The sequence below is a fragment of the Poromitra crassiceps genome, assembly GCF_964638095.1.
Source record: "Poromitra crassiceps genome assembly, chromosome: 15".
Lineage (NCBI taxonomy): Eukaryota > Metazoa > Chordata > Actinopteri > Beryciformes > Melamphaidae > Poromitra > Poromitra crassiceps.
In genome coordinates, this window is record NC_139634.1 from 32629255 (window position 1) to 32701343 (window position 72089).

At 43.9% G+C, this 72089-nt stretch overlaps 4 protein-coding genes across 5 annotated transcripts; 2 read left to right on the plus strand and 2 right to left on the minus strand.

The window, feature by feature from the left end:
- Positions 1 to 6619: 6619 nt before the first annotated feature.
- LOC310790186 (ankyrin repeat and SOCS box protein 12-like) lies at positions 6620 to 10766 on the minus strand (the record flags this gene model as incomplete). Its single annotated transcript, XM_083651862.1, has 3 exons — positions 6620 to 6786; positions 7534 to 8062; positions 10482 to 10766. 3 exons carry the CDS (start codon positions 10764 to 10766, stop codon positions 6620 to 6622), a joined length of 981 nt encoding a protein of 326 aa, XP_083507988.1.
- A 4267-nt stretch (positions 10767 to 15033) lies between these two features.
- zc4h2 (zinc finger, C4H2 domain containing) lies at positions 15034 to 37407 on the minus strand. Its single transcript, XM_083651295.1, has 5 exons — positions 37300 to 37407; positions 35900 to 36071; positions 30920 to 31092; positions 15875 to 16037; positions 15034 to 15765 (listed from the first exon to the last, which is right to left on the minus strand). Exons 1-5 carry the CDS (start codon positions 37371 to 37373, stop codon positions 15652 to 15654), a joined length of 696 nt encoding a protein of 231 aa, XP_083507421.1. The 5' UTR covers positions 37374 to 37407; the 3' UTR covers positions 15034 to 15651.
- A 2206-nt stretch (positions 37408 to 39613) lies between these two features.
- Positions 39614 to 47515, plus strand: LOC310790254 (moesin-like; the record flags this gene model as incomplete). 2 transcript variants are annotated; one of them, XM_083651919.1, is made up of 14 exons in its annotated part: positions 39614 to 39655; positions 39858 to 39941; positions 40020 to 40115; positions 40311 to 40433; positions 41243 to 41394; positions 41994 to 42077; positions 42175 to 42321; positions 42436 to 42532; positions 42637 to 42800; positions 42959 to 43089; positions 43579 to 43739; positions 45750 to 45842; positions 46298 to 46531; positions 47351 to 47515. In XM_083651919.1, the coding sequence occupies exons 2-14, from the start codon at positions 39879 to 39881 to the stop codon at positions 47513 to 47515; spliced, it is 1710 nt and encodes a 569-aa protein (XP_083508045.1). In that variant the 5' UTR covers positions 39614 to 39655; positions 39858 to 39878. The 2 variants fall into 2 exon arrangements, with proteins under 2 accessions (XP_083508045.1, XP_083508046.1); XM_083651920.1 differs by lacking the exon at positions 39614 to 39655 and having other exon boundaries at positions 39852 to 39941.
- Positions 47516 to 50942: 3427 nt separating this feature from the next.
- Positions 50943 to 65293, plus strand: LOC310789673 (progesterone receptor-like). The gene is made up of 9 exons (XM_083651329.1): positions 50943 to 51818; positions 55427 to 55569; positions 56419 to 56535; positions 56935 to 57060; positions 57307 to 57516; positions 58244 to 58388; positions 59504 to 59634; positions 59784 to 59935; positions 62319 to 65293. Exons 1-9 carry the CDS (start codon positions 50956 to 50958, stop codon positions 62481 to 62483), a joined length of 2052 nt encoding a protein of 683 aa, XP_083507455.1. The 5' UTR covers positions 50943 to 50955; the 3' UTR covers positions 62484 to 65293.
- The last annotated feature ends 6796 nt before the right edge of the window (positions 65294 to 72089 follow it).

The window sequence follows — 72089 nt, forward strand, 5'->3', positions numbered from 1 at the left end:
GCAACTCATTGGGTATTAGAGAGCCAAAGTGAGCATCACTTCCTGCCTTTCTCCCTGTACCAGCGTCTGGAAAAAATATGAATGGTGGTGAACGGAGAGAGACGTTGCTTTTTTTTATTTTTTTATTTATTTAATTGTGCCACAGGGTGCAAAGGTCAATTTTGTCCATTTAAAAGATAACTACGCAGTTTGTGGTAAAACTGTGGCACTATAAGTTATACATCGGAAAGACTACGCGCAACCAGTCGCATAAGTGACGTCCCTCCCGCCAGTCCATGTTGTTGATGCTGTGACGTATATTGTGCGACACGAGAGATGTAGTCGATTGACAAAACTGAACCTCACGTTTCAGTTTCAGGACAAACTGTGACTTTCTTGTGCGTATTCACCATTCATATTCTTTCAGACGCTGGTACAGGGAGAAAGGCAGGGCGTGACGTTCACTTTGGCTCTCTATTCGGAAAGAGCAACGCCTACCTCTGGAAATCCACTACTGAGAACTAAAGTGAAGTTGATGCATTGACCAAGACCCCCTTTTGTTGTTGTTTTTTGAGTCAGCTGTAAAAAGACTTCTTCGGTTGCGTTAATCATTATTACTCATAGTGTCAAAGACAAAAAGCACAGCCCAATTTCGGTCAAAGGAGGGGAGTACTTTTTCCTTGTTTGAGTGCTGCACAAACCTGTTCTGCGAGGTATATAATGGCTATTGCGTTTATGAAATTGACTCGCATGCCACGATGTGAGGAATTCTGTAACCAAAACGAGGCGAAATGGTAAAAACAGTAGCATTAAGTTTGTATGAAGTGGATGACCGTTTGAATCAGTTGGGTTTATGAGTCAATACCGAAGTGAGTCAACGTTGTAGGGAGCCAGGGCGGTGAGTTCAGTCTGTAGCATGCAGGTTTTCTCTGACACATTCATGGCATTCGTGTCCCCCCAACAATGCCCCTAAAGGCTGCTGTGTGCAATGAACGGGATCACACCATAGGATCCCACGTTACTTAAACAGAGGTGTCAGACAGTGGACCTACCGAGAAGAAACTGTCCATTTACACATATGAAGAAGGTGTATTATTTTCTACAGTTGGAATGTAAGTAAAACATCTGTCCATGGTGTGTGATCATATTTTGACCTCAGAGTACATTTTTGTGTTGAATTATATCATCTGATGGACAGTACATATTACAGTATGACAACGTGTGCAATGTGATATATCATTATATATCGTCACTAGTCACTACCGTGAAATGAAAGAGTTATATATCGTTCTATGTCATTTGTTTGCCTTCTTATAGGCCTTATAACCTATTGGACAAAAACGACCTTAGAATTGCTTTGTACGTTGTGTAATTTATGTTTGGTTTCAGTAAAGGCAGTTGAGAAATGGGTGAGTTGGCTGTTGGCTGGTGGTGTCTGTAGAGATGGCTCCCAGTGGGATCGCCGTGGAAGATAACTCCCCTTGTCTAGCACACGGCGTAGAGATAATGGTTCCCAGGCCATGATAACCTCAGGTCCAATGCACAGCCCCACCACAACATGCACACATAGCCGGCACGCAAACGCATACGACGACACTAGCATGCAGGCATATTGCGCACAGACACATGCACACAGACACATCATCATGCGCACTCGCTGGCCCGTTCTGCTGCGGAGAAGAGAGATGCTATCTTAACAGTGCCTTCCAGCATTCCACTAGTGATTATCTATTCAGTTTCACGGGCAGATTTGAATTAGTCATGTATTTTCCCCTCAGCGTGGGACTTGCATCTCTCTCTCTCTCTCTCTCTCGCTCTCTCCCTCTCCCTCTCTCTCTCTCGCTGGGAATAGCGTTCCTCAGTGCATGAGATCCACTTCGGACAGAAACATAGAGGTCAGCCCTCGTCCATGCGAGTAGATACTGTGCCGTCTGACTTCAACACTTAAAAAAACGTAAACCACCTCATTGTTCGATCACACTTAACATAGCAGTAACCTCATTTTATTGCACAATACTAAGATTGAATATGAAGTAAATTCCGATTTCAGACACTTAGCAACTAAGTAGAATTGCTTTATTATCTATTTAAATGTTATCTGTGAGATGATGCTGAAAGAACACTATGGTTTAATTTTTGAATATACCGTAGAACACTGACTTTTTCCTCCGCTCAGTTAGGTTTCACATGTCAAAGCTAAGTAGCCTATACCAGGTGAGTTATGAATCAAAAGGAACAATCATCTATTTTACATTTAGCAGCTACACACTGTAAATAATGTAAAAAGGACAGATCATATATTTGGATATTGGTATTTTGCGTTGGAGACGAATGTTGTTCCAGTTCTAGCGTGCGGTAGACCTCAGTAACAGGTAAATGCATGCTCGTGGCATCCAATATTTTGCATGAGACTTAAGACACCTCTTAACAGATTGTTTTGTTTCATTTACTACCAACGTGATTCCCACAATCTGGAACAATTCATTAGTGAACCTATATACCATCTCACTGAAGGGAGTTATTTTCTCTGTCCACCTGCCCCCTACAGGAGGGCTTGTAACTTGCACTCCTCTTATCTTTATCTCAATTAGAGAGGAACATCATTGCCCATGCTGTTGATGCTCTCTCGCCCATATAGAATGGGTATTATAAAACTGTAACATGATTCTAATCTTTTTGAATCCCACCTACGCTGTTTTTGTTCCAACTGCTGGTTATTTGTGGAATGCCATCAACTGCTGAGGCTAAACGGGTATCGTTTTTTCTATGGCAACAGTGAACCAAATAGGAGTTAACACTGATCATGGGTGTTTGCGTATAGATTTGTAGTCGAGCAGAAGAGCTGAACGAATGCAAGAGCTCTTAGGATGAGCTAAAAATAAACAATTCTGAATACACAGTAGCCTACTTACAATTCATGTCATGCTCTTGTTTCTAATTTAAGCATACTGGTATAAATGATTCTTTGAATTACAATGATTGACAATACCAATTATTTCCTCTCTCCTATTTATTGAATTCAGTGTCATATAATACCATGTTGGTCATATTTAAAGGATTTATATATTGGGTTTCTTTTTCTTGCCTAAGTACATTTCTGACCTTATACTGAGAGCTGGGAGGACAGCCTTCTGTGCAGTTTAAGGAGATTACTCTTAAGGAGCTTTAAGACTTTCTTTTTCTTTTGTCATAAATCCAGAACCTTGTGTCCTGTTTAGATTAGTGAGGAGATTGTCAATGGAGTGCATCAAACGAATTCTGTAACTTTTTTTTTTGGTCCAGGGTGCACATGAGCCAGTAATCGCATTCACAAACATTTAGCATAGTCACATCTTCTTTTTTTTACGAGTTTCTTTTGCCGTTGGTTATGCAGTTCTGTGTTGTTTCGGAATAGTCAGGGTACATTGGAGTCTTCAACGAGCCATATTTGATGTGGTTTTCAATGACAACAAAGTAATAGAAGACTGACATCCCACTTTTGGAATTAAACGCTCTATCCATTGTATATTATTACCATCTAGTTTGAGGTCTGGATTTTGACTCCCACAGAACATTTACTCCCAATGTCGATCCTTTGTAACCATATGCAAACATTTGTCATTTTATTTCTTGCTGGCCTTTTCAGTTTTGATTATTTGTTGTAGAAATGAAAAACCTGAAAAATAATGCCTATTCAATCCAGAAACTGTGAATGGGAGAGTGGAGATGTCTACTGTATGTACATGTTTTGATGTAATCGGAAGCACTGGGGAATATGTTGTACTACGCTGTAAAAATGAATCCATATCTGATATAGCTGTACTTTTGTTGAAAATTAAACCTCTATACACAGAACTGCGTCTCTAGGTGCCATAGTGTGAGTGAGAACATTGTGCTGGATTTGTCGTGTCGTGTGTGACATCATCATCCTGTATGTAGGTCCCAGTCCCAACAGCTGACAACAACCTAGCAAATAAACGCCTCCGTATGTTAGAGGAGAAAAGGTGGCCTGCGAATAACTATGCTGTAATAAATAAGTAATGAGACTTATGTAAATATATTCTCCCATTTGGCCGTGCTGAAGTGTAGGCTGATTCTTCCCAGACTTTTGATATTCACAGATACTGTTTTTCAGCATGGTCTAACAGTAACACATTAGTGAAATGCAAAAAGTATGCATGTGTGTGTGTGTGTGTGTGTGTTGGGGTGTGTCTAGATAAATTAATAACTAAAATTAGACTATATTTCATTGTGTAAAGTTAACTACAAAGTGAGAGGACAACGGCGAGGGCGATGCAGAGAACGGAGTATCAAAATGTTCAGAGTGAAGCATCATATTTTGGCCAGTGCAATATGCAGTGCTACTCTGATCTCTAGTGGTCAGCTGTGGTGTTACACCTAGCACGCTTCAGAATGCTTCCTTCTGTGTTTGTAATAACAACATGTAGTTGTAGTATGTATGGGCTGCCCTACAGGTGAGCGGCGACAAGGGTGGAGACCCGGACGAAGCGCACAGTTGAGGCCGGGAAGGGAAGTAGCAGGGCGATGGGGACTGTAACCACACGCCAGAGAGAGGAGCGGATGGTCCCGGTGGATCCTCAATTGGATCCAATGCCTGGCTGTTACAGCATTTCTGTGGACAGTGGCCCCAAAAGGATGTCCCTTGGTCCTAATAATCAGAGTTGGGTCAGATTACTTTGAAATGTAGTCAGTTACTGATTACAGATTACATGGCAATTTTTGTACTAAATAACGTAATCCCTTGGATTACAAAACAATTGTAATCTAATCTGATTACTTTTGGATTACTTCAAAATCAAATATGGAAAATATTGCACCTTCATACTAACAAAGATAGATGCAGTCACACACAAAAATTGAGTTACTACAAATACTATTTCTTTCTCTTTCATCATCTCAACATTTGCAAATAAAACATTTTGCATAGTTCAGCTTTTATAGTTGGTCAAATCAAATTACCCTAAAAAGGCTTTATGACAGGCATAACATCTTAGAAAATAAAGTTAATTCGGGTTCTGTATAGAACCTTAAGGCTCTACATAGAACCATTTGAGGGTTCCAAATACATACCAAGTTATAGCACTCTTAAAGGTTCTATATCATTAATTAGAACCATTTCTTCTGAGTGTACTGTATTGTTTCTTTTGTTGACGTTTTTGTTGCATGGTGTTTTTAAAGGTTCCATTTAGGTTCGTTTTACATGATTGATTATAAAGGAGTTGGACATGCATTCATCATCACCATGTTTTAAAGACCCATGAGACTTGTATAGAACAGCTAAACATAGCTTGGAATGGGACCTTTAATCAAAGGCCACAGAGAGGAGCTTGCTATTGTAGTGCAAGAGGAGCACTTGTTACAAATATTCATCTGTCAAGCGGTTCCTCTCGGGGGGGGGGTTAAGATGTTACCACCATGGCTGAAAGGCCGTTCAACAGGTGCACTCGAGGGTAAGGTGGTGTAGCCAATTTTATTTCTAAAGCCTGGGAAAAGAGAAAATATATGCTGTATATTTGATTTGCGTTCTGTAATGTGTACATGTACGTGCATGTATATATGCAAGTATGTATGTATGTGTATAAATATGCATACATACTGTATGTTTTTGTTGATTTGTTTACACACCATGCAAGACTGTTGTTTTTAGTATCTTATAAGCCCATGCGGGCTGGGCACCCTCTGTGCATGACACTTGAATAAATATCTATATATCTATCTATCTGTAAGGAAGAGCCTCTTCACCCTTGGAAAGTCATTAAGGCAGTCCAGATTCTTATTTGTCCCCTCTAGATACTTCTGGACTTCATCAGCAACACCACCTTTGACATTGGGCTTTGCAGGACCAGAATTGAAGAAACCAAACCCTCTTCTGGCTGTGTAGAAGTCATGCTGCTGTCATTGGACACAGCGCCACCAACTGGATCCAGGCGGGTTGCCTCTGACACACCATCTACACATACAACGGCTCTACACCACATTTCTAGACAAACAGAGCTACTAAACAACAATGAACAATTGAATTGAATTGAATCCAACATGAAGTGAAAAATAATTCCTGAAATTGAATAGCTCTTCTAAGCTTATAGGAGTGTCTGTTTAAATACATCCCACATAAAGTTACTTTTAAAGTGAGATGACAGAGCCGATATACAGTGCAAAATGCTGTGCTACTCTGGTCTCTAGTGGTCAGCTGTGGTGTTACACTTACCACTTCATTCTCACTATCTTAACCTGTATAATAATAGAGCCGCTTTGTTGCATTACCAAGAGATGCATCTACAGCCTATATATTCAAACTCAAGTTTATTTAAGTAATAAATACATCTACATCTATTCACAAACTTCAATCTTCACATAGAAATAGTAAAAACAAGAATTTACATCACTGGACAATTCAGTTCAGTGACTTCCAAAGGCACCAGAGAGCAATTCATTTACAACACAACAATATTCTCATGTAGCCTACGTGTTGAGATGTGTTGTGTGGGTGTCACCATCTTCCGTTTCGTCATATTTCACCAAATCATGGAGGAAATATAGGCTACAATAAGGAGGGGGGGGGTGGAACGGAACCCAACAATCCAGTCTTGAATGTATAATAATAATAATAATAATGGGGAAATAAAGTCACTGGCCACATCTATCCATGGATAACATGAACATATGGGAGTTCAGTGGTGACATGCTTCGTGTAGTTCCTCAGGATCTGAGGAATGTCCAAGCTGTCGATGGCAGGGTCTTTGTTGGCGAAGGGAAGGTAACTTCGAATTGCTAGCCGTGTCTGTGACATCAGTGTTTTGGGGCAAACTGATATAAAAACAGAAATAATACAAAGTTGGTTAACATTTGCATTTTGAGAAATATCTTTACAATACCTAATGAGCGAGGATACATATTTGACAAAAATACAAAGATTTTGGGAACACTTTCTTTGAAAGCAAGGGATGTGCATAAAACTGACATGACACTGTCATCACCATAACATGACATGACACCTGTCATGGACATGAAGGAGGCTTTATGAATGTTTATGACTGTTTCATTAAGTGCCATTCTGTAAATTATGTCATAATGTAAAGTTGACCTTGTTTGAGATGTCTTTGTTATGACAACTTTACATTAACCAAGACAACATAACCTGTCAATGTCTTTGTCATGACAACTTGACCTTAACCAAGACAACATAACCTGTCATAAACACGACATAGGAGGCATTAAGTGATTAAGTGCAATCACATTGTCAAATGAGTTTATAACAGTGTCATTAATATTTTCCTTGACCTAAACTACAGTGGTACAATTCGACCTCTTCATTAAGATGCCATTAAGTGTAATTACACTGTCTTGGATAATGTCAAGTTGTCATAACAAAGAAATTGATGGAGGTTATGTTGTCTTTAATGTTAAGTTGTCATAAAGAAGAAATCTCAAACAGCCTCCTTCGTGTTCATGACAGGTGTCATGTCATGGTTATGACAGGGTTATCTCTGTCTTATGCACACCCCTTCAAAGAAAGTGTTACCCAAATGGGTAATTCGTGTCTCATGGTCTCACCTCTCTCCTTGAGGAGCAGAACCACAGCTTCATTCTGCTTTGTCGTCTTGTCGATGATCAGCGTGGGCAGATACACATCGGCCCCAAAGTCTATGAGGAGCTGGATGTATTCCACCCCGCAGCCGTAACGGAGACACATCTCCAGCACTGTCTTGGGCTGCTTGATCCTAGCCAGCATCCTCTCCTCTGTGCAGTTGTAGTTGGGGTTGGCCCCGTGGAGAAGCAGCAGTTTGAAGCAGTCCAGGTGTCCGTACACTGCAGAGATGTACAGAGGCCCCCTGCAGGCTGTGGCATTGGAGGCCCACTCTGGCACTTTGGGCCGGACGTCCACCTCGGCTCCGAACCGCAGCAGCTCTCGGAGCACGTCCACGTCCCCCTCCCGCGCCGCCGTCAGCACCGGTGAGCAGTTGTTGTATTGGCTGCCGTTAGGGTCGGCTCCGGCCTTCAGCAGAGCCGCCACACAGTCCAGGTGTTTCCCACTGACCGCCGTGAACAGAGGGGTCTGAGCCTTCACATCCAGGCTGTCTATCTGGACCAAACACAACAACACACAGACACGTTTCAGCACTTTGATCTTACATCATGATCATTCAATGGTCAACAGAGAGACACTAAGGCAGGGATACTCAACTTGCTTTGTCCGGGGGCCACTTTCGTAAAATTATAGGAGGCCAGGGGCCAGGTAATAAACAAACATTAATATGCATTTTTCTGTAGCGGATTGTAGGTTTTTGGAGTGTCAGCCGGAGTTTAGTCTGACAATTTTGTGCACACAGATAGTTTAAGTTAGTTAGGTTAAGTTAGTTAAGTACATATGAGTGCCTGGGTGGTGAGCAGACAGCGGTATTTGACAATTTAGCTGGAGCTCAGTCAAACTTTATTTCACGTTAGTTTTCATTGTGAATTAGAAAATGGTCGGGGGGCCACTCTGCACCTATTCGCGGGTCACATCTGGCCCCCAGGCCGCAAGTGGAGTATCACTGCACTAAGGCTTTAACCCAGGGGTGGGCAACTGGCGGCCCCCGACCTCACTCAGTGTGGCCCCTGGCCCAGGGGCCACACAAAAAAAAAAGAAAAGAAAGACCCAGGGGCCCTGGGTCTTTCTTTTCTTTTTTTTTTTTTACAAAGTGGACGTTTTTGGTTAGGTTAGGTTAGACCACCAAAATCTGTGTTTTTATTTTACTGTACATCCCAGAACATGGCACTAATGACGGGTATAATGAAAAAACATTGCATGGATGCAACTGGGACGTATCCTCAGTGATGTACCCTGGGGTCATAGGATGTTTCGGGTCTCGCAACATCATACACCCTCGCCCAGGTGACCCAGCCGGGGCTGGCCAAGCCCCAACTTACGTCCCAGTAGCTACCCACGGTCAGCCCTCTAGGAAGGGTCGAAGGTGGTCACGTGGTTAGCATTGTCCTGTTTAATGTTAGCATTTGAGCTCACGCTATTGTAACAAACTATATCCAGGATGCACATTGCACATGCAACATTACTAATCTGATTAATATGACATATTTGGGTGATGTACCCGATCAAATTAATGTAGCGGGCTGTTTTAAAGCTAGAGCAAAGTTTCTGGTGTCATCTGAATGGACGAATTACTAAATTTTTATGTGAAAAATATAAATGTTGGTAGGCTTTACTAGGCTATAATAAACTTTGATCACCAGTCCTTTTCATCAAATTAGTAGCTATAATTGGGAGTGATGGGGTTACAGTAACCTATTGGTGGAAGTGCACGGTCACAATCTGGCCCTCTGGTAGTGAGGACATTTTTTGTGGCCCTCTCTATCATCAAAGTTGCCTGTCCACTCTGGTGATGCAGAAACTTAAAGTTATAATCCATAAGATTTCAGTTTTGTTCTCTTGGGTGACACCTATGGCGATGAGTGGTAATTGCAGGTGAGATACAAACTTGCATTATGTGACGTCACATTACTCAGTTTGTTCGGCCATAGTAACCACCCGTAATGCTGGCAGACACCAGAAAAAAGCAACTTATTATCCTACTTCACACAAAGGTTGTCGGGAACCTACAGTAACCTACAGAGTGAGTCTATTGTGTTAGCTCCGCCCACCCTGTGAACCTACAGTAACCTACAGAGTGAGTCTATTGTGTTAGCTCCGCCCACCCTGTGAACCTACAGTAACCTACAGAGGGAGTCTATTGTGTTAGCTCCGCCTACCCTGTGAACCTACAGTAACCTACAGAGTGAGTCTATTGTGTTAGCTCCGCCCACCCTGTGAACCTACAGTAACCTACAGAGGGAGTCTATTGTGTTAGCTCCGCCTACCCTGTGAACCTACAGTAACCTACAGAGCGAGTCTGTTGTGTTAGCTCCGCCCACCCTGTGTGACCACAGTCACCAAGTTCATAAATGCTGCAATACTGAAAATGCAAAGGCTTCCATCAGTGGGCCACACGCTCAATCACCATTGTGTTAACTCACTATCAGATAGATAGTGATTTAACAGGTATTTATTTAGATGAAAATCTTACGGATTATAACTTTAGTGCACCATTGTCAGCTAAATGCCTAAAATGTAAATGTGATGTAGCCTAAATGTGTATCAATTGTGTCTTATTCAACTTATTTATTTCTTAGTCCTCATTCTCTGACACAACATTTACCAACACACAAGATCTGTTGTACCTATACGTTGTCTTATGGGTGAGCTCATAATGTAGAAACCTTGGATGTTAGAGGAGTGGGGGGTGGGTTAGTCAGTGCATGTGTCTCGTGTCATCGGTGGACTGGTTATTAAATGGGCAACCCTCCGATCACAGATGTTTAGTTGAATTAGGCGGCCCATTATACGTCCAGAAGGCTTAACAGTCAATTCTGGCATGCCAGAACCAGCCCCACCTCTCTCACAGAACCATCTCATGAAGGCCCTGATGGGAAAACCGAAGCATAATGCCTGCTCCATCATGTCTCACCTCTGCACCATGCTCCAGCAGCAACTCCAGGCACCTCAGGTGTCCCAGGGCAGCGGCAGTGCGCAGAGGGGTCACTGGGATCCCCCATCCACTACGAGCATTGATACACCTCCTGTAAGTGTCCTGAGACAGCAGCTCAGAGAGCAGAGGCACGTTGTCACTGTTCACCGCCTGGTTCAAAGCCTGACACTGCTCGTTGTCTTCATCCTCCTCCCTAGGCTGCAGCAGGGAGAAGATCTTAGAAATGTCCATCAAACTCATGTTGACAGCTTGGCCCAGAACCATAATGTAACTGCAGGGTGCCACGCATCAAAACCTCTCCATCTGGAATGGCAGACAGTAGTACCGATTAGAATACACCCAGTCCCAGACATACAATTCACACACACGTATTATGATTTTGTGGGGGGTTATTTTGTTCCACATTAATTTAAATTACAAACTTCCCTACAAAAGTCTACCACAGGGGAACAAAGGCAAAAGGGTTCTTAGCATGACCATGTGCTATACTGTATGTGTGAGGGTAAACCATGCAGGTTGTTTATAGTACATGACACAACTACACAAGACTGATCACATCATACATAGAGTATCCTGAAGACCTGCGGTGGAATATTATGTACATGGCTTCAAATCCAAACCAAATAATTAGTCTTACTCTCTCACTGAAGCACATAGGAAATGTAATTCTGTCAGCTAAATAAAACCTGCTCAGCACATATAAAGGATGATTTGACCTCTCAACACAAACAAAACACACACACACACACACACACACACACACACACACACACACACACACACACACACACACACACACACACACACACACACACACACCAAAAATAGAGGTTAAGGTTTTCACACAGTCACAGCAAAAATTAAAAAAAAGTTACGATGACTCCCACTTACCTCCCCTTTACAGGTCACTTCCCAATGATGTTATTGCCAAAGATGTTAAGCAGGGGAGTTGTAAAAAAGAAAAACACTTTCAAAACTCCATTATCAGTCACGTGGAAAAAAGGAAGGCTCTCCAAGGAGTGTGTGATGCATCCACGGGGCTGAGATTTCTGAATGCTTCAGTATGGTGTGTGTGTGTGTGTGTGTGTGTGTGTGTGTGTGTGTGTGTGTGTGTGTGTGTGTGTGTGTGTGTGTGTGTGTGTGTGTCACTGGCATGGCAGAAAGGACCATGGTGGGGGGAGGGGGTGCTAATTTTAGGCCACAGATGGGTCTGCCTAAACTTCCATTCTTGGAGAGTTGAGGGAGGCTGCAGTTTATAATTAGAAAGGTGACAGACTTGTGACACTCTCACTCAGTGGTCTTGATTGTGGTGAGTATGGCTACATTGTCTCCCCTTGCCTCCTGAGCGAACACTCAAATCACAAATGAACAAATCACAAATGAAAACTAGGCAGAGGTCAGTGAGGTCACAGGAAAGCATCATTATGGTGCTGTTTGACTGCAGTGTGTGACATGATGACAAAGCAGAAAAAGTAGATGACAAAAATGCTGTTAGTTGGCTGTATTTTTGGCTAGCCGTGTAATCACCCTGTTCCCCTCATTCACACCCATACTGTAGGAAGCCATTTTAGTAAGTGTCAGCTGTCTGAGTGTCAGAAGCTTTGGAGGAGCAGGCCCAGCCAGCTGTTCCCTCTGCCAAACAGCATGTCCTTATATTGTCCATTATTTAGAGGTTAGGCTGTGCCACACCAAATTATTTCACCAGATGGCACGAGAGAGCAGATTCCTGGCATTTTGTGGGTGGGTGCGTGCATGATGAAGAAGCTTTTTCAAATTCAACACACTGGCATGGAACAATTATGTGTGATGGTGCTTTTTTAATGCTAGCCCTGTACTGACCCGAGATCAGTGAAAACACAATAGACCCCTTGGTATAAAACAATGGTCAAATAAAAGCATTAGTAAGTAAAATAATATGAATACACGCATGCACTGTTAAGAGATTTTATTTTACATTTAAATAACTGAAGAATGAGAGACTAATTGAAGCGGTCCATTCCAACATGCTATTTGGAATAATTGTGATACCTGAAATGCATCAGGCAATATTTCAAAAACACAAATGATTCTGTTTTTTTTTAAGTGTCTTAAAATAACTTCTAACTTCAAAAGTAACCCGTATGTTTTAATGCCAACCATCAATATGGAAGATTGGGTGTGTTTTATGGTGAATATCATGTGCTTCCCCTCGCAATGCCTCCCTCTACCACAAGATGGCGATAGTGGCTCATCGCTGGCAGTGAGTGCAGCTGTACCCAAACCCTAGCCGCAAAACGCGACTATTTCACTCGAGTACCTCTCCCATCATAGTCGCGCTCATAGACATATATAAGGCCACCGTCACAGAAACCTGTGACTGACAGAACGACACAGGGCAAACCCCATACTTGACACATGATGTAATACCCCATGATGCGGTGGCGCAGTTGAGCAGTTGAACCGGTGAGCAGCAAAAAAGAAGAAGAGTCGTTGGAGAAGGGAAAATAATGTTTCCGGACACACAAATAACCCAAACTTTCTTAAAATACGAGTTAACAAAGCGCGGCCTCAGCGCGGCCTGCTCGACAACATCCGTGGCAACAAGGTGCGTAGTTTATATTAGTGATTGGTGCATGTTTGAAGCTTGTAGATCGCTAAATGTGCAACTTTCCCTCGATAAAGGGGTCGGGCGAGCGCGACTATGATGGGAGAGGTACTCGAGTGAAATAGTCGCGTTTTGCGGCTACCCAAACCCTAAAAGAAGAGGACGTGTGTAAACAAATATTGCTGAGAACTAACCGAACTAGTGTTCAAACTTTACTACTAATCCTAAAGGCCCCATTTTGCTGCCCGAAAAAGGTTTGTTAGATGTTTATGGATATGCCATTGCCTACTGACTTTATTTACACGGGTAAATTGATTTGACAAATTGTTTGTTAGCTTAGCTTAACGTGAGGCCTTTACGCAAACGCCGTGATGTTGAAATGACGTGCAGTAAAGCTACAAGCTATGACGTATTTCAAATAGTCCGGTTCTGAAAACTGAGCCTGATCCGTGCTCCCTCTGTGTTTCCAGGTACTGTGTCTTAGGACAAAGTAGAAAGTCAGGTTGCAAGCACACTCGAAAATATTTAAAAACTCACTGGGTGCAGGGCAAGCACGAGATATGAAAAAGAGAAAAAGCCAGCACTCCAAATGTCTTTCTTGTTGATTTATTCACCTCATACATCTGGGCAGCAGCAACGAACGTTGCAGTCAAAGACTGAGGAAGGTCTTTGACTGAAACGTTCGTTGCTGCTGCCCAGATGTATGAGGTGAATAAATCAACAAGAAAGACATTTGGAGTGCTGGCTTTTTCTCTTTTTCATATACTGTGTCTTAGGACAAAATGGAGGAGGAGGAGGCTCTGAAGACCTACTGCAGAAGGATGATTTCACATGTCCTCAAAAAACAGCACCTTGTCCTTGACTCCTCAGAACAGGGGGAGAGGAGGAGAAGAGGAAAACATAAAGAGACCATCGAGGAGATGAGTGCTAGACGAGTGGAGGAGGCAGGGGATGGGCCTAGTGATCAAAGAGAGTATGATCTTGCTCTCACTGTGCGGCCAGAGCCAGCAAAACCAGGGAGATATGAGAGAGAGGGGGCCCTGCCCCTAAGCTCCCCCGATCTCCCGTCCCAAGGTCCCGCCGCAGCCCAGCTGGTGCCCCCTCAGCTTATTTCACTGCTAAAGCACAACACTTTCAAGGAGGAGATGAGACGGGTCAGGACAGCTACACTTAATCGGGTGGCCGTGGTGTGTGGTTGTTTAGACTGTAACGCAAATCAAGGCCCCCCTCTCCACTTCATGTATTGCTTATCTTTTTATATGACAGGCGTTGGAGGTGGAGCTACATGATCCCGCTGTCTGCAGTGTGTGTGAGGAGAAGCAGGCTTCTCTGGCCTTGGACACGTTTATCAGGAGGAAGAAGAGACTGCTTGAAGTCCAAACACTGGACAGACTAAACACACATTGTAAGTGCTTTTTAGCACTTAAAGACAAATAAGCTCAGTGACTGTCAACACTTCCTATCCCCACTTTGATCAGATTGCACGATTGAAAAAGATTGGTCTCTCTTTTGTTACAGGACAGTGTGTGGCGTGTGTGGGGAGTTTGTGCAAACCTTCCACAGCCCTCCAATGCCCCTCACAGGATTTGGGAGGAACTACTTGACAGAGATATGCGGGTCACAGCAACCCGGGGTTGCCTTAGCAACTAGTCAGGAACGTTGAGTTGCCCAGGCAACAGATGAGATGAGGGGTTACCCTGACAAAAACACAACAGGAACTCATTTAGCAAGACCTGGCTGTCCTTTTTTCAAACAGATAGCTGCAGACATGAAGGGCAGAGTAGTAATACGACAAATGAGACAACGTGGAGGTGGCGTCAAGAGTGCACCAAGCGCTTTATGTTGACATGATTTTCACTATACCCTATCATTATGTGCCGCCTTGTCTTTCAAAACACATTTGTTTTTTGTATATAAAAAAGGACATACTGACCAACTTCAGTACAAAACAGCCATTTATTTCCGTATCATTTGTATTAAAGTTTAACACACAACACTATTCAAAGTAAGTCTGGCTTTTTTTCTCTCCAGTTTGTGGTCACTTGCACTGTAAACATTAAAACAACATTGTGGTTTATTTAACTTGATGAATAAACCTCATTACATGTTTAATATCATCACAAAAAAATTACACGACAGGCAGCCATGGGAAACAAGCATGCATTGAAAAAATTTAAATAAGTACAGTACATATCTAAGGCAGTAAACAATAGCAACATGGGCACAATTATTTTGAGTTTTCCCCTCAACTTCCTTTTCTCATTGCAGCTATAAGGTTAGGGGCTAGTAAACCTAATGTGAAGAGTATACAGTTACATATCAACACACCCAAAGCACTGTTAATAAAAGGACATATTAACACCCAGACCCTCAAGGGATTGTTGACCGGTTATGATCAATGTAACTTAACTTTGTTAAAGTGGGGTCCGTGTGTGGAAATGGTCTTGAACCACAGATTTTACCATCAATCAGACTCTTATCATTCTCAGCCATATTATAGAAATGCACGTGGCTGACCTTAGACTCAAGGTACTGGAACCAGTTCCCTTTGAACACCAATAGGATCTACTCGTCTGGCTTCCTCTTGGGCTTCTTTGGGTTGCGGGAGCGGCTCTTGGCCTTGCACAGCGGGCAGATGGGAGCGTTACGATGGATCTGCTGGTGGCATGACAGGCAGGCCTGGAGAGAGAGAGAGAGGGAGAAATAAGGGTGGTCTCTTCATGTCATGTTCTGCTGCCTTGTAAAGATCATTAGGTTAGGCCGGTACAGTGTATATGCCTGTCCATACCTTCATAGGCGGGGGTTGCTGTCTGAAGGTGGCCGTCTGGCGGGCGTCTTGCTTCCTGGAGACCTGAAGCTGCTGGGCTGCAGCCGCCGCCGCAGCTAGGGATTCTGGGATGGCGGGCTCGTGTGGCTCCTTCTGCCACTCCGCTTTTTGCTTCTCAAAGTAACTATTGAAGCACAAGAGACAGAAAGACTGCTCACACAGAGCCTGTGAATCACATCACATCTGAGATGAGCCTATCTACGCTGTGTATAAAAGAGAGGTGGAGTGCGAAAACCCAATACAAAGGAGAAGAGTGTCAAGTTCACACATTCTCGTTTTATATGTAAGTTTGGATGAAAGTACAGTCATTGTAAGTGTTTGTCTGCACGCATGCACGTGTGTGTGTGTGTGTGCACGTGTGTGTGTGTGTGTGTGTCGGGGCAGACTGGGAAAGAAATCTGGCCTTGGACTTCATGCCTCACTGGCCCACTTCAAAAAAAAAGTGTGAGATCTCATTTCATGACGCTCTCAGCTTTCTCTCAAAATAGGTTTGGAACAGAGTAGAACTTTGATGTATGTGTTCAAAAAGTATTTACACAACACATGAAACATGTTGGATTGACACTGTGATTGCAGGCCATTTACCATTTATCATTTTGATGACGATGTTGTTCACTTTTTATTTCGCTGTTTCGAAGCCGTTTTGGCCAGGACTCCCTTGGCAACTGAGATTTTTGACTCTCGCTGGGTTTATTTCCCAGTGAAATAAAGGGAGGGGGGAGGGGTCTTATTAGGTGTTATGACATTTACCATGCAAGCTCATAACCCACACAAGCACCACGGAATTAGGCTTAATATGCAATGTGCCTTCACCACATCAAAGGAACATTACAGTTCAAGACCATACCAGTGTTTTGACATGTGGGGTTCCACATCATTCGTTTTTTGATCAAAGTTAATATGTCAGGCAGTTTGTGAGGGTTTTGTTATTTTCATTACTGACTGAGGTGCGGAGTAGTCATTTTGTGCTGATACATTATATTACTGTCACAGTGTATCTTAAAACAGTGGTTCTCAACGAGGGGTCCAGGGACCACCGGGGGGTCCTTGAGGGAATTCCAGGGAGTCCTCAGCAAACTGGTGAATTGTTCAACTTCAATATTATTTCATTTACAAGAACTTAACACATTAGATCACATGTAGAAGAATGATTATTTTGGTCATAGTTTCACTGTTGATATCTCTGGACAAAAGCCTATCTAATCCTATCTAATATTCCCAGACTTGTGTTTAAGAGACAAAATATCCTCAAATGGGAGTCTGGCCCTAATGTGGACTAAATTAGGGGTCCTTGATAGGAAGGGTTGAGAATCACTCACACCACAGGCTTGTGAGGTTAATTTTGTTGTTGTTTTACCTTTATTTATTCATGGGAGTTACCTGAGAGCAATGCTCTCTTTTTCAGGAGTACCCTGATCACATTCACTTTAACCTGGAAGTTGACCAGTACAACCACACAAGTCTGATCTGCCGGCCACTGAGCAGCTCCACTGGAGTGGTTGGGGTGAAGGGCCTTGCTCAAGGGCACCTGATTGGCGGTAAAGAGGGAGGGGCAAGCATTACATGTTCACTTTCCACATCCAGATTTATCCTGCTGCCGCCGGTCCGTGGGGATTAAACCGATGACTTTCCGGTCACAAGCTTGCTTCTCTATCCTTTGAGCCACCACTGCCCTTCTACTGTCAATCTAATTGTAATGGCGCCCACTATCATTTAAAAATAGTGGGCACATTACAATTAGATTAAGATGACTCAATAACTACTTTAGATGAGAGAGTGAGTGGATGACATGTGGCAAAGGACCACAGGTCGGATTCAAACCTGGGTTGGCCGCGTGAAGGACTAGGAAGCCTGTGTGGTATGTGCTCTACCAGGTGAGCCCAGTATTACTGTTCATTTTTGCAGAAAACTTTGTTGGTGAATACCCCCCCTAAATAAATAAATAAATAAATAAATAAATAAATAAATAAATAAATAAATAAATAAATAAATAAACAAACAAACAAATAAATAAATAAATAAATAAAATAACCATGTTCTTTTGAGTTAGGAAACTTTGCAAAGGCAAGTAGGAATATTACATGTCTTTACTGTCATGGTTTTGGAATTAATAATTATTTTTCTGTTATGATGTTTTGCATTCAGACATTCATTTATTATTGTTTCTGTTCTAACTCTGCTGTCATTTCAGACCCGGCCACTCCCACCTGCCTGTCTTCCCCTCAGTAGTTTCACCTGGCTGTAATTATCCCACTCACCTGCTCCTCATTCCCTAATCAGCTCCCCAGCATATCTACAGGCCCATTCCACTGCTTATCCGCCAGATTGTAATTGTCGTTCATGCCAGTCACATCCAGCTATCCTGTTCCTGTTTTGTTCTCTGCTTTATTTGACTTCAGTAAAGAGTCGGATTGTAACACCTTGCCTCTTGGTCGTGCTTTTGGGTCCAATTCTGTATCTGATCGTGACAGAACAATCTGGCCCGTCATGGACCCAGCCGACTTAACCCTTGTACACTGTTAACTAATACTTACCCCTATTTGTTATGCCCCTCCCATTGTCCAGTTTTGGTCAATTATTTTTCTAATGATAAGAAAGGTAAAAAAAAATCTTTTTTTTCTTTTCTTTTTTTCCCCAAACATTTTACCTTCAGATGAAGCTATACATACCAAAAATATTTATTCATTTTCAGAAATGTAACCCTCTATAAGCCAGTTTGTCTTGACTATAAACAGTTTCACTTGCTGCTTTTTCAGATTTCCACAATCTCTGCACAAAATATAATCCAAAGGGAATGTTTTTGGGTGGGATTATCACAGTGGGGTCTATGTAAAAGATTATTACCAATATTTATTTTGTTCCATTCTTACTTTTTATTCAGTGACAATTTAAAAAACAAATGCACTGTATACTTTTTTAGACCATCTAATTGACCATTTTTGGGCAATTAGAGTGAGTCCTTCTGGGCAAGTACTAACCATTTTTGGCCAACAACAAAAATAGAGGGAGAATCTTTTTTTCCTTTTTTGCTCAATCTCATGTTTGCTCAATCTCATGTCTCAATGTTCATTACTTTTCAGAATTTCAACCCTTTCAATGCCAGTTTTTAGTAATTGACCATTTCCTTGACCGGCCAAGGGTGCATTCTGTCATTCTGATGCAGGTCATAAACAGACTCTGTCTAGCCTAGTATGTGCATGATCAGGACACATCGGGATGGGGCTTTGGTGGGGGGGTGGGGGGACAGCTCAAGTTGCTTGTGTGTGTGTGTGTGTGTGTGTGTGTGTGTGTGTGCGTGCGCACACACACACACACACACACACAACTTGAGCTGACTTCAATATAGGCATGTTTTTTTTGTCCCTCCCTCCCCCCAAAACCCCATCCCTAAAATGGTGTTCATATGGATGTGTGTGTGTACACACACACACACACACACACACACACACACACACACACACACACACACACACACACACACACACATCCATATGAACACCATTTTAGCTGAAATTATTTATTCCATTGGGCTGTAGTGGTCCATAATGCAGCACAAACAGAAACCAGCTAAATTGATTGCAATAGATGCATGCCATACATGAGAAAATGTTGCAATCTGCTGAAAAATATTAAAAACCATAATTTTGAAGCCTTATGTCCAAAATATCTGGAGGAAGTCATAAAAAAATGCTTTTTTGTAAAAAGTGTCTTGGAGCTCAAAAATAGCACTTTTTTGCACTTTATAGTGGTTTTCAATGGGGAATTATCTATTCATTTCTGGATATAACAAAAATGCAGTAAACATTTTTGATTCCCGGGGCCAAAAATGAGCTGAGGCACTGAAGTGTGAAAATCCTTGATATATGCCCCAATCCCCCACCCAATTTCAAAATTCATCGCCATTTGACCATTTATATCACATTTATAACAATGCGAACACAGAAAATTACACTGCACTAGCCAAAAATGTACCAACACTAGAGAGAGATGGAGGCACAAGCTGGTGCTTTACGCCAGTATGAAAAGCAACTCCAGGCCATTTCCGGGGCCTTCCAGGAATCCTCTGCATGCCACGACAAGAACCTGGAGGCTCTCCATGACCAGATACAGCAGCTCAGTCTACACCGCCAAGGAGGGGCTGCGGCACCGGCTCCAGCACAGATGGGCGGACCACCTACCAGTCCTCCGGTTCGGGCCATCTCTGGCTCAGAACCTCGTGTGCCCCCTCCAGAACGCTTTTCGGGTGAGCCCGGCAGCTGCCGTCCATTTTTGATTCAATGCTCTATGGCCTTTGAGCTTCAGCCTTCTGCTTTCCCCACTGAACGCTCCAAGGTAGCCTACATAATCTCTCTGCTCACGGACCGAGCCAAGCTGTGGGGAACGGCTGAGTGGGAGAAGCAGTCCTCAGCATGCTCCTCTGCTGAGATGTTTTCAGCAGAGTTAAGGAAGGTGTTTGACCACACAGCTTCGGGCCGGGAGGCAGCGAGAGGTCTGCTGAACCTGCGACAGGGGGAGCGACGGGTGGCTGATTACTCAATTGAATTCAGGACAATCGCCACAGAAAGTAAGTGGAACTCTCCCTCACTGTATGATGCCTTTTACCATGGCTTGTCTGATAAAATCAAGGATGAACTAGCCGCTCGAGAGTTGCCCAGCGAGCTTGACTCTCTCATTGATCTGACATTGCGTATTGATAACCGCATGAGAGAGAGAAAGAGGGAGAGATTCCAGTCTGATGTTCTCCGTGCACCTGTCCGCTCTTCTGTTCCTACAGGGCCCGTGAAGCAGCTACTCACCTTGCCCTCAAGCCTCCCCGATGACTCGGAGCCCATGCAGCTGGGACGGACCCGTCTCACGCCGGAGGAGCGCCTTCAGCGTCGCATGGGGAATCTCTGCATGTACTGTGGCCAACCGGGACATTTCGTAGCTTCCTGCCCGGAAAAAGAAGGGGCTCACCAGTAATCCGGAGGGCACTGGTGGGCCAAGCTCGTCTCCCTGAAATGCCCTCTCGACCAGTAACCCATGCTCAGTTCCTCCTGGATGGGACACCTACACACCGTGTCTGTGTTTATCGACTCTGGGGCGGACGCCAACTTTCTGGATTACCAGTTCGCTCGGCAGCTCAACATCCCGCAGATTCCCCTGGAGTCTCCCCTTCCAGCCAGCGCCCTTGATGGCCACCTCCTTGCCACAGTCACCCACTGCACTGCTCCGGTGAACCTCAGCATGTCAGGTAACCATCATGAGACTCTGTCTTTTCATTTACTACATGCCCCTCAAATCCCAGTAATTCTTGGTTACCCATGGCTCCTGAGACACAATCCCCACATTGACTGGCCTACAGGGGTAATTTTAGGCTGGAGTGAGCACTGTCATGCTGTCTGTCTGACGAATGCCCTGTCTCCTGTTTTTAGCCCTCCTTCTCCTTCCGAGTTTCCAGATCTGTCTAAAGTGCCCCAAACATATCTAGATTTGAAGGAGGTTTTCAACCGGTCCCGTGCCACTTCTCTGCCTCCTCACCGACCCTACGACTGTGCCATCAACCTGCTCCCTGGCACTTCCCCTCCCAAGGGCCGGTTATATTCTCTGTCAGCTCCAGAGATGCAGACCATGGAGAAATACATCAGTGAGTCACTGGCAGCTGGCATCATTCGCCCATCTTCGTCTCCTGCTGGAGCAGGGTTTTTTTTTGTGGAGAAAAAGGATAAGTCTCTGCGTCCCTGCATTGACTATCGAGGTCTCAACAACGCCACTGTGAAGAACAGGTATCCCCTCCCACTCATGAATTCTGCTTTTGAACAGCTCCAAGGTGCCACAGTGTTCACGAAACTGGACCTCAGAAATGCTTACCATTTGGTCCGCATTCAGGAGGGGGACGAATGGAAGACTGCTTTCAACACCCCCAGTGGCCATTATGAGTATTTAGTCATGCCCTTTGGACTAACAAACGCTCCTGCAGTTTTCCAAGCACTAATGAATGATCTGCTCAGGGACATGCTACACAAGTTTGTCTATGTCTACATCGATGACATTCTAATCTTTTCCAGATCCCTAAAGGAGCACGAGGGTCATGTGAGGAGGGTCCTGCACAGACTCCTGGAGAATCGCCTCTTTGTGAAGGCAGAGAAGAGCGAGTTTCATGTTTCTGAAATGTCCTTCCTTGGGATGGAGCTCAAGGGAGGAAGCGTCGAGATGGACCTGGCCAAGGTTCGTGCTGTTACAGAGTGGCCTCAGCCCACATCCCGTACACAACTTGGCAGTTTCCTAGGGTTTGCCAACTTCTACAGACGTTTTGTCCGGAATTTCAGTTCGGTGGCAGCCCCCCTCACCGCCCTTACCTCCACTAAAATGCCCTTCTCTTGGTCTCCTACCGCGGAGGCAGCGTTTCAGGAGCTGAAGCGACGTTTCACCAGTGGTCCCATTCTCACACACCCTGACCCCTCCAAGCAATTTGTGGTAGAGGTAGATGCCTCTAGCACAGGGGTGGGGGCTGTCCTCTCCCAACGCTCAGCGGAGGATCAGAAGGTGCACCCTTGCGCCTTCTTCTCCCGGAAGTTGATACCGGCAGAAAGGAATTACACCGTAGGCGACCGGGAGCTGCTGGCGGTCGTGTTGGCCTTAACGGAGTGGAGACACTGGCTCCAGGGAGCGGAACTCCCCTTTGTGGTTTGGACAGATCACAAGAACCTAGAATATATACGCACCGCCAAAAGGATGAGTTCCCGCCAGGCTCGGTGGGCCTTGTTCTTTGACCGCTTTAACTTTACTCTCTCCTACCGACCAGGTTCCAAGAATATCAAACCTGATGCCCTCTCCCGCCAGTTCCAGAAGGAGGAGGACCCTACTGAGATGGAAGGGATCCTTCCTCCTTCCTGTGTGATTGGTGCTCTGGTCTGGGACATTGAGGGTAAAGTCAAACAGTCACTTTCTGATTTCCCTGCACCCAGTAACTGTCCTGTGGGCCGTCTATTTGTCTCTGATCATCTCCGCTCTCAGGTCCTCCAGTGGGGACACTCTTCGCGTCTGGCCTGTCACCCGGGGGTGCGGCGCACCCTGGCCCTTCTTCGTCAGCGTTTCTGGTGGTCCTCCATGGAGGAGGACACACAGGAGTTTGTGGCCGCCTGTCCTATTTGCTCCCAACACAAGACCTCCCGCCAAAGCCCTGCGGGTCTCCTTCAACCCCTTCCCGTACCGCATCGTCCCTGGTCCCATATATCGCTGGACTTTGTCACAGGCCTGCCCCCCTCAGAAGGTAACACAGTTATTCTGTCTGTTGTTGACCGCTTTTCCAAGTCTGCACATTTTGTTCCCCTGCCTAAGCTCCCCTCTGCCAAAGAGACTGCTGAACTGATATTACTCCATGTTTTCCGCCTGCACGGCCTCCCCAGTGACATAGTTACATATTTAGGGACGGCATTAGCTCGGGAGGTAGAGCAGGTCGGCCAATGACTCAAGGGTTGGCGGTTCGAATCCCGCTCCCTCCCAGCTGTTGTTGTTGTGTCCTTGGGCAAGACACTTAACCCTCATTGCCTCGTATGAATGGGTATGAATGTCTATGAATGTTGGTGGTGGTCGGAGGGGCCGTAGGCGCGAAATGGCTGCCACGCTTCCGTCAGTCTTCCCCAGGGCAGCTGTGGCTACATCACCCGTAGCTTACCACCACTGGTACGAATGGTGTGAATGAATAATGATTTCTGTGAAGCGCTTTGGGTGTCTAGAAAAGTGCTATATAAATCCAATCATTATTATTATTATTATTATTATTATAGTCTCTGACCGGGGGCCTCAGTTCACCTCTTGTTTCTGGAAGGAATTTTGCAGGTTGTTGGGAGCTTCGACCAGCCTGTCCTCAGGTTTCCATCCGCAGTCCAATGGCCAAACTGAACGGAATAACCAGGACATGGAAACGGCTCTGCGGTGCGTCGCCTCACATGCTCCTTCTTCCTGGGCCAAGCAGTTGGTGTGGGTAGAATACGCCCACAACACCCTTCCCACCTCTGCCACTGGCCTGTCCCCCTTCCAGTGCGCCTACGGCTATCAACCTCCACTCTTTCCTGAGCAGGAGAGAGAGGCCAGTGTCCCCTCCGTCCAGGCATTCATCAGACGCTGCCGCCGCACTTGGCTCAGGGCCCGCTCTGCTCTCCTACGGACCTCTGAGAGATATCGGCGAGCAGCTAATCGGAGGCGATCCACAGCCCCCCAGTACGCACCCGGTCAGCGGGTGTGGCTATCCACCCGGGACATACCTTTAAGGGTGGAGTCTAAGAAGATGGCTCCCAGGTACATTGGCTTGTTCCCCATCTCCAAGGTCATCAACCCTGCGGCGGTGCGCCTGCGCCTCCCACCTCCCATGAGGATTCATCCCACCTTCCACGTTTCCTGTGTTAAGCCAGTCAAGGTCAGTCCTCTGCAGCCACCCTCCAGACCCCCGCCCCCCGCCCGGCTCATTGGTGGTGGGCCGGCTTATACGGTCAAGTGTCTGCTCAAGTCGAGACGTCGAGGGAGGGGGCTCCAGTACTTGGTGGACTGGGAAGGCTACGGCCCTGAGGAGCGCTGTTGGGTCCCATCTCGCAACATCCTGGACCCGGAGCTCATCTCAACTTTCCATCGCACCTATCCCGACCAGCCCGGTGGGACGTCAGGAGCCGTCCCTTGAGGGGGGGGCTCTGTCATGGTTTTGGAATTAATAATTATTTTTCTGTTATGATGTTTTGCATTCAGACATTCATTTATTATTGTTTCTGTTCTAACTCTGCTGTCATTTCAGACCCGGCCACTCCCACCTGCCTGTCTTCCCCTCAGTAGTTTCACCTGGCTGTAATTATCCCACTCACCTGCTCCTCATTCCCTAATCAGCTCCCCAGCATATCTAGAGGCCCATTCCACTGCTTCTCTGCCAGATTGTAATTGTCGTTCATGCCAGTCACATCCAGCTATCAAGTCAAGTCAAGTCAAGTTTATTTATATAGCCCTAATTCACAAGCATGTCTCAGAGGGCTTCACAGAAAGTATGTCTAGCTGATTCTAGCTAACACACAGTAACAAGAATATACAGAATAAAGATAACATTTGAACATTTGAAGAAAGCAGGAGAGTGGAGGAGGGAGGGAGAGGGAGGAGGGAGGAGAGGGGGGAGGTGGGGAGAAAATAGGAAATGTGGAGGAGGAGAGAACAGAGGAGGAGAGATGAGGGTGCAGGGGAGGGAGAGCCAGGGTAGGGGTAGGGTCTAGGGTTGGGGGAGGGGAGGGAGTAGGATACGGGCCCGGATTAGGGCGAGGGTGGGGGGAAATGGGAAATGTGGAGGAGGAGAGAACAGAGAAGGAGAGGTGGGAGGGTGCAGGGGAGGGAGAGCAGGGGGAATGTGAGAGGGAGGAGAGGGCAGAGAGGAGGAGAGAACAGAGAAGGAGAGGTGGGAGGGCGCAGGGGAAGGAGAGCAGCGGGAATGTGAGAGAGGGGAGAGGACAGAGAGGAGGAGAGAACAGAGAAGGAGAGGTGGAAGGGTACAGGGGAGGTAGAGTAGAGGTAGGGTCTAGGGTGGAGGGAGGGAGTAGGATACGGGCCCGGATTAGGGCGAGGGTGGGGAGAAAATGGGAAATGTGGAGGAGGAGAGAACAGAGAAGGAGAGGTGGGAGGGTGCAGGGGAAGGAGAGCAGGGGGAATGTGAGAGAGGGGGGAGGACAGAGAGGAGGAGAGAGGCAGAGAAGGAGAGGTGGGAGGGTGCAGGGGAAGGAGAGCAGGGGGAATGTGAGAGAAGGGAGAGCAGGAAGTGGCAGGGATTCAGGAAAATAGGGGAGAAGAGGAGAAGGAGCAGAGGGGGGGAGAAGGAGGAGAGAGCAGGAGAAGGGAGGGGGGGGCGGTGGGATGTGGGGGAGGAAAGAGCATGGAAAGAGAGGAGAACAAGAAGGGGGAAGAAGGGAAGAAGCGGGGGAAGGGGGAAAGAGAGAGGGGGGGGGGGGGGAGAAGATCAGACAACTGACTACTCTAAGCATTAACCAGAGCTAACTGGGACATAGTATCTAGCTAATCTACAGCCTAATCTGGCCTATCCTGTTCCTGTTTTGTTCTCTGCTTTGTTTGACTTCAGTAAAGAGTCGGATTGTAACACCTTGCCTCTTGGTCGTGCTTTTGGGTCCAATTCTGTATCTGATCGTGACATTTACAGCCTGTGAGTGGAGCCACCACCATACTGTGCAGGAATGCAAACTGGCTCTGCAGTCTGTCCTTACTTGGTGAAAACTATTATAAAACATATTTTTCTCTGTTCAAACTTCACACTTCACACTTACTCAGCTTGCTCTTAGTGTGTCCTTTCAAACTTCACACTCACTCAGCTCACTCTTGCACCTTCACAATGGAATAAACTGCGGGAATTTAAATTTAAATCAGTAGCCTGTCCCACATCCTGGCATTTTTAGGGCAAGGCCACTTTGGACTTTAATAAATAAAATGTTTTGGGGGCATTGCAGGCAAAATGTAGGGCAGTGAAGGACATGCCCATGGTTGTTAAAATCCTTTTTTCAGTTATTTTCCCCTCAGAAAAATACATATTCAAGTACTGCAGTGTGATACAGCACATTATGAAAGATGGCTCAGACTGCAAAGTGAGTTACATTGGACAATAACCAATAACGTAACGTAAGTGTAACCCAGGTTATTTTCTGTAGCTACAAATTATTGATGTCCCCTAAATGCCTGACAGCGTCTGCCTATGCGTAGACGCTACAATTGACTATGATGGTTCCCTAAATGCCTCATATGCAGGGCACTGATACTGAAGGTGTTTTTGTTTATTTGCTGTGTCGCATGTAGATTGAAATGAGGAAATTTTCTTTTAAGGGCATAAGGGCCAGATCAAAACACGGCATGCTAAACTGGCCTTGTGGGTAGTTAATTTTAGAAGGGGCAATATGGCCACACTCCAGGGCATCCACGCCGTGACACTGGCCTTTTGGCCTTGTTATAATTCCTGCCCTGGGATGTCCTTGTTCCATGTGATGTCATTGTTTTGTTGTACCTTACATTTCCTTTGGCGTTACTGTTTTTTGCTTTATTTTTATGTTGACTTTCTTTTATTTATGTACTTTATGGTTTATTTTTTATTATTTTACTAGTCCATACCCGGAGATGCATGCACCACAACACCACGCAGACTTGCCAGAAATGTTGCAATAAAAGTTGGGAAAATGAGAAAATCTGGGGGGGGGAGTAGCTCAGAGATAACTTTTTGCACAACCCTCGGTACATGTGATGCTGACTGAGTGATTTTTAGTATTGTACTTTGCCTATTTGTTGTCTTGTCTATGAGTTGAACAAATAGTGCAATGGGGCTTTGCAACTATTATGTCTTGGAGTGCACTTACCTCTGTTGACATTAGTGCAATTCTGCAGTGTCTCTGTGTTACTTTGTATGTTGTCTGTTTGTAAAGCCAGGATGTGGCTTATATGCACTTTTTGCCCAAGACAAATTCCCCCCAGGGGACAATAAAGTTTATCTCATCATCTGATCTAATGAAGCTCCTTACACACACTTTGCCCTTTGAGCAATGGGCATCTTCAGCGGTGGACTTGGCTGGCCTGGAGATGTCAGTGGCCCGTATGGACATGGTTGCATTTATCTCTTCTTTACTTTGTGGTAGGGGCTGCTCGTTTGTTCATTCTGCCTATGTCAATATGATCTGTTCAAAATAAGTTCTGTGATGATTGAGTTATGTACATGCTGGAAAACACATATAATACTCCTGTCCTGTGGGGAGGGGAGATTTGTTTAGAATGAATCTATATGTATGTATGTTTTTTGTAGATGTTTGTGGTTTTTGTGCTTTTCTTTTTTTTATGTTATGCTGGAAAAAAGTGAATAAAAAATTGATTAAAAAAAAGGAAAATGGAAAAAAATCTGCTTTGTCAGTCCCTGCTTTAAAGCCTAGTATGGTAATGCTCAATGCCCTTGTGCAGTTTCAGATTGATTGGCCAATGATTGGGGGATAAGTGGATTCAGACAGACAGACAGACAGACAGACAGACAGACAGACAGACAGACAGACAGAGTTTTCCTCATTCTATAGTAGGATCTATAGGAAGATTCTATAGTAGGACCAGGCTAGTAGGATGTTCTTATTTGGTTGTTACCTGAAAGGTAACTTCAGGCCAGTGCCACTGAACTCATGCATCATAATCATAAGTAAGTGCTGCAGACTAATGTAATCCTTCATCTCCTGCAGGGACAAACGCTCTGTGAATGATGCAATAAACCAGGTGTCAAACTCATTTGAGTTCATGGGTCACATGTGACCCAATTCATTCAGTCTCAAGTGGGCCAGACAAAGAAAGAACATTGATGCATAATAACTAGGCCTATGAAACAAATGATCAAATCTACTGTCTGTAACTCTGCATTACAATTAATTGCAGCTGTGCAATTTTCTTCAAGGGTAATGAAACTAGTTTACCATTGAGTGATGAATACAGAAAACATGAATGGGCTACTTAATATTCAACTTGCTCCTGAAACCTGGCACCTCTTAGCCATCAGGCCTATGAAACAAATTATCAAATCTACTGTCTGTAACTCTGCATTACAATTAATTGCAGCTGTGCAATTTTCTTCAAGGGTAATGAAACTAGTTTACCATTGAGTGATGAATACAGAAAACATGAATGGGCTACTTAATATTCAACTTGTTCCTGAAACCTGGCACCTCTTAGCCATCACAAGTGCATCACATTGGATTGAAGGAATTCTCAGTGCCATTTTCACATTTTGCAAAGTCATCCTGTGGGCCGGATTGGACCTTTTGGTGGGTCGATTCTGGCCCACCGGGCCATATGTTTGACATCCCTGCAATGAACACACGGCCAACAGTTTGACCTAAATACCTGGGAGACCCTGGGTCCAACACCGCCATCCTGCTTGTTTTACTTCCACATCCCAGCACAATCGCCCCAGATCAACTTCACAGTAAACACCACCCACTGGTGATGGCTGTCAGACGTCCTGGCAAACAGCAATCAGTTTGCGTGTCTGCGAGCCTACCTGTCAGACCCCCTCAATGTGAACCTAAGTGCACCAGAAGGATGCTCGCTCACTCGCTCTCTCTCTCTCTCTCTCTCTCTCTCTCTCTCTCTCTCTCTCTCTCTCTCTCTCTCTCTCTTATCTCTATCTCTCTCTCTCCCCCCCTCCTCTACTCCCTTGTACAACAAATGTGCCTCTGGCTACCCATCCATCAAACTGTCTTGTCTGTGGATGATGTCACCAGCAGTGATGAGTCTATGTACAGTTGAGACTCAAAACTGTGGAGATGAAGGATGCCTTCCGAAGAAACTGTGCGCTCAACATCCCAGGAAGATGAATGGCTCAACAGCGCACAGAGCTCCATGGATGCTCCTCTCAAAGAATGAAACTCTGCGGAGGCCTCCGCAAATGCCGGTGTGTGGGCATGGCCTCCTTTTTCCTTTTGTAACCAGGCTCCCCTAAACCTGAATCTGGAGCAACAACCCCCTGCAAGCTGCTCAAGTACCCCTAGGGGTACACGTACCCCTGGTTGGGAATCACTGGGGTAAAAGCACTCGCCTACCACCACGGAGACCCAGGTTAAATTCCTGGTAGCGGTACTTCCGGCTTGGTCAGACGTTGCTACAGACACAATCGGCCGTGTCTGCGGCTGGGAAGCCGATGGGATATGAGTCCTGGTCGTTGCACGAGTGCCTCCTCTGTATGGTCGGGGCGCCTGTTCAGGGTGAGGCTAACTGTGGGGAATAGCATAATCCTCCCACGCACGACGTCCTGGCGGTTAAACTCTGGTCAAGTAAAATTGGGGAGAAAATGGGATAAAACTCAGATTTTTTTTTTTTTTTTAATGCTGTGACTCTGTGAATGGTCTTGCTACAAACACCGGCCACACGGCAGAAACCATACATTTGCCTTTAGGGAAATGCTCTTATTTCAGGATATTATTTCTATGGCAACCGAAGGAGATACATGTCTGACAATCAATCCTTGTTCAATTCTCAAAATGATTCCTCACATCCTTCCCCATCACACCACATCTTAAGGACAGGTTCCAGTATCTTGCCTGCACTTTCCCTTCATGAAAACAAACTGCATGACACCAAGCCAAGGGAAAGGTCAGGAACGTCATTGCACTGTACACGCACGCGACCATCTGTTCCAAAAAGTCTCGTCTGGCCAGCAGCCAAAGTCCAATATGACCAAACATCACACATCATCTCAGCAGCCACGCCCCACGCCCGCCATCTCATCCTCTTCAGTGTCACTATGAGTCATGGTGCTCTTGAACATCCTCTACTGCTGCCTCAAGGAGAGGATTGTGTGCTACTCAAACGCACTTTGACACAGAACACTGAACGTGTTTATGTAGTGACGTTATCGGTAGTCTCCTTAGCTATCGTATGTCTTGCACCCTCCTTTGGCACTTATGATGTCCTTGTCCCATGTGTCAGTGAGTTTGTGCAGTGTGACATGTCTCTGTACTAATGTCATAAAGCCATAGTCCTGTGTGCAGTGTGACATGTCTCTGCATATGTCCTGTACATTTGCTGAATTTAGCAAATTCAGTAATTCTGTCGTTTAGATGTCGTCAATGAGAGGTAATCTTTGCACTACCGTGTGGGTCAGGTGCCTCGGAGGAACGGGACACGTCTAGAAGCAGACGACTTCCGCACACTGACGTCACTTAAGCAAGACTTTTATTAAATACAAAAAACTTTTCGGTCGACTTTCATCTGCAGATACCAGATGAAGGTCGCTTGACCGAAACGTTGTATTTGGAATTTAATAAAAGTCTTGCTTAAGTGAAGTTAGTGTGCGGACGTCGTCTGCCTCTAGATTGTTTAGATACAATAACAATAACGACACAGTTAAAATGTAAACTGTTAGCTGTAATTTGGTGTATGTTCAGGCATATGATATAATAAAAGTATATAAAAAAAAACTTTAACTAAATAATTAATCGTGTGTGTGTGTGTGTGTGTGTGTGTGTGTATACTGACTCCAGAGAGAGCTTCTCCTCTTCCTCGTTGAGGTTGGGGAGCCTGTGGAGGCCGAGGGTCATCCTCAGGGCATCAACATGCTCCTTCAGAGGTTTGTACTCATCATGCAGGCGCCGGGTTGTTTCCAGCAGCTTGTTCAGGTCATTCTCCGACTGCTTGATGGTGCTCTCCATCTGAGAGAACAGGACATGCAACATGCTCAGTTTAAACTACAACCTCCAACTACAATACAACTAACACAGTCATTATATTTTTTCTATTAAATAAATAAATAAATACATGCAGTGAATGCATTCACTGATATATTATGTGGAACTGGTCTACCATCACTATTCTCGATGTTGATGCTGATACTGAATGTTAAAGATGCCTTACACATATAGCACCTCTGCAAGACAACTGAACTGGCACTTTCTTATACAGAGTGGAGTGCTCATCTCTACCTACCGTAAAACTTCAAATAAACGAGTCCCAAATAGACGCCGGGTCTGGCTAAATGTTTTGGTAAATAAACGCTGGTCTCAAATAGACGCAGGATACTTCCCCCCCTCCCCATTAGGGTATGTTTTTGTGTTGCGCTCAGACTGAATTCACAGTCACTTACGGTAATGACATGTGTCATCTTGGCAGGCAAGATGAGAGATTGTACTTTCTCTCCCCCTGTCAGACAGTTTTCGACTTTAATACATAACAGACGTTTGAAGTATGCATACCGCATTATAGCCAAGAGAACAAGGAGAAAACTGAACTCTATTCTTTCTTTTGAAGGCCATCATTTGTATGATGTATTTGATGCTATGCGTAGTTCGTTTAGTGATAGGCTTCAGTGTTTCCCACAGGATTTTGAGTATTTGTGGTGGGGGACCGCAGACCCCCTAGGGGGGTGCGGGGGCATGCCCCCCCGCCAGATTTTTTAAAACATTTTAAAGTAAAATGCATGAATTTGGTGTACTTTGAGAAAGCTTAAGAGCAAAATTAAAAGGCTAGCTAGATCTATGAAGAACATGTCATCATTACTGTGCTGTGGGTTTACAATGACAAACTCCCTATAGGTCAGGGATACTCAACTTGCTTTGCCACTTTCGTGAAATGATAGAAGGCGAGGGGCCACTTAATAAACAAACAATATACATTTTTCTGTAGCGGATTGGAGGTTTTTGGGGTGTCAGCCGGAGTTTAGGCTGACAATGTTGTGCACACCGGATAGTTAGTTAGGTTAAGTTAGTTAGGTTAAGTACATACATAAGTGCCTGGGTAGCGAGCAGATGGCAGTATTTGACAATTTAGCAGCTAAATCATAGATTATTGAAAGATATTCCATATTCCAGACTGAAATGCTATAACAGAAGTATTGGCCAGAATGACATGAACATTTATTGGACACTTATTCAGCGGATATCTTGCATGTTGCGTTCAGGTGCACTGTAAAAAATATATATACTGTATACCGGTATATATATATTTTTTTTGGTCAACATCTTTTTGTGGCGGTCCAAATCCTTTTGTGGCGGCCCGCCACAAATTCCTTTATGTATGGGAAACACTGGGCTTTTGATGCCTCGGTGCTCTACTTAACAAATTTAACACGAGAGGGAGGGGGTTGTGGGCACATTTACCACTGGTACAGGGTTGTGGCACGAGGCGAAGCCGAGTGCTATAAACCCTGTACCAGTGGTAAATGTGCCCACAACCCCCGATCTCGAGTGTTAAATTTGTTTTCTACAACAGCTACCAAATAATATAAAAAATACACAATTGTAACATCCAATTCATTTATTTATAATCATTACTGGTTTCAGAATACATTTATCCTTCCGCCACAGAATATAGTTCCATACACAAGATCAATGATTGCACTAAACATTTAGTTGCCTTTGAGCCAAAAAACAACTAACCTATTCCTTAACGGGATTCACAGTTATTGATACATTGCCTGTAAAAGTACAGTTATTTAAACAGTTATCTAAAGCAGCCCGTTTTGGTGGTGGTGTGTTGATATCTGGTGACGGCAGAGGGCGTTTGTTTGTTTGACAGTCCCAGGTTCGGGGTCCGGGCGCTAGTCCGACCTCCCGCTAGTCCGAACTCGTGACAACTCAAGCTCAGCCAGTTCTCTCTCCCCAATTTCACCATGTCGTTCTTTGTTCACTTCACCTTCATCTTCATCTAACCACTGCTCAAAACTCAATCCACCCAGTAAATCAAACGTTACTACGAAATCGGACATTTCCTTGTGTTAGAGATCGGCCATTTCCTTGTTGAAGATTTGCAGACTGACAGGCTAACAGTGGGTGGAGTCAGCACAGGGAACGGAGTCAGCATCAGGGAGCGGAGTGATACTGCGGTTGGAGCCGAACTGTAGATTGTTGGCGTATTTACCACTGTTGCTAGCCAATCAGAATCCAGTATTCACTCATGCCGTTGTAGAATCAGCGATTTAGAAGGTTCCTGCTTCGTTAAAATTATTTAATGAACACTGCTAGCTCTGCATTGTGAGGCTCTCTCTTTTTACTGTGTTATTGTTATTGTGCTGTATGTTACTGTTTCCTGTTTGTGTATCTGTACTCGCTCTGGTGGCAAACCATGTTTCCCCTCGGGGATTAAGAATAAACACCATACCATACCATTAAGTGATGCTACGGACTGTACAGACGGAGTACACGTGTTGGACTGGAGATGCTGTCTGGTTAGCCTGGGTAAACCCATCCCCCACGTGACCTGCTCTCAGACCTGTTCTCAGTCACTAGTGACTGGGAACTGAGAGAGCAGGTCACGTGGTGGCTGGGTTTACCTAGGCTACTGTCTGGTTACCATAAGTACAAAATGGGAACGGTGGAGAAGTTACCCTAACATTAGTTAATGTTGTAAAAGTGCATTTCTGTCAGCGGAACAGCGATCATAAATGCAGTATGGATTATACCGGACATGTATCGGAAACATTTGGTAAGTCTGCTTGTTGTACAACACTGTATTGTCTGATAGTGGTTGTCCAAAGAGTTAGTGACTGAAAGTCACGACTGGTGAGCACTCTCAAAAAAGTTTCAAAAGCTACGGTGCAAGGCGCAAACAATAAACAGAAGGACAAAAAAGCCAGCACTCGAAATAAATCCTTTTGGTTTTTTTAATACCTTCAAGCAGCAGTCTCAGACAATGGACGTTTCGGCCGAAACGTCCATTGTCTGAGACTGCTGCTTGAAGGTATTAAAAAAACCAAAAGGATTTATTTCGAGTGCTGGCTTTTTTGTCCTTTTGTCTGATAGTGGTGCCTGGTTAGCTTGCTTAGCTAACGTTAGCTGCTGCCTGCAAATTCTAACGTTACTACCGGTATAACTTTGCTATAATCAAACTGCTTCTTTCCAATGAAAAACAAACAACTGAATGCGAGCGGTAGGCTAATGTTACTTGTTTGAAATACGGTATGGCTAGGGGGAGGGAGAAGAGGAGAGCAATGAACTGGTAGCGTACCGGTAGTTGGACGACGACGATGATGATGATGATGATGATGATGATGAAGGACATCTCAGTTGTGTTCCAATCCGTACTCTACAATAGTAGGCATGTTCAAAACTGCCTATACCAGGGGTGCCCACACTTTTTCAGCTTGGGAGCTACTTTTAAAATGACCAAGTCAAAGTGATCTACCAAACATATTTATTTATATATATATACACTGAGTATACAGTGGAAAACAGTGGAACAGTGGAAAAACAGTGGAAAAACAGTGAAAACAGTGGAAAAACAGTAAAAAAAAAAAAAAAAAAAAAATCTCCCCCTCAATGCCATGCGATCGACCACACTACCTTCGCGATCGACCGGTCGATCGCGATCGACGTATTGGGCACCCCTGGCCTATACCTACCTTCTTGTGTGTAGTAAGTACTATCATACTGGTTTAAATAAGCAATTTGATACTTTCCAATCTTTGCAGAGCAAGAATTGGTAACACTTTATAATAACGTTCAGTCGTAAGTCATTTATAAGCCTTTAGTTAATGATGAACTAACCATTTACAAAACATGAATATATATTTGTAGATGATTAATAAATGTTAACATATACAAATGTGTTGTAAGTCATCTATAAACCTTTAGTAAATGAAGTGTTCCTCACCTGTTGTAAATGATGTGTAAATAATTTTCAATTCATTTACAAGACTTTCTACATCCCCTAATCTAAAGTGTAAACCATTCATCACACATAAATGTGTTACATAGGCCTACAAGGTGGTAGCTCTGTCAAAATTGAAGCCAATGCGGAAGCGTCCTCTTTGCCTGCAGTGGGCAACGCATTGGTTTGTGGAATTCTGTTTTGAAGCGTCAAGTATGGCCTCATTAAACACTTTCCTAATGTGTTTATGGTCACAATCATTAGTTTCAGAGTCAGACTATGTTGTAGTTGCAGACTTTGTTTTGGGGCATGCTTGACAGGTCGCTTGTCCACTGATCACACAGCTCGTCGATCATGGACCATAGGCCGTGCTCAGTGGGAAACCCCTGGACTTGTGTCAAGATCACAGACCAATGGGTCGCCCCCTGCAGGCCATTCGAAAGAATGCAGGTTTGCACTTCCGCATTGGCTTCAATTTTGACAGAGCTACCCCCTTGTATGTAACACATTTATGTGTGATGAATGGTTTACACTTTAGATTAGGGGATGCAGAAAGCCTTGTAAATGAATTGTAAATGATTTACACATAATTTATAACAGGTGAGGAACACTTCATTTACTAAAGGTTTATAGATGACTTACAACACATTTGTGATGTGTTAACATAGCATTTATTAATCATCTACAAATATATATTAATGTTTTGTAAGTAATTAGTTCATCATTAACTAAAGGCTTATACATGACTTAGGACTGAACATTATTATAAAGTGTTACCGAAGAATTCTGTGCAAAAAGAATTAAACGCCGGGTCTGATTATTTTTTTTAATTTTTTGGTAAATTTGTGCGTTGATTTAAAGTTTTACGGTACTCACCACATTGATGTCCGCATGAATGAGCCGCAGCTCCTCCACATGTGCCATCTTCTCCTGCAGAAGGAGGTCCATCTCCTGTTTGTACTCCTTCAGATGTTTCTCCTCAGACTCCAGAGCCTCAAACTCAGTCTTCAGACGAGACTTAATCTTCTGCATCTGGACAGTCTTGTTTCTGAAGACAGTGGCAGAGACAAAAAACACACCAGCTGTCAGGTCAATTTACTTCGACCAGCCACAACAGAGATCTGGGGGGTAATAATAATACTCTTTGGTTTGCCAGTTCTTGTGTTTTCTACCAACATTTCGACTAAATGGCCACGATCAATAATATAAACAATACACACTGGTTGAAATTCAAAGTGCCAATTATGCGAACAGAATCTGGAAAAAAGAGTCTCTCCTACTTTGGTTTAAAACTGGTCTCTTCCATTCCTCTATCCAGTTTTAAACATGCTATATCTGAAGTTCTTACTGCAAGCTGCTCCTGCAGTAATGTCTAGTTTTACTTTGCCCTTTTTGACCTGTAAATTTTGTTTTTAGGCCATATGTTTTTACGTTCTTGATCCTGTGTTATGTATTACCCTTGGATGTGGTATTTTATGATGTACTTGGTTGTCCTTGCTTTTTTGAAATGTTTCAGCTCTATAGCCCTGTTGTTATGTTTCCTTTATATGTAGCCTACTGTAATTTATGTTGATTGTAACCTGGCTTGTAATTGCTGCCTTCTTGGCCAGATCACATTCGCAAAAGAGATATTGTATCTCAAATGTCTTATCTGGTTAAATAAAGGTTAAAAAAAAAAAAAAAAAAAAAAAAAAAAAAACTTCTATTTGATATGCAGCAATTTGCTTGAATTGATGCAAATTAAGTTGTGTGAGGCTGAGTGGCTTATTACTCCAGCTACTTCTTTCTAATGTGCATTCCCTGCCATCGTAGGCTGTACACGTATTACTCAGTTACTATGCATTTCTGCACTACAGACTTCAGGGAGAAGCAACATTTTGCAACCAGTGTTTAGCAGACAGTCTGCTACTGCTTCGCTAGCCAAGTGGCTAGCTTACCCATGGTAACATTAGCAGCTCACATCTGGCGTTTGATGATACACGTCTGGAACGTTGATGCGTGCGTGACCAGGAAATGTAGTTACAGTTCCAGGTTATTTAGCGAGTACTTTCTTAAACAAAAGAACGACCGGTGTGATTGCCCCAGGCGAACTAAGCTACAATGGCAGAAAGCTATCAAGAGTACAGAGAGGCAGCAGACCAGCTAACATTAGCTAGCTCAGTCACGTTAACAAAAGCAAAGCAGAGCTTGCTCTTTGTCGGCTATTATGATACAACGCTTTCGAGCCACGGTATTTCACGCATGTGCTTTCATTTTACCCTATAAACAAGTCTTACCGGATTTCCAAGATATTTTCTAATTTGCACATGATTTCTTGTTCGTCCGCCATGGTTTTGTAACCCTGTATCATGCCCTGTATCAGCAAATTGGCCAGCTCACTCTCCTCGTTAATAAAAACACAATAGATGACGTGGGCGCGCAGACAAACGTGCACGCGCGCCGTTTTCTCCAGTAGCTAAAACAGTCTGCAGCCACGAGCCCATTGTTGTTACACCTGATCTGTGACTGTGACTATCTGTTACATTGTAATAGATACAACCTGACTGTTCATTTGTAACATTGACTCAATTAGAATGTTTGCATTGTTAAGTCAAATAAAATCTAGTATGATCTAATAATCTAATAATACATTTTCGAAAATAATAGTAATAGGATGACTATTGATCGACTATGACCTTTTTTGCATTCATATTATATGAATACAAAAAAGGTCATATTAGTCATCCTATTAAAATAGTCCATAATAAAGTAAGATAACGTCACAAACTCATTGAAGACCACATTCACATTATTTTGGGGCGGCTGTAGCTCAGGAGGTAGAGCGGGTAGTCCACTAATCGCTTTGGATAAAAGAGGTCGGTGGTTCGATTCCCGGCTCCTCCAGTCTGCATGTCGAAGTGTCCTTGGGTAAGACACTGAACCCCAAATTGCTCCCGTTGGTGTGCCAGCACCCTGCGTGGTAGCCTGCCGCCATCGGTGTGTGAATATGGGTGAATGTACCTACTGACTGTAAAGAGCTTTGGATAAATGCAGGCCATATTTACCATTCTTTGCAGCGAGACGATTGCGAGCCCACTACCCAAATAATTAATTCAGTTATTATAAACATTAATGCATAATTTAGGGGCGGCTGTAGCTCAGGAGGTAGAGCGGGTCGTCCACTAATTGCTTTGGATAAAAGAGGTCGGTGGTTCGATTCCCGGCTCCTCCAGTCTGCGTGTCGAAGTGTCCTTGGGCAAGATATTGAACCCCAAATTGCTCCCGTTGGTGTGCCAGCACCCTGCGTGGTAGCCTGCCGCCATCGGTGTGTGAATGTAACTACTGACTGTAAAGCGCTTTGGATAAAAGCGCTATATAAATGCAGGCCATTTACCATAATTTCATAAATTAATCGTTATATGTCTAAATTATTAATTGGTCCACTTTATATAAAGTATTATTAGATTATAAGTATGGCTAAGTATGTGCCCTATTAGTTTTGGCATACTGCTACTAGAACTGGGAGGAAGTGCTGCTAGGGCCTATGAGTTACACACACACACACACACACACACACACACACACACACACACACACACACACACACACACACACACACACACACCAAAAATAATTCTCAGAAAAAAAATACTGATCTAGGAGCTGTGATCCAGTCACATGACCTAATCAATTTAAGAGAAACTGTTCTCAGATCAAGGCCCCTTCTCTAATTGTATGGCCCCCGGCCTGCCGATGGATTAACCAAGAGCAAATGCTTGGGAACAATACAAGGGTCCATTTTAATTCAGCCTAATCCCAGTAGGTATTGCAAGCACTTTCATATGACTGTGTAGAGAAAAGGCTGCTGTGAACACCTCTCTGAAGAAGTATTACAGGGGTAAAAAGACAAATGTCTACTGTGAGTAGCTGCTTTTACTCTATTTCTGTATCTTCATCTTCACTCTTTTTCATAGTTGGTTAAAACATTTTAGTTACAGTTATAGAGGTTTGTGTTAAACTTGTGAACCTCCCTACCTCTGCTCTTGATGTGAGAAGGCTTATACTAGGCTTATCCTGTAGTTATTTTACTTTGTCAATAAATGTGTTGGAGCAAATAACATTGTGGATATCTTGTATTACAGCTGTTTCCTATTTGTTCCATTAGTGGCCCAGTTTTTTCCTAGAGCTATTGTGATATTGCTGGCATGTTGTTGCAAAAACAACACTACCAAAATTGAGGTTTCTGTTCTTGGTTTGTCATAAAATAGGATTCAGTAGAAGCCAGTCAGTTCACCTCCAAGAGATGGAAGTGTACTTTTTATGTTTTTGATTGGATAACTTTTAGATATTCAAAACATGCCTCGCTTTATAAACCTCAGAAAGGGGATTTCATGAGGAATGGGGCACACAATCTTTTCTCCACTTGCTTACTTTGAATTTATATCCAACAACAACAGCAAAAACAGAAACAAAATGGTTCCGTTTTCATATGCAAGATTGACGTTAAACGGGTGTGATGTTTGACCCAGTCGTCGATCATGGACCCCATGTTCTCCACTTTTCAAATTCTAAAAATCCATTGTGGGCTTCATGTTTTGATTGTAGTCCCCACCAACCTCTTGTGATTGGATTCTCCTGGTTGAACAGAAGAATGTAAGGAACAACCTTGTATTTCTTTTTTGGTCTTTTACTTGTCAAAGAACCAACCAATTTATCATTGTCTCAAAGAAACAAAACAAAAAAGTTGTTGATCTGCATGCCGCTTTATACTTGTCTGTTGTCTCCATGACTAGATGAGTGAACTCTGGGGATCTTCTCCCCCTGGATCTCAATGTGAATGTTTTTTTTGCGACAGATAAATGTTCGAGTCACAACCATGGATGCTGAGCTGGAGTTTGCCATCTTGCCCAGCACAACCGGCAAACAGCTGTTTGACCAGGTATAATGTGCGAAACAAACAAACCGGCGATTAAATAGACAAATGTCTGATCATATTGTGGTAATTTCTTATGTTTAGATCGTGAAGACGATTGGGCTGAGGGAAATCTGGTTCTTCGGCCTTCAGTATCAGGACAGTAAAGGCTTCTCCACCTGGCTCAAACTGAACAAGAGGGTGAGGAGAAAGTTTGTTTGTAAACTGAAGTCACCCGAGGGCATAACTCCACTCTGCTAGATGGTTGAATTTGATTGTAGATGTTGTGCTGTGACTGTTACAGTATTTTGATTATGCATGCGTGTGGCCCCACTGAAACTAATTAGCTGGTGTACTACTCCTTGCCTTCAATCCCTCTGGGCTATGATCCTACAGGTGACAGCACAGGATGTCAAGAGGGAGAACCCTTTGCTTATTAAGTTCAGAGCCAAGTTTTACCCTGAAGATGTTGCTGAGGAACTCATCCAGGAGGCCACCCAGCGCCTCTTCTTCCTGCAGGTTAGAGACGAGCGTATGTGTGCAAGAGCACGGGGCTTTTCTGTGGGATTCGCATTGAGAATGTGCACGTCTGAAACATCGCCATGGCGATGTAATAGGTTGAATATGAATAAAGTTGAATGGGAAAGCCAATCCATTTTTTTTATTTGTATACCATGGCTATTTTGAGGGAAAATCCACATTCTTGATTCCCCCCCCCCCCCCCCCCAAAGATGATTGTTTCACCTTTATTTTGGACAGTATAGACAGGAGACATTGGGAGAGAGAGAGGGGGGATGACATGACAGTGCCACCAGGGCAGCCCACACACTTGAATTTGTTCTTGAACTAAAGGAAAATAAAAAATAAAATATATATAAATTATATTATATTAAATGAAATGACAGCAGGAATAATTTAGATACACATTGAAAGATATTTTGTCAATCTGTTAGAAGTGGATGATGTACTGTAGTTATAAGAAGCTATACACAAAAAAAGTGTCTTATGTAAGATCCCTGCAGGGGCAAAGATGAAAAGGACTCTCAGTCAAAACAAAGGCAGAACCTCACAGTGAACCAGATAGATCCCATTAGGCCTCACAGGTTTATCATAGGACACAGAAAATACATCTATATTATATAAACACCAGGACAAAGCTGTTTTCTGTCCCTGCACAACATGCACACACACACACACACACACACACGCACGCACGCACGCACGCACGCACGCACGCACGCACACACACACACGCACGCACGCACGCACGCACGCACGCACGCACGCACGCACACCATTGCATCACATCTTTTTATGTTGTTTCTTAGGTAAAAGAGGGTATCCTGAATGATGACATATACTGTCCGCCAGAGACTGCCGTGCTGTTGGCCTCTTACTCAGTTCAGACCAAGCATGGAGACTACAGGAAGGACTATCATGTCCCAGGATACCTTGCAAAGGAGAGGCTTCTGCCACAGAGGTGTATACAGCCACACTGGAACTATTATTAAGTAGGGGGTGCTGTAAGGCAGAGGTTCTCAAATGTTTTTCAGCCAAGGACCCCTTACAAGATAGAAAATATACCGGGGACCCCCTCATTCTGATTTGTGATTTTGGGCTAAGCTTAATTGTTTCCACGGTAACGTGCTTGACTTTTAATTTGATAGGTTTGTTATTAGAATGTAATCCATGAACCATTTTAGATTTAAAGCATAAACTATTTTCGTTGAACTATGAAGATTTTGCAAAAGAATTTTTTTACTTATTGTCATTTAACAGACGCTTTTGTTTTGTCCAAAGCGACTTACAATATCACAATTTGTCAACAGTACAGAAAACCACTATGCAACACAATCAATGACAGCCAAGATATTTTGATAGACTAGCACCATGTATGAAGTAGTTTGAGAAGGAATAAGTAACATGTAGCATTTTTTTTTTTTTTTTACATGAAAACTTTTCGCGCCCTTGGGTGTATAATAGCGAGCCCTTTAATAGCGTCATCAGTATTAACCAAAGTTCATCTTAATCGCCTTATGTCAATTCTGTGTCCTCTTTTTTCCTGATAATAAAAAACAGGGTTCTGGAGCAACACAAACTGAATAAAGACCAATGGGAGGAAAGAATCCAGGTTTGGCATCAAGAGCACAAGGGAATGCTGAGGTACTGCGGTAGTATATCACACACAATTCAAAACAGAGATTTCAGAGATGTTTTTTTTTTGTAAATACATATCTTACTAAACCTATTCCTCACACAGAGAAGATGCCATGGTGGCGTACCTGAAGATAGCCCAGGACCTGGAGATGTACGGCGTCAACTACTTCAGCATCAAGAACAAGAAAGGATCGGAGCTGTGGTTGGGAGTGGACGCGCTCGGTCTCAACATCTATGACAAGAAGGACAAGTAGGGAAGAAAAGTAGCACGATCAAATCATCAATCAATCAATGATCAAATCAATCAATGATCAAATCATTGCAGATTTAAATATGCTAACTGTTGCTTCCATCCCCCAAACAGGATGACCCCGAAGATCGGCTTCCCCTGGAGTGAGATCAGAAACATCTCCTTCAATGACAAGAAGTTTGTCATCAAGCCAATCGACAAGAAGGCTCCGGTACACCGAAACGTTGCTATTGATCACTTATAGTCTGTGACAGATCTGTCTGTGTGTTGATTGACCTGTGTGTGTGTGTGTCTGTGTGTGTTCGTGTTTTCAAGGACTTTGTTTTCTACGCACCTCGTCTCCGCATCAACAAACGTGTCCTGGCTCTGTGTATGGGGAACCACGACCTGTACATGCGCAGACGTGAGCCTGACACCATCGAGGTGCAGCAGATGAAGGCCCAGGCCAGGGAGGAGAAGAACAAGAGGCAGATGGAGAGGTGAGGGAGGAGGAGAAGAAACAAAGATAGGGCAGTTACAGAGCTGTTATACAGCGGTTACAATATGTGCTGTGTGCTTTAAGAACGTTTTATACGAAACTGTCAGGAGACATATTTCCCCCCCCCTGATGTGTACTTATGCACTATTCTCCTGTCAGGGCTCTGCTGGAGAGTGAGAAAAAAAAGCGTGAGAACGCCGAGAAGGAGACGGAGAAGATCGCTCGTGAGACCCTGGAGCTGATGGAGAGATTGAGACAGATTGAGGAGCAAACAAAGAGAGCTCAGGATGGTCTGACAACTTTCTGAATACAAATGCCTCCTAACTCCAGTATTATTCTGTCTGCGTTAAAGAGTGGGAAATGGGTAGTTTGGCATTGAAGTATATTCCTCAGTGCAGCATCAGTGAAAAAGATAGGCTCTATAGTAGTATATACATTATGATGTGTGTGTGTGTGTGTGTGTGTGTGTGTGTGCGTGTGTGTGTGTGTGTGTGTGTGTGTGTGTGTGTGTGTGCCTTTTTAAAGCAAGGCAAGGCAGCTTGACTTGTATAGCACGTTTCACACACTGAGGGGATTCAAACTGCTTTACAGAGTAATAAAAAATACGCTGCTTCCTGTATCCATAGACAGATCAGACATGTCAATGAGATTCTGAGCTTGTATGTGCATCTACCACTATTTGTGTTCAAGAATTTCTCTTGTAAAATGTGAACATAAATAAATATATTAAATGTGTGTGTGCGTGTGCGTGTGCATGTGTGCGTGTGTGTGTGTGTCAGAGCTAGAGGAGCAGACTCGCAGGGCTCTGGATTTGGAGAAGGAGAGGACCAATGCCCAGGAGGAGGCGGAGCGGCTGGGGGAGGACCGCAGGGCAGCAGTGGAGACCAAAGGCACCCTGCTGAAGCCGTCTGAGAGCCAGATGAAGAACCAGGAGCATCTGGTACACAGAAAACACTTCAACAAGCCTGCAGGCACACACATACTCTCCACGGCTGGCTTTAGTTCACATTACATGATGTCATTTGGCAGACAGACATTTGTGTCCAAAGCAACTTAGAATAAGTGCATTTTGTCAAAAGTAATCAAATCTGTATTGTACAGCTAAGTCTTTAAAGCAGTTGTAGAAGCTGTTTTCTGTATTATTATTATTATTATTATTATTATTATTATTATTATTATTATTATTATTATTATTATTATTATTATTATTATTATTATTATTATTATTAATAAGAGTAGAAGGAGAAGAAGATGATACATGATAACAAGGTAGTCTGAGCAATGAATAAAAAGAGAATTTTGTGAACAGTGACAGTAGAAAGGATGATTCTGGGGGCATCTGAATAGGCTACGTGATTTTTTTCTGATTCACAAGATTTAGCACAGCCCTGTAGCCTGTACTACGAAGGTAGTTTAATGCCTTATCCGAGTAAGTTTGAGTTTAAACCTGGTTTAGCCGTACTACAAAGCAAGTTAACTTTCAATCACCATGGCAACTGACGCTGCAAAGCTAACCTGGTCGCGACCAGGTTAGCTTCAGAGGATAAGATCAAAATCCATGACAGACCCATATAATCGGCTCTCTGGAGTCACTCACCGTTCATATAAGATCGCCATATGAAAAATAGATTGCAGTCAACTGAGAATATAACAAGAAAAACATTTGTGGCTCTGTAGGCTACATAATTAAATTAAGCCTACTTACCACTTTATGTCTTAACAGCTCAACTATGCATGGAGAAATATGATCACTATTAATCACCGCAGCGCATATCATAGGCTAAACGGAGCCTCAAATGGAGTGAGGGTGATATTCTCCTACATGCCAGAAAAGCCTATACATATAATATAGATGGGATAAATATGGGATAGCCCCAATACTAAATATGCAGGCTTCTTGCATGTTTCAGCTGGAACTGTGTCCTGTAGGCTGTATGCCAATATATGAGCAAAAATAGGCTAGTTTTTATCAATGAAAAGTATGCCCGCATCGTCTCAATTCAGTCCAGCAGTTTTCTCTTTTATATTAGGATATCATTATTATAGCCTATATATGAATTATTCGATCAGTGCAACCACACACACATAATGAGTGATAGAGATCATTATTCATTGAGCATGCTTTCTAAATCTATGGTCTAAATAGACTTACAGATTGTGGAAATTTATAGACTGAGATTACACATTTAATGTACATTTACACTCGCACAAAGCTGTAGGAGACAGAAATCGCTGATCAAAGTAAATCAAATGACTGATGTGAATACAAGCGGCAGCTTTAGACAGTCCTTCCCCCAACTATATCCAACGCGGATTTTCATTCTGCCATAGGTTACATTAAATATCCGCTAAAATCTCTGATCCCACTGTGGCTGCGCTTTTTCATTCAATGAGGAAATGGGTGTGGAAATGGGTGTGGGCGTGGATCAACTCAGCTGTTCATAATGTGATTGGCTAGCGCACCTCTTTCGCGTGGACGCGCGCCTGTGCACGAGCGAAAAACGTGCGCGTGCACAGGCAGATCCCAGGTCCACTTACCTAGTAAAAAACCAGCGTCGTAGTATCAGTTAACTAGATAGCTTTGATCCTGTTCAGTCAAACCAGATCAAAGGGACTTATCGCAGATCTGTTAAACTAGTTTCGTAGTACAGGGCTCTGATGTCAAACTTTGAGCGAAAGGTTTTATTTTACAAATTTAGACTGTTTAGACAGCGGGTATTGCCTTTAAGAAAAAAATAGACTGCCTTCCATTTTCACGCACGCACGCACGCACACACACACACACACACACACACGCACGCACGCACGCACGCACGCACACACACACACACACACACACACACACACACACACACACACACACACACACGCGCGCAGGGAGAGAGAGCACGGTGACCTTAGATCAGGAACACTCTTAACTCTCCTTATTTGGGTGTATGTGTGTGTGTAGGCCACTGAGCTGGCTGAGCTTACCTGTAAAATCTCCCAGCTGGAAGATGCTAAGAAGAAAAAGGATGAGGAGGCAAAGAAGTGGCAGAAAAGGGTGAGAATTAGTGAAAACACCCGCAGAGCTAATGGATGGAATAAACATGAACTAACAGGGCTCTAAAACACGATTAATGTGTGAGAACTTGGCGTCAGTTGCAGAGAAGTATATCAAAAACATTTTCAAACCTAAATTTCCAAGTCACTACTACAGTATGTGGCAAACCTCAGCCATCTCGTGCCATAGTAGGCTAAAACGAACCATAAAAAGTATTTTCAAATACAACTTGACCCAGCTCGAAATATGTGTGTGCATGACGAGTTCTCTTCCAAAAACATCTTTAGCTGGGGTTCATGATTAGATATCGATCAAATATAATAGAGAATCCAATGTGTAAAAGTGTCATAATGATGTCTGACAACAATCATTTGGCAAGAGAAGGTCTACCATTTTTCCAATAGCACATAATCTCGTTCATTTATCGCTTCACTGCAAGTGGTCTGTGTTGACAGGCGATGGTGGTGGAGGTGGATTTGGAGCGAACCAAAGAGGTGCTGAAGACTAAACTCATGGGTGTCCACCTCCAGGATCCGGTCCACTCTCACATGCACGACCACGACGAGACGGACGAGAGCAGCGCGGAGGCCAGTGCCGAGCTGACCTCGCCGGGCACGGTGCGAGACCGCAGCGAGGAGGAGCGAGTGACAGAGGCCCAGAAGAACCAGAGGCTGCGGCGAAGCCTCAAGGTCAGGTTAAGGGGCAATGGTGAAATGTCGTACTTTTTTAATTCCCCACTGGCAAGATCTCACTTGTGCACTTGAGCAGTTCATGGTGCTGGTGGGAAATCAGTATCTTGCTCAAGGGCACTTCAACAGGGCAGAGATTTGCAGACACAGGGCTGTTGAAAGGTTAAAGTTGCCACTGTGACCTTGAAGCCAGCCTGCCACCTTAGTAGTCATCATCACAAGTCATTTTGGTTGTAACAAAAACCCCGGCATGGCTCAAAACAACTCGACTGCCTTTTGAACCAAATTAAAGCAGTGAAATGAATGCAAGAACTGACATGGGAAGCTTATGAAAAGTCCAATTCTGTTTGAAAGCATCGTTTTTGTTGCTGCTACAAAGCATTACTTTACATTTTGTGTTTCAGTAGCCTATACTCTGGATGTGTTTTCGTTTTCTATTGGCACAGCAACACAGATGTTTTTATGTTGTGGTAATTACTGCCAAAATTGGGTTTCGAGACACTTCGCCTTAAGGGCACTCAAACATAATTACACATCGGTCCCTCAATCCAATTCCAAGAGTTGATCAAGCAATTCCATCTCGCCCAGACCTATTTTAACTGGAATAAATTTGGTCTGTATCTATCCAGATATTATGTTGAGTACGTAGACTAGACACAATAATTGAACTGAATATGGCCAACCATGGTTTTCAGATGGGGAAAGGTGGGGAGTGCTCAGAATGGAGGCGGAGAGGGAGAGCAGGCGTCTGCATAGTTTCCTAACGAGATTTCTCAAGTAAAAAGGATTGCATTCACTGTGTGCCTGTGTTCCTCTCAGTTCCTGAGCACCGAGCTGGCGTGCGCCATAGACGAGAGCAAGAAGACCCCCAACGACCTGATCCACGAAGAGAACGTGAAAGCGGGACGCGACAAATACAAGACCCTGCATCAGATTCGTCAGGGCAACACCAAACAACGCATCGATGAATTTGAGTCCATGTGAGATGGGCCGCATCAGGACCACTTGAGCTGAATCCACGATAAAGATAAATGGTCAAATTGGACCCAGAGAAATACACGAGGGATTTTTAGAAATGTAGGTGCAGACTATTGCATGCGTAGTAAAAAAATAAAATAACTTTGTGTCATGCTGTCATGTTCAGCCTGTAGGCTTAGTGATATTGTGCTATGATGCCTTTTGGACCCACGGTTTTAGTGCCATTTAATCTGAGAAGGGGTCAGTGAATGAGTGACTCACACCTCTTGGGAAAGCCATTTACAATTTTAAAAACAACAAAGCACACTGTATAAAACATGCCCTGATCTCTGCATGCTACCTTCTGTTTCCTGAACATATGATTTATGAAAATGTTGTCTGCTGTTGCCCTGAAATAGGCTATGAGAATGAGAGAGAATGCATGTAAGTGTCAGTCTTATTACATCCATTTGCGATTTTAATATGCCAACCGATGATTATATCTGATGGTAAAAACATTTATTGAATAGGGCTTACTGAGAGAAAATATATTCAAGCCACCTTTTTTTCTCCAACCAAATGTTAAATCCTATAGTTGCCTTCCACAAAATAAAATATGAAATATGAACATCACCAGTGCTTGTGTCTTGGGTTCATATGTGCCCTATGACCGAAGTAGCTTCTCATCTAATGCCTTTAAAATTGGATTTTAAAATTTTAAAGTGCTCAATGAGGCAATATGTTGTGCGGCATAAAAACACATAATTCCAGTCAAAACTGAAGATACAACAACAAACAGCTGAGCCGATCGATATTGGCACTCACCTTCAGTTCCCATCAAAATTGACATCGGCTCGGGTCTCGCGAGATGGGTCGAATCAGTAGATAAATAATACTAGAAAGTTTGCGTGCTTTGTACGCTCATTTCTATGGTGAAGCCTCTGGAGACGATGTGGCATGGGCGCATTTTTGGGGGGTGTGTGACCAAACTCATGCCAACTCATGCACTTGGTGCGCTTGTGTCCCTTCTGCGGTCTTCCGGGTGTGCGGCAGGACCAAGCGGTGACCTGACAAAGTCCTGATTTGTGGGGGCTTTGGGGTCTCATTGAAGAGGCGGATGGCAGTTGGGTAGAAGCTGTTCCTGTTGCGAGAGGTTCTGGTACTGCCACATCAGTCTTCTGCCATGGGGGAGGTCCCTAAAGAGTTTATGTCCCGGGTGGGTGGGGTCAGCAGCCATAATTTTCCGAGACCGCTTTAGCACCCTTCCAGTGTGTAGGTCCTGAAGGGATGGCAGGCTGCCTCCGACCACCTTGTCAGCACGGTGAATGATGCGCTGCAGTGTGGAGATCTCCTTGCGGGCAGCAGCAGCATACCAGACTGTGATGGAGGAGGTGAGGATGGATGGACTCAATGGTGAAAAGGGCCAATGCTGCCTTTGGCAACTTGAACTTCCTCAGCCGCCGAAGAAAGTCCTCTAGTGTGCCTTCTTGGTGAGAGCTTTGACATAATGGAAATAAGTCGTCTGGACTTTATTGTGTGTGAAAATCCCGTGAGAATTTTATACATGTGTATGGTGGTGCCCCAAGAGGTTCGATTCTTTATGTAGCCTATTTCAACGTTCTGTCAAAATAAAATGCACTCGTTAGAAAAAGCATGTTCATTATGTGCAACTACAGTTTGTGGGCCGCTGTGGTGTCCCTGTTTCATGTTATCAATACTGTGCTCAAAAGTGATTCTCTGCCAAAAAAGTGGTTGCCGTCAAATTACAGCTTTTTAAACTTGTAAAAAGGACCGGATTGGTTATAATCCAGGGCTCAGAATAGGTTAAAAAAAATGCAGTTAAGGCTAATTGCAGATATTTTCTATTCTTTATTTGATATAAAAACCCATCTGTAAATGTTTATAGTCTAGTTTCCAAATACAGGCCTAAACAAGGATATTACATAATTTATACCAAACACATATAAACATAGGAAATAATAGTATTGCCTCATGTAAATGTAACATTAATGCCTGATTACGCGATGCAAACACTTCTTTGACCACAACTTGATTCAGTTAATACAAGAGATCCGAAAGTCTCACAACAACCTTTGCTATTACCACGGACATGAATTGATGTGTGTTTGCACGTTATGATTGTTTGAACCAGATAAAAGCAGCGGTAACAACGTTAGATGTAACGTTATATAACCTGCGCGATACAGCGCCTATCACTTTTTGCCACGACGCTGTGTCTGGGATGAGCCAGCCTACCTCACGTGGAAAGAAAACTTTCTCTCTGCAGTTGATTGACAGTGCAAAGCAAACAGGTCAGTTTGACCAAATGACAAACGGTTTGCTGTCTTCTGAGTAGACTGGCTAGTAGGCTACTCCTAACCGATGACTTTATGCTCCAATCTTGGTTTGAGATTGGAGAGGACTGAATCCATCACTGGCATATGACTGGCCAAGTGAACGGTTCCCTCCCATAACCAGCCCTCTGAGGGAAAGTGTCCCAAACCCAAAGAGAGATCTGCAGCATGCAGTAACGTAGTGTATCAGCGTAAGAAGTCTCATGGGTCTGGCGTTGAGACTAGGGTGATGGGGGAAAAGTGGGGCTGCATTCTTCCTGTAGTCCACAACCATCTCCACTGACTTTTGAACATTGAGCTCCAGGTTGTTTTGACTGCACCAGGTCATAGGGTGGTAAATGGTAATAGGGCGGATTGTGTTAGTATGGGTTGCCACCGGCCACTGCGGAATCGCCGCCCCGATAGGCTATATTAGTAAGATAGTGCTTATAACTAAATAGTAGATTAATGCTTCCATGGCAGAAACGTAATACTTCTCATCAACACCTTTTGTTAAAGGTGAGAAGTAAATAATAGCCTACATACTTCCATGGTAGAAACACAATCACCAACAAAAGGTGTTGGTGTATTGAGTTTCTACCATGGAAGTATATAGGCTATTATTTATTAGCACTATATTATTTATACTGATTACACCCGGTTTATCTCGCGAGACCAGAGGGTTAAGTCAAAAGAGGGAGGGCGGGGCTGCTGGGATTTTTAAGGGGTTGTAGTTCAGTGTGAACAGCTGTCCGGAATGCCAAAACCGCATTCCAAAGGCCGCCTACAAATTAATAACCTAAATTAGGAGCGTTTAGAGTTCGAGAAACGCCATGTTCAAATAAGACCTCAGTGCAGACTCAGTGACTGTCACTTTATTTTGTCTTATAGCCTAGCTAGCCTGCACACACTTTTTCCGCTGGCTGAAAGTTCACCAGCGCTTCTTCATCCGCGGAGCAGCACATCGTCGGCGGCGGGACTTCCTACGCCTACGTCAACGTCTCTTTTCTCCTACCTAGGCCAACGCGCCTCATTGGTTAGGTGTCTGTCTCGTGGGCAAAAGTGTTGTTTTACCTCTTGTCCGCGCAACAACCAACATTGCTGAAATTGAAACCCCGTGAGCTGCTGCTGAGGATGTCCTTCCCGAGCGCGTCCGAACAACTCGAGGGAACTCCAAACTCAAAGCCGCCGTCGGACAGCTGTGTGTGTCTGGGTAGCAGAACCGAGCTGAGTGACGCGGTGTCTGTGTCCTTGGGCTTGGACTCGGCGGCGTCTTCTCAGCAGCAAAACAACATAAATCATGGCTCTGACTGCGCCTTGGCAGAGTGCGTCCCGACTCTGTGGAACACTCCCCCTCCTGAAGCGGCCATAAGCGTGACCTCAGAGTCAGAACTGACCGTGATGGAGCCGTCGAATGAAGTCGACACGAAAGCAGACGACTTTGCCAAAGTGTGCAGTGACATCTTTCGGGTGAACTATATGGACCTGCTCAGCGAAATGGAGAGCGGAAGAAACGGGACTGTGACGCGCGGCGGCCCGACGACGATGGCCCGGTACCTCGGCAAGGAGTCCAACTTGTTTCTGAGCCCGTCTCAGGTCCCGTCTCAGGTGGACGAGCGGTTACCTTTAAAGCAGTACTCTGCCTACTCTACTGCGAGCCCAGCCCTGTTCCGAGACACGGCCGGTGTATGGTGCGTCAATGAGCGCAGATACGGCGGCCGAACCGAGCCGGAGAGAGACGGTTCGGGCGGGCATACTGTGTTCTGCAAATTCTGTGACTACGGACAGGCTGCTCTTGGATCCAGGCAGCAGTGCTTTTGTGACCCCTATCGCGACGCCCAGGCCGGTGCGAAAGGTGACATGCGGGCAGGGATGCCACAGTATGTCCAGGTGGAAAGTTGCCAAAGTGCATTTCCTCAAAGGCATGCCATTGCCAATTATTCCGCTATCAAGACCGAAGCTACCGGCTGGCTGGATTGTACAGATACGACTTTCAGGTAAATAATTCATTTCATATGAACAATATTTTTTATAGGCCGATTTGTTGACGTCAGACTTGGATGGTATTTTGGTATTGTTTTGGTAACAAAATCCTCCAAGGCTGAATGGGTGGTTAAAGGCTTTATTCTTATGTCATAGAGCCTAAATAAAGGGATTTAGAAAGATTTAGAAATAAAAAGATTTGTTGTATCAGAAAGGACAATAACCATCGAAGATCCATTACAGTATGTCTCATTATCTGTCAAGCTACAAGTTCCAATTAATTGTTTGTCACCGATCTCCATCTTCAATCATTTATCCAGCACCTTTGTTCTAATGTGCTTGGCCGACTTGATAATCTTTTGACATCTATGCAAACGGCTTTAGGATGTACAGGACTATGGCAGTGAAGGCTGCACAAATCACTTGAATCTAGTACACTATAAAACTTTTTCTTTTCAATTACTTGGATGTCTTGGTTGTAGAAGCAGTCTGAGAGGAGGTGTGCACTCCTATCATACATCATTTGCACTCCCACAAATCCAAGGGCTCTTGGCCTTGGCAAAGCAGTGTTTGTCTCACACACACACACACACACACGCACACACACACACACACGCACACGCACACGCACACACACACACACACACACACACACACACACACAACACTCAGCTAAATCAGAGTTTGCCTTTCCCCTACCTTAACTGGACTGTCCCAGACTGTATTTCTGCTGTGGCTAACTGTACTACATACACAATAGGAGTATATCTATCAATGTCGCCATAAACAAGAGATACAGCACCTGTTGCTGATCCTGTGCCTGGAATGGGAGAAAATATGCTGGGATTTATTTACTTTTATAGATTCCATTAAACCGGTGGTGCCCAAACTTTTTGGGATGAGACCTACTTACAAAAAATACAACTACCGTAGTCATGAGCTACTTCTTTTCCCCTTGCCCCAGTATTATATTATTTATTTAACAATATTGAATAATGTTATAATGTTAAATCCTGTAGATACTGAGTTAGCTATACATTGGGATTTAGTTCATGCATTAAAAATAATTTTTTTTTTTTTTGATTTCTTTGGCGAGCTATTTATCGATGGCCTGAGATCTACCGGTAGATCACGATCTACCTATTGGGCAGTTAATAGTTAACAGTTGCAACAGTTGGCAAATTGTTTGCTCGTTACCTCTGTGTCATTTGGATTATTGCTCTGTGGTATGGTCATCTGCATCTAAAGCTCTACTAGGGAAGATACAAGTAGCACAAAACAAAGCAGCTATAGGCCGGTCCTGGGGTGCTCCCCTAAATCTAGCGTATAGCTGACATGCATACGTCTTACATGGCTTAGTGTTGAGAAAAGGCTAACGGCCAACCTACTTATATATTTTGTTCAAACTCAAACTTCTAAATTTCTTTTCAACAACATAATTTATACTTCAAGTATTCATACTCACTGCGAGGGGTGGTCAGACTTTACCCAGACCAAAAACCAACTACGGTACATCAAGAAAACAGTCATATACAGGTCTATAGCCTCTTGGAATTGTCTACCAAGCAATATTTGTCCCATCAAAGGTTGGTTTTAAAAGGATGCTCAGATCCCATCTACACTCACACACAGACAATGATGTTTGTCACATCACTTTTCTAAAGTATAGAGAGTTGTACGGACCATATATTAATATTTGGGCTATTATTGGCCAGCTAGAGGGCTAGCCGATCTAGCTATTGTCTGTCTTAGCTTAGATTTGCTTTTTATTCTTTCATTTTCTTTGTGTTTTTGTATTTTATTAATTAGTGTGCGTCATGTAATGTGTATTTTGTCTTGGACCCCAGGAAGACTAGCTGTCGTATAGGCGGCAGCTAATTTGGGGATATCCTTTTAATAAACTGTGTAATAGTAAGAGCAAGGTTCTTATTAATTTGGATTTAGCAAGTCACCAAGTTTCAAGTTTCATGAAAAGTAGCACTCAGAGGGCAGACTTAGTGACGCAAATCTGATCATCATTCATTCTTCATTTTAACCCTTACACTCTTAGATTTGTGTGTGTGTGTGTCTGTGTGTGTGTGTGTGTGTGTGTGTGTGTGTGTGTGTGTGTGTGTGTGTGTGTGTGTGTGTGTGTGTGTGTGTGTGTGTGTGAGAGAGAGAGAGAGAGAGGAGAGAGATTGAGGTTTGTGTCGAAGTAACTGGTGTGTGTTTGCATTAAAGCCTAAGGAAAAATTGTTGTTGAAAATGCTTTGTGTCTTATGTGTGCACACATCACAGTAAACAGATATCAAATCTGTTACTGATTCTCCTCCTTACAACCAATAATTTAATTTCTCTGCCACTAGAAAACAGGCTAACAGGTTGAGCAACATATTAGATAACAGTGAAACATGTCGTCTCACACAAATGATGAAATAGCCGTCTGGGCCAATGGTCCAACTAGAAACAGATATGTCCCCTGTTTCCAGCTGTAATTGTAGTTCCTCTTGTCCTAATTGGTGTCATCTTGAATGCTGTGATGCAGGAATGGAGATGCGTCATTTCCGCAAGTTTTCTCAAAATTGGATCCATGGTGTCTGAGATATAGACCCTTCTCACGGCCCGGGGGCCATTTTGTGTCGAAAAGGCAGGGTAAACACAGGTGCAAGCAAAACACTAATGAGGGTTTCAAACTTCCATGATTGGAATTTAGAAACCCTCATTAGTGTTTTGCTTGCACCTGTGTTTACCCTGCCTTTCCGACACAAAATGGCCCCCGTGAAAAGGGTCCATTGTTGACACATGAATGAGCAAACAAAGGAGCTAGCGCCCCCCTTGGGCTAATCAGTGTAATTTTGGTGGTGTGTGAACTAGGGTTGTCAAAAGTATCGATAGTATTGAAAAATATCAATACTGAAAATTTGAATTGGATACAATACTCATTTGCAACAGGTATCGATAGTATCGATAAGTATCAATACAAAAAATGTAAACGGATACAATACTCATTTGCACCAGTTTTCATACCATCAGTGCTTCCTTGTAATGAAAAAAATCACAGATTCTTCCCTCCCTATCATTGGGTATCTGTTGCTTCAACAAGCTAAACGTGTTCTGATGGCTAGAGCAGGGCTAATCTGCTGTCTAAATTCAAAGTTTGATCAGGCCTAGATTATGGAGAAGTGTGCATCTGTCCCTCCATCTGTCTAACTTTATTTTTATGCCTCTTGATGTGTCGTCATCCACCCCTTCCCGTGGTATCGAGAATGGTATCGAGTATCGATATTTTCCTGGGTATCGTATCGAAGTAGAAATTATAGTATCGTGACATCCCTAGTGTGAACCATGGTGAGATGCATCATTCCACTGACATAGTCCAACAAGTAAACAATGTATGTTGTTGCGCCTCACGTATCCCACTGAGTGCAATTTTAAACTTCCCCTAGGCTTCGTCACAATACGATCTATGTAAGGTATTGTGGGTGACGAGCAGACAAGTGAATAGATCCAGATCCTCCAATTCCAACATAGGCAGGGCAGGGAAATTCTATCTATAAATATCTAAATATATGTTTGTGTGTGTGTGTGTGTGTGTGTGTGTGTGTGTGTGTGTGTGTGTGTGTGTGTGTGTGTGTGTGTCCAGATATGAGGGTATGTTCCCGGGTATGAGCGTATACCTGTCTGACCGGAGAGTGTGCCAGGTGTGTGGTGATGACGCCTCAGGGTGTCACTATGGAGCAGTCACATGTGGCAGCTGCAAGGTATTCTTCAAGAGAGCCGCTGCAGGTGGGTCATAAAACAAACGCACGCACGCACACACGCACTAGGACTGCACAATTAATCCTTATTTTCTTCATCATCGCAATATGAACATGCGCAATAAACACATTGCAAAAGACTGCCTGAAACTAAACGAATAACAAACGTTTTATTTACACGCGTCATACATTCACACTCGGCGTGTGATGATCGTTTTGTCTTGTGTTGTAAATCCAGCGTACACCTTCCCCTTGCAGCGGTGCGCTCCGCCCCTCTGCCAAAGCCCAAACACGCCGTGTGTGTACTTCAGTGTGTATTTCATTTCTTTATTCTGTGGCCATAGGCTATTCAATGTTGGGCTCTATGTCAGCAGTGTACCTATTAAAACAGAAAGACATAGGAACTGTATAGCTAATATGCATCCTTCAATATTTTTGTTTATTTATCGCAAGTCATATCGTCATCGCATTATTGAACAATGTCAGCGCATATCGCAGAATTCCTTCATATCGTGCAGGCCTAGCACGCACACACACACACACACACACACACATACACGCACGCACACACACACACACACACACACACACACACACGCACACGCACACGCACACACCACCACTGCACATAGCCCAAACATGCTCAATTACTTGCCCACTTATTCCATCATTTACACCCACTCACTCACTCAGTCATGCAGCCAGGGCGCAGTGACCCAGGATTATGATGGCGACTTTTGTTATCACTTCCAATCACACCCACCACATGTTGCTATGAGTGGTACCTCGAGTCATCTCTCAAGCTCCTCCCTCAACCCCAAGACTTGTGTGTGTGTGTGTGCGTGCGTGTGCGTGTGCGTGTGCGTGTGTCCCTCAGGTAAGCAGAACCACCTGTGTGCCGGCCGTAATGACTGCACCATCGATAAGCTGAGGAGGAAGAACTGCGCCTCTTGCCGTCTCAAGAGGTGCTTCTTGTCGGGGATGAGCCTCAAAGGTGAGGAACTCCAAAGATTAGCATCCGATGAGAGGACGAGAACGAGAGGAACACTTGTGTGCCGTGCATTTAGAAAGTGAGGTCAATGGCGGGTCAGATACCTTAGATGTGTTGGATGTGAACTTACCGATCAAAATGTTCCTGTTTAAATACACTGTTGCAAATGTGTTTTGAGCACACAGGCCAAGAGAGCGTTCAGAAATGACAACCCTCCCACAGAGCGGTGCCATTAAATTAACTCCACGGGGCTATTATGCTTTTAAGGACGCCCCCATGTCTGCTCAAATGTTCTGCTCCGCTGTTCGTTCTGTAATAAGAGTCCAAAGCGGTGGCTGTTTTCCTTTCTGTTGTCTCTGTCTCTCCTCTACTTGTCATAATGGATGCGTGTTGGGACTCTAGGCCGCAGAGTGAAGGCGGCCGGCCAGACGAGGAGCGGAGACGAGGAGCAGCCCGCGGCTACGTGGGGAGCCGAGAGGAAGGACGGGCTCACGGAACCGGCGAGTGCAACTGTTGTTGTGGCTCAAGGTGGGGATCGGTATCCGAATCTGAATCAGAATAACTTTATCGATCCTCGAGGGGGAAATTTACCCCCATGCTCTACTTCCGTCCGCGACGAGTGAAGGCACATAGTCGATATTGTGCACGCCTCCCTTGGAACAAATGCATGACTCATTGTTTAAAAAATATGATGAATTTTGGATTTATTTTGGTAAAGTTCTGCTGCGATGCTGCCTGCTCAGTTTGTCATTCTGCGATGTCTTGTCGTTGTAGCGTCGTCCCAAGCTCAGGGTCCAAGTCCTGCCCACAGCCTGCGCTCGTGCCTGTCGCTGCTTAACATCCTGCAGGCCATCGAACCGACTGTGGTCCATGCGGGGCACGACCACGCCCAGCCCGACAGCTGCACATCCCTGCTTACCAGCCTCAACGAGCTGGGAGAGAGACAGCTGGTTAGCGTGGTGCGTTGGGCCAAGGCGTTACCAGGTGAACTCATCAAAAAAAGTCAACACATTACCAGGGAAACTGTTGCGTTGTAGGTAGGGTGTTTATGCCAGTTGGTCTGTACTCAATTGCTAGCCTGGTTGTTACAGGTCCAGTTTAATCCCAGATAAACCACCTCAGCAAGGCCATGCCATGCAAGAAGCACTGCAAGGTCTGGCAGTCAGCAAGGTTAAGTAAGACAGTGGAAGTCAGCTTGGCAAGATAATGTACAAGAGACAAACACCGTATTTAACTCTAAGTCCACAGTAACCAGGATGAGCTCCAGTATGCACTGATACAATCTAAAAAATAAAAAATGCCAGCTTAACCAGGCCAACCAGGCCCTGACACGATTGTTAGCATTGGGCAACGCTTTTTTAAACCTCAAGAGGCCTTTGCCAGAAATCCATCCGATTGAAACACTCAAAAAGTCGTTGAAAAGTAATTGCTGTAGGGTGTACAAACTGTCACCAAGCCAACAGCTATGAAAAAAAAATATATATATATATATTTTAGCCACTAGAGGGGGATATGTTCATATTTAACCCATGAGTGACACACTCAGTATTGTAACCAGACATGAATATGCATACTGTGCATTCTGCTGTGTTTTCAGTATGAAGTTTTCACACAGTTTTTCATTGACTCATAAAGTCGTATTATATCATGTTTCATGATATTGTTCATCTTAACATGACCAGAACTTTGAATAATTCAATGTTGATAACAGGTTTCCGTGACCTGCTTGTGGATGATCAGATGTCAATGATCCAGTCGTCATGGATGACGGTGATGGTGTTCGCTCTCGGCTGGAGGTCCTACACGCTCACCAACGGCTCCATGCTCTACTTCGCCCCAGACCTGGTCTTCAACGAGTAAGTTACTAAAACGTTCAATTCGTTTAGCATCCCTCAGCTCAGCCTAACATTTAATCGCTTAATGAAATGAAGTGATTCAAATGTTTGTCCACTTCTTCTGAAACAGGAATCAGTCTCTGTATCCAACAAACTTAGTTTTGACACTAGACTGCTGTGGTATCATTGTGACAACTTAACTTAGTTTGTTGACTACCATGAGATTGAACCTGTCACCATGATTGGGAAGCAAAACACACAGTGGAACATAGGCTTCAGATGAACAGAACAACAAAGACACAAAGATCTGACTGGTGTCTTTTCAGCCTAGACAGTAAAGATCTGACTGGTGTCTTTTCAGCCTAGACAGTAAACAAGTCTTTTTTTTGTTCTCACCTTCTCCTTTCATCTGCCACATGTGGCCACAGAGGGATCAGCTCAAAAGAGGATTTATTCATTTTATCATCGCAATCTGCTGCTGCATTGAGCTGTTTTTTTCTCACCTTGACGCTCCTTTTTAATTCATATCACATCCTCTTCCAGCCTTCGATTAAAACGCTCGTGACAGCTCAACTACTGTCTTTTATCTTTTCGCTGTACCGCTGAAAACCTAACACGGAAATTTGTGAACCCGGAGTTACATGATATACATAAAGGAACATTTCTACCGCCTGTTATCAGTAAGTAGTCTTCAGGGGAGAGCAACGTCGAGTGAGGATGCTGCTTAGAATGCTGAAGCAAGCCAAGGGTCCTCGCAGTCGGGCCCAGACTTGGCGGATGTTTCATGCGGCATTAGCAACCCACTCGTTCTGTCTGCATTAGACCTCTGTCACTCTGGCTGCTCCTGACGTGCATGATAATGGATACACCTGCCCTTGTTCCTGACCCTCATTTTCCTCTGCCTCCCTCATCCGTTCTGTTTATCCATTATCCGTCTGACTCATTTTCCTCACCTCTGCTGCTTAAACCTCGGCTTTCACTCTGTTCTCCGCCGTCCTCTTCTTCCTTTCATATTTTTCTCTGCCTGCCCTGACCGCATCTTCGCTAACCCCCTCTTCCCCTCTTCCTGCCACCTGATGCTGTCTCTTCTTCTCCTCCCCTCCCGCTGCTCCTCCCTCCGCCCACCGTCCTCGCAGCCAGCGGATGGAAGTGTCCAGCATGTACGACCACTGTGTGAGGATGAAGCTGCTGTCCCAGAGGTTCTCCCTGCTGAGAGTCACCCAGGAGGAGTTCGTCTGCATGAAGGCCCTGCTCCTCTTCAGCCTGAGTGAGTCCGTCGAGGACCCATGTCTCGAATATTATAAGTCGACTGTCAACTCGACCGGTGAAATACGAGCACAATAGATCGTAGCCTTGATGGAAAGCATAAAAGTCCGTGGGGATGAATGTTGTGTTCTGGTTTTGTTGGTCACACAGTGCCAGTGGAGGGCCTGAGGAGCCAGCGTTGTTTTGATGAGCTGCGGACCTCCTACATAAAGGAGCTGGACCGCTTGGCCAGCCGCCGCGGAGAGACCTCCCGTACACAGAGGCTGTTCCAGCTCACACAGCTGCTGGACTACCTCCAGCCGGTAACAGACCCAGCTCCACTTCACATACGAAAACACATCGCACCCCCGACCCTGAACTAGCACCGGAATGTCATTTTAGCTACCAATAACTGGACTACTTCTAGCTGGAAATAGATTAAAGTGTACCCCACACACACACAAAAGCACCTCGGTGTACAAGAGTTATCGGTGTATAGCATTGACTTATGATAAACTAACTGGGCTAGCTCAGGATGTTTAATAATTTCATTGGCAGGACTTTAAAGTAGTTTGGTACGCGAGGGCCGATAAATCATCACATTTAAACCTTTATTGTCTTTCAATGACATAGAGAGAGGCTTATACGCACTTTTATATCATCTTACCTTGACGGCTTTAGTGTCTTCTCGTCTTGCCTCAATTGACAAGCTGTGGCACAGCTCCAGCTTGCGCAGGATTGTGCTGCCATCTAAGGGTTCATACATCACAGATTCACATCACATCTACTTTAGCTTCTCTATACTCGTCGCCTGTGACTTTTACAATAGACATTTTAAGATTTTACCGATCACTCCCTCCGATAGTTTTAATGCCCTGTGAGCTGGAGCGTGGGGCCCTTCCTGCCAGTTCACAATCTAGGCTGCAGATCAGGGCTTTGTGGTCCAGCCCCTAGGCTTTGGAAGGCCCTGCCTGCGGAGATTAGACTGACAAATGTGTCATCTTTTATTGCCTCGTAAATCTCACGAAGCTTAATAGAGTTTGTTTTGGGTTATTTTACCCTCCTGTTATATGTGTTTGTTTTGTTCTTTTTCCAGTCCTGTGTGGTATAAAGTGTATTGTCTTCTTCCTGTCGTTATTTTAACGGTTACGATTAATAGTAGGTGATAGGGAGAAATTTAAATCACATTAGCCTTTATTTGGACAATCACTAGTTATTTATATATTCATATACATTTTAATTTAAGTTACACATAGTTATTGTGCATACACAGACAGACATCATATTCAGATTTAACCTGTACCTTACATTTGCAGCTCCTCTCTATCTCACACTGTGCCCTGTCACCGTGTCACTACGCCCTCTACAGGGCCAGAATAACAAATAGGTTGAGTCTAGAGAGTAGCCTTCAAATGTGCGTCGAGACAGATGTAATCTGATGCGTGTCCTATAAGTATCTTTGACTTTCTGTTTATTGTATGTAAGCCTGTGTATCCAAGATCTATGTTAATCATATAATCATATAAGACGACTTCTGACTCCTGGCTCCCTCTTTTTGATCACAAGTGGTTATCTTCAAATGGTTCACTGTTTACCTTTTGGCTGTCAATTTCTATTCAATAACAGTAGGAGTAAGCTATTATTCCAGTGGTTCAACTTCTGCAACAACAACAACAACAACAACACCACCACACACAATTTAGAACTACCGAAAAGGATTAGGGCCACATGTCAAAAATTATTTGAGTTCTGAGTTTAAGTCAGGATTCTGAGAATAAAGTCAGAATTCTGAAAATAAAGTTAGAATTCTGAGTTTGATGTCATAATTATGAGAGAAAAAGAAAGAAAATGTGAATTCTGAGATTAAAGTCAGAATTCTTATACGGTACATTTATTTGAGTTCTGAGTTTAAATCAGGATTCTGGGGGGAAAGGTTAGAAGACTTCTGAGATTAAAGTCAGAATTCTTATACATTTATTTGAGTCCTGAGTTTAAGTCAGGATTCTGGGGGGAAAGGTTAGAAGACTTCTGAGATTAAAGTCAGAATTCTTATACATTTATTTGAGTTCTGAGTTTAAGTCAGGATTCTGGGGGGAAAGGTTAGAAGACTTCTGAGATTAAAGTCAGAATTCTTATACATTTATTTGAGTTCTGAGTTTAAGTCAGGATTCTGGGGGGAAAGGTTAGAAGACTTCTGAGATTAAAGTCAGAATTCTGATACATTTATTTGAGTTCTGAGTTTAAGTCAGGATTCTGGGGGGAAAAGTTAGAAGACTTCTGAGATTAAAGTCAGAATTCTGAGATGAATGTCAGTATTCTGAGAATAAAGTCAGAATTATCAGATTAAAGTCAGAATTCAGAGAAAAAAGTCAGAATTCCGTATGAGTGTCAGAATTCAGAGAAAAAAGTCAGAATTACGTATGAGGATGTCAGAATTCTGAGATTAAAGTCAGAATTCAGAGGAAAAAAGTCAGCATACTGTTACTGTTACATGTGATCATTGACTGATGATGTCACTGATGATATTACCAATGTTGTACCAAAGTTTGAATGTCTGGGGTTCATAGATTTTTGTGACATCAAAGTGGAGTCAGAAGCCAAAAAAGGTTGGGAACCCGTGTATTATTCTGTTATAATCTAACCAGTTTACATTCTCTGTCTATCTGTGTGTCTCTCTCCCCCCCCCCCCCTCTCACACACTCTCAGATTGTGAAGAAGCTGCACCAGTTCACCTATGATCTGTTCATCCAAGCTCAGAGCCTGCAGACACGCGTCAGCTTTCCAGAGATGATCTCGGAGATAGTGAGCGTTTACGTCCCCAAGATCCTCACAGGCATGGTCAAGCCCATCCTTTTCCACAAAACTGCCTAGAGCACATTGTCCCATACATCTTCACTTCTGCACCCAGTCCTTTGACCATTTTTGCTATATCTGAAATAGCTGGAGAGGGTTAAATTTTGAGGTAATACCCTGTCAGTGGGTCATAGTGGGGCTGTGGGTGGATATTTAGAGAGGGAGATACTTTCTTCTAATCTATTGTAATTTACTATCTACCGTAAATTCCGGACTATAAGCCGCACCGGTGTATAAGCCGCACCTGCAAAGTTGACTATTTTTTTCTTATATAAGCCGCACCGGACTAGCCGCGGGTGTTTTAATGGTATTTTTTTTTTTTTTTTTTTTGTGTTTTAATGTTTAATTACCATATGTAAGGGTTCATGCACAGAGGGGATTGTCGGGAAAGAGATGGCTGTTTGAGGAAGCTCCCATTTATTAACATTTCAACAAAACAACATAACACAACACCACCTGTGTTGTTATTTACAGTGCACACAGTGTCATACAGTGTCATACAGTGTGGTGAAAAGAGGGCAAGAGAGGAAATTAAAACAGAAGTGGATTTATAGTTAGAAAGAGTGCTAAAAAAGAGAGATTTTTTTTTTGAAAAAATCCATAGATAAGCCGCACCGTTATATAAGCCGCAGGGGCCAAAAAAGCCCAAAAAACGGGGAAAAAGGTGCGGCTTATAGTCCGGAATTTACGGTACTCTCAATTCTTCTTGCTAGCTATTCACTATACCACAGACATCAAATGCTTCTCAAAGTGTGCTGATTATGTAATTATAAGCTATATTTTACTTGCGTTGAATACTTTTTAGCATGCATTCCTCCATATGAGCTCACAGATGGTCATGTGTGTGTGTGTGTGTGTGTGTGTGCTACACACACACACATGTAGGATTTTTCTTTGACTTGATAATGAGAGGGAAGACATTAAACAGGAAAAAGATATATCTTCAGACATCATCATAGTTTCTCTGTGTCGTAATAATCTTAGATGAGCTCTTTCACAATGAATATTGTGTATACCTGAGGTGAACAAACTTGTCTGACAGTTCATGGAGTGCGCTGGTATGCATGTTAAAAGATAAGTGTCTCACCCATGTGAACTATTTCTTTAGGTCAAATCTAGATATTCTCTACATTTATATATAGATACATTTATATATAGATACATTTATATATAGATAAATCTTTTAGGGCTGTCCCCAACCATGGAAATGCTTAGTTGACTAATAGTCAACAGTACGAGTTTGTTGACTAAATGAAAAAGTGAGATAATCGACAAGTCTGTAAAATTGAATCTTCACCTCCTTCTTTACTTCCTTTCCTTCTACTTCCTGCACCTTATTGCATTCATGCAAAAATAATCAGAGTTTTATACACATGGACAGATGGATATTTCTGAATATTGCTGTGATACCAAAGATGTTTCTAATTTCGGGGGACATACTGTATCTCAAACAACATGAAAAAAAGGTTAAAAGTAACAAATTAATAAAAAATAAGACCCCGATAGCTTATTAGTTGATTAACACAAGAGGGACTGGGGAATTTCTTTTATGCTTCCCTCTACTGGCCACAGCAGTGGCCGGAGGCATAGTTTTCGCGTTATCCGTCCGTCCGTACAGTACGAACGTCCATTCTTGTGAACGAGATATCTCAAGAACGTCTGGAGGGGATTTCTTCCAATTTAGCACAAAATGTCCACTTGGACTCAAGGATGAACTAATTACAATTTAGTGGTCAAAGGTCAAGGTCACTATGAACTGTTTTTGGCCATAACGCAAGAATTCATACGCTAATTATGACAAAAATGTTTAATGGGATCAAATTCGGATTACGTGATGACATTTTATATTCAAAAGTTCAAATGTCAACTTCACTGTCTGTGACATCATAATGTTTTCTTACCACTGTAGAAAACAATGGTGGGTCATTCTACAAAAACGGTGGACGTGCAGACAAAAATTGTTGCCCCAAAAAGTTGACCTATAACCACATGAATTATATTGATTTGGAGCCCAACATACTTGTATGTGTCCACCCTCTTCACCTCCCCTCCCTGGATGACCTCCTGTTCCTCTGCTAGTCCACCACAAGCTCATTGGTTTTGCTGATATTGAGCTTCAGGTGATTGTCGTTGTACCGTGTGACAAAGCTCCCTATAAGTCCTCTGTACCCCTCTGTAAAAAATAGTCTCTATGTGAAGACAGCATGTTTCTCACTGGAAATTATTCAATGGAATCATACATGTCAATATAGTCAGAACTTCCATGTTGCCAAAAAGTACACTTAATAATATACCTTTTTATTAAATTCCTTCAACGTCTTCACTACAATGTATGAGTCTGGACAGACATGGATGTCGACCGCAACTTGACTTGTTGGCAGAGGCATACAGCTGCAAGGCGGTTAATTCTAGTTCTTGTGTTGTTATGTTTGCTTCTTTTTGAGTGTAATACTTTAATCCAAAGTATGTTTTCGAAAAGGACATTTCGGTCTGTTGTAATTTTTCTACTGTTGTACTTTCACTAAAGTGTTATTTACAAGTGCTATAATCTGTGTATCCTCATGCATTCATCCCAGCTGCAGCTAATGACTTTCAGAAAGCGATGTTTCTGCTCAACATTAAAACGTCCAGCTAAGAGACTGCCCATTTGTTACAACACATCCAGCTTTATATGTCCTAGAATAGGAAGCATGAGTGCACATGTGTCTGTAAATAATGACGGGGCAGAATGTACACCATTATGTTTATGTCGCATCACATCGCGGCTCTCTTTAAGGTGTGGTCTCTTTTGAATGCTTGCTAACGATAATACAGTCATGTCCCTGCTGTTCCCTGGCTCCTAGACTCATTTCTGAAACGGTTGAATGATTTCTTGAAATGTTTTTTTGTATAATTTGTTTTGCAGAAAGGCGGACAGGCAGGTTATGCAAAGCATCAGAGAGGGAGACAGGCCTTTTCAGCCACTGCGTTATCTAGCGTCAGGATTGAGTCCGCCTCCACCCAAACAGGTAATAGATTACAGCAGGAAGGAAGTACGCACAACATTCCACAGAGGGCTGGCTGGTCATGGGAGGAGGAGGAGCTGATATTATATATCTATTTGCCCTGTGTTGTGAGAGTCAGCCGTGTGTGGGGAGCATAAATCGACGCCTAGGTTTTACTACCATCTAGTGGCGGCGGCGGGGTCTACAGCTTTAAATCAAGCTCGGCAGTAGGGTGGCATCTGTTGGACTTGCTGACATTTGCTTTGTAATGTAATTGGACACGAAAGCAAAGCACTTAGCCGCTTGAACAAGGGTGCTGTTGAGAGGGATTACGCCGCATGATAGATTGCCCAGTCAGTAATGAATGAATTAATTTCAATCAAAAGAATCGTTCACGGTTCTAATCTTGAAGTCTATCTTGTGACGGACAAGTAAGGAGTCTGAATTTTCAGATGTGCGTTCGAGGAACGCCTCACACTTCCAAACCACCAAACTTTATTGGACCGTCTTTGTTGCATTTGTTCTTCTTTTTGTTTGTTTTATTCATTCAAGTCTAGATGTGGGGGGGAAAACATGTTTTTGTTCATCTGTAGGCCTACACAGCAAATTGCATTACTTTAAAAGCTGGTTTATTTTAGCTTCATGGTACATTTAAAAAGGCCAAACTGTAAAAAGCAGTCCGTCTGGGCAACCTCTAGTGCCTTTATAAGTACCATTTCCTGAACCCAAGTCTTTCAACAAGTTATTTGTCCCTCTCATAAATGAATTGGAGCTGAACGGACTCGGGATCGAAAGACATGCTGAAATATCACTTATTTCTAAATATATTCCTGGCTTCACTTGCCCCTTGTGGCTTCCTTTAAAAGGATTTGGCGTCTTGTCGGTTTGCAATGATCAAAAATGTATGTGTTGATGTCGACATTTGAACTTCGCCTCGATTCCATTCGATTTCTGTGTTTGTCAGAGTCTGTTCCGCATCAATATTACATGCCTACTCTAGCAGAAGAGAAGCCTTTCCTGTCGGGCAGCAACAGCCACAGAAAGCCCAAACATACTGGCCGCAAACAACAAAGTTTCAACCATTCCCTCCTTCGTTAATCAAGAAAAGAAAGCCAAGAGCCTTCTTGATTAACTACAGGAAATACTTTTTAACTTTCCAATTCTCTTGCTAATGTGAGGCGATATGCCCGTGGAAGAGAATGGATGCTTGACTTGTAGTAGAGGAGAGCTAGAATGGGCCTCGGCGCTGAGGTAACCGAATACCTACAATGCCACCATCACGAGGAAATGTGGTTGGCACATGGACACACAGGGGACAATGGCAGGACCTTACATCAAACTCCAGCAACAATAACGACTTTAACACCCGGTTACCCGCTTACCGCAACTCCCGGCTATAGTGAGCGCAAAACAATTAGACGGCGTAGGCGGTAAGTTGACACCCCTGAATGGGTTGTTCCTGTGGCCTGTCTTAATGGAGGGCGATTCCTAGTCCATTAACAACCAATTAACTTCCTATTAATATTTTACCAGACAGGGCCTCTCATCCTGACGCGTTTTTTAAGGAGCTTTTCCCAGGAGTGTTTGAACATGAGCAGCTTTTAGCGCAGCATAAAGAGTCCTGTGTAATGGGGCTGGAGGAGGAGGAGTGGGAACCCGATAGCACTGAGAGGAGAGGAGACAGACTTCTGCAGCTGGCCCTGCCCGCCGCGCCGTGTGGGCCCAGCCAAGGCAGAGCCGGCCGGGCCAAACAGACCGGGTAAAAAGGGTTTACAACATTTAGGAACGGTGTTGTTGGGAAAGTTACTTTCAAAATGTAATGTACTACATATTACTAGTTACTTTCATTTGGAAGTAATATGTTACTTTACAATATTACCGTCTGTGTAGAGTAACTTGCACCACTTTTGCATTACTTTCACCGTAATAACAGCAGTAGCAGAATGACATCGGCGCCCCGGGACCATCCCAAAAAACAATTTCAACAGTTTTGAAGTCGGTGTAAACCGTCCAAAATTGTAAATGTTATCCTTTTCCTTTTTTTTTTATTGTCATCTGTAGTGGTTATTTGCATAAAAACACACAATTTGATTAGGAAATTATTGTATCTTTATTTAAAATATGTGCTTTGATTAAAAAAAAAAAAACTCAATTTGTAACTTGTGTTACTTGACAAAGTAACTGGTATAATATTACTGGAATCCTATTGGTAACAAGTTATCTTACTGAGTTACTGCTAAAAGTAATATATTATATTATGTAATACGTTACTTTAATAATGAGTTACCTCCAACACTGTTTAGGAAGTACATGTTTCTATGGCTCGGTCACAACATTAGTCATGATTAGTGACCTCATGCTATGAGTTGAACAGAATTCCTTCCTTTTAACACTTAAAAGAATTGACTGGCCGGATCATGAGGAATTCTCTCTCCCAGTTATTCAGGATTGCAGCCAAACTTGTAGTTTTGTCTTCGGGGGGGCCGAAGTGCCGCTAGCGAGCACATACACACATCACAGAATACGGAATAAGGCTTTAGAGGAGGAATGTCCGCCTCGCCGGTGTTCTGCAATGAAGTATAGCTGTGTGCTGTGCTGTGCTGTGCTGTGCTGTGCTGTGCTGAGCTGGGTGGACATTTAAAACTAGTCTGGGGAAACTCCCTGCCTTGAGAGAGAGAGCGAGGCAGGCAGAGAGCAAGAGAGAGAGAGAGAGAGAGGCCATTATGACTATAGCCTCAAGCTACTCCCAACGGATAAGGCATTTGTCTTCACTTTAAAGTATGATTTATTTTTCCACCAGTCAGTAGGGTTATGTTTGTCACCGCACACTGAAAGGACTTTTGGAAATAGCAGCAGAAGCAGAAATGGAAAGGAGGGGGGGAAAAATGTCCGCCGGACGTTTTGTTTTTAACGCAGTTCTTCATGTTTTCTCAAAGACGTCCCCTTTCTTGTTTGGGATCAATTTCAGTCTTCATTAACTTTGGTATAATCAGAAGATTTTTTTTTTTCCGGAAAGCTTTCGTCTTAATTGATCAGAAAGGAGCATGTGTGCTGCTGCTGCTGCTGATGAAGAGAAGGAGGGAATGTGGGAATGGGGGGAAAAGAGGTGGTTGTATCAGGTTCCCTCCACTGGGTGTAGATGTGGTCTTAGATTTCTCCCAGGGCTGCTGATTAACGTGTGTGTGTGTGTGTGTGTGTGTGTGTGTGTGTGTGTGTGTGTGTGTGTGTGTGTGTGTGTGTGTGTGTGTGTGTGTGTGTGTGTGTGTGTGTGTGTGTGTGTGTGTGTGTGTGTGTGTGTGTGTGTGTGTGTGTGTGTGTGTGTGTGTGTGTGTGTGTGTGTGTGTGTGTGTGTGTGTGTGTGAGAGAGAGAGAGAGAGAGACATGGGAGTGCACTGAGGAGGAGAGGAACTTCAGCTTTAATTTCCCCCAGCTCCAGATATTACACCCCCGCGCTCTCTGTTTTTATTGGAACAGAGACCAAAAAACACCAAGTGTTTATGATGCATTAAAACATGGGTGGGAAAGGGAGGGGGGGAATGGGGGGGGGGCTCTCGAGTGTGGAATTGTAAATCCATACATTTGGCTCTGTCTCTCCAACAGAGAATTAATTATTTTATAGCGGATTCCGTGTGTTTTATGAAGACCGATGATTGTAACGCACCATGAAATCATGTTTATATCATCTCGATATGGAGGACGGAGGCTACAGAGGGCTCTCTGTCGACGGGGGGAACGGGAGAAAAATGGAGGATTCAAGACTAGTTTTGAGGATAGAAAAATGTGGTGGTGGTGGTGGTGGTGGGGCTCCAGGGAGATGGGAGGAGTCACCAAGTTTTTGAGGCCGAGGGAACACAGAAGGAAGGAATTATTCTGCATTACCCTAATGACCATTTGAACAAACGGGTGGGCGAGGAGAACCACATTACGTCCTATTAACTCCGCTTTTGTTGTCAGTGAACTGTTAATGATGTACAAAGGGAGCTATCCAGGCGCTCTCCTGGACAATGCACGCTCTGTGCTCGTAATTACTCGGAGGAAAGCGTCGACAGCCTTTATACCTGGAGACACATTAGCTTGGCTGTAATTAGCGTAAATATTCGTCTGGTGTAATGCCACACATTCCTGTTGGGTTTGGAGTGATTTTCCTGCGGGTTTGGATATGCATTCCCCAACCTTTTCCAGTCTCTCGTTCCTATTGTCTTCCTGCTTTTCTCTCTGTCTCTGTTATTGCTTTTGCTTCACTCTTTCTTTTCTTCACTCGATTTACCTCCCCGCCCCTCTCCTCTCCTCTCACCCCATCTCTCTCTCTCCCTCTCTCCCCCTCCGTCATTGCTCTTAGCTGCAGCGAGTAGTCCCACTAGCTATGACAGAAGCACAGTTTCCTCCCAACTATCTCCCCCCAGTTCATTATATCCGTGCGCGCGGTGTCCGTGCCCTCCGCCCCTTCGTGCCTCCCGTGCCCCCAGCCAAACCCGATGTGACAGCCCTGCCACAGCTCTCATTTACAGCCATCACAGGACAGATTTCCCCAGCGCAGGCTCACGTCTGCAGCCTGATAGATGGCGCCCCCGCTTGTGTGGTTGTGTGTCTGTGTGTTTGTGAGAGAGTGCGCGATCTTGCGTGCGTGTGTGTGTGTGTGTGTGTGTGGTTGTGTGTGTGTTTGTGAGAGAGAGTGCGTGTTCGTGCGTGTGTGTGTATGTGTTGGACAAGGCCTAAGTCAGAGCAGCAAGGTTTTATCCCCTGTCAGCGGTGATCCCTAAACCAATGTGTTATGCGATTACTGGGCTATCCACTCGCTCACGGCGCGTCGTTATTTTTAATGCACTCTGCATACATTGTGCTGCTTTTCTGCTTGTCTTTTCAGAGCACTGCTTACGGTAGTTTGAAGTGCATACTTTGTGTAAGGCCTTCCATTTCTGTGTTGTGGTTGTGGGAGCACCCCTGGGGCAGGCGTATCTCAGTGCACTGCAGCACACTTCAACTGCAGCAGTATAGCCACATTCTCATTTCTGCTGCATGTCTTCTGGAGTAAAGATCTTCTCTTTTTCATCTTCCTTTCCTCACCTACCACACTTCCTTTACCTCACTTCCTTCCTCCTGTCCTCATCACTCTTGTTTTCACCCTTTGTCACCCGACATTTACCTGTTTTGATTGACTTCACCTGATTGACTCACTCTCTCACTCTCATTCCCCAACACATTCTCATTCCCGTCGTGTCCATATGTGACTATTTGTCAGGACCCCTTTGACCACTATACTGTCACGCCCGGTTACGTTCCTCCACCGTTAAAAATTAAAGTAAACACACCCCGCGCCATTGGTTAGGTTTAGGCAACAAAGCAATTTGGTTAGGTTTAAGCAACTTTGCAACTTGGTTAAGGTTAGGCTTATGGTTTTGGTTAGGGATAAAACTGAAACTAAAGACACAATGTGTCTCGCTCGGGAGTTGAACACACGCTCTCTCGCTTGCAAGACGGGACACCACACCCTTAGGTTTGGTGAACAGGAGGGTCGCAGGTTCGAGCACCCGTTTCTGTGTCTGCGGGCAGATTAAGGGCATGTGTCCTGGTCGCTGCTCTATAGTGCCTCCTCTGGTGGATCAGGGCGCTTGTTCAGGGGGGAGTGGAACTGGGGGGGGGGGATAGTGTGATCCTCCCATACGCTACGTCCTGCAGGTGAAACTCCTCGCTGGCAGGTGAAAAGAAGTGGCTGGCGACTGCACATGTATCGGAGGAAGCATGTGCTGCTAGTCTACAACTCTCCCCAGATCGGCAGAGGGGGTGGAGAAACAACCAGGATAGCAGGGGGAATTGGCCAAGTACAATTGGGGAGAAAAGGGGGGAATCCTAAAAAACATGATTAAAAAAGAAACATGAGACTGTCCTTACGTTAAAGACAACATCGCCCGTAACATCGGTTTCACGTGCAACGGGGCACTGTGTGCCCGTCACGTGACTTGTCTTCGCCTCGCCCACAATGCCCTCCAATTTTGCCTTGGTATTGATAGTATTCAGTTACATCACCACACAGCCATCTTGGTAGGAAAAGAACAGGTGATTGCAATTAATTAGGTGATTACAATCAAATGACACGCAGCCAATGAGCTGTGTGTTGTAAAGAGCCATATTGTTAGGACAAGAATGCATGTGACATCATGGGAATACACCTGACAAATCATCACCAGAGGACAAGTTGGCACCTTGGCATGGGGCGGCAGCAGGAGTATTGACTTAAAGCCCATGTGTGCTTTTCTCCATCAATATCTTTGATTGTGAGAAATAAACCTTTGTTCAGAGGAGAGAAGTTCCCTGGCGTTATTCCATGTCTCCTGATCACATGCCCATGATGAGAATCCACTGTTCATTCAGAACCTCCTACTTTACATCTTCCCTCTCGTCTCTCCTCTCCTCCTTTCTCCTCTTCCCTCCTCTCCTCTCTCCTCTCTTCCCCTCCCCTCTTCTCCTCTCCTTTCCTCTCCTCTATATATTATAGTTGTAGTTTTAGCCATTCACCCGCAGGCACTGGTTCTAAGTCATACTATGAAGGTCAGAACACACACACAGACACGAAGGCACGTGCGTACACACACACACACACACACACACACACACACACACACACACACACACACACACGCCC

Bases quoted from the DNA above. Each gene is read 5' to 3' on its own strand.
- zc4h2 (XM_083651295.1), bottom strand. From the start codon at position 37,373: ATGATACAGGGTTACAAAACCATGGCGGACGAACAAGAAATCATGTGC. The intron at 36,072-37,299 runs GTAAGACTTGTT...CACTGTCTTCAG, and splicing joins GAAAATATCTTGGAAATCCG to AAACAAGACTGTCCAGATGC. The intron at 15,766-15,874 runs GTATGGACAGGC...CTCTCTCTCCAG, and splicing joins AGCAACCCCCGCCTATGAAG to GCCTGCCTGTCATGCCACCA.
- LOC310789673 (XM_083651329.1), top strand. From the start codon at position 50,956: ATGTCCTTCCCGAGCGCGTCCGAACAACTCGAGGGAACTCCAAACTCA. The intron at 57,517-58,243 runs GTGAACTCATCA...TGTTGATAACAG, and splicing joins TTGGGCCAAGGCGTTACCAG to GTTTCCGTGACCTGCTTGTG. The intron at 59,936-62,318 runs GTAACAGACCCA...ACACACTCTCAG, and splicing joins TGCTGGACTACCTCCAGCCG to ATTGTGAAGAAGCTGCACCA.